Source organism: Camellia sinensis, chromosome 10 (assembly GCF_055761805.1).
Source record: "Camellia sinensis isolate YWXY chromosome 10, ASM5576180v1, whole genome shotgun sequence".
In the NCBI taxonomy this organism is placed as follows: Eukaryota; Viridiplantae; Streptophyta; class Magnoliopsida; order Ericales; family Theaceae; genus Camellia; species Camellia sinensis.
This window is the reverse complement of record NC_138970.1, coordinates 25,559,483-25,631,571: the sequence shown is the minus strand read 5'-3', so window position 1 is coordinate 25,631,571 and position 72,089 is coordinate 25,559,483. Positions and strand designations below refer to the sequence as shown.

The window sequence follows — 72,089 nt, the reverse complement described above, 5'->3', positions numbered from 1 at the left end:
ACAATCTGCATCTTGCCCACACTGACAAAGATTGGAGTGAGTGCCTTCCGAATAACACGTGGTATGTAGAAGAAATAGATCACATGACAAGAAGTGGGTGGTATTTTAAGCCACCACACTTAGATCAAGCTGAGGCATCTGGGAAGGACAGAGAGGTTAAGAAACAGAAAGAGAAACAGTTGGAAGAAGAGGTAGTGTTGAAGCAGCTTAAGAAAATCCAAGCTGATATCTCAATTTAAGGCTTTCTTATGGCCTCCCAAGTACATCGACAGGCTATACTGTCAGCAATGGACAAGGCTAAATTGTTTATTGACATTACCCTTGAACAGCTTGTGGGAACCTTAACCTTTTTTGACAAAAAACTGTCGTTGGAAAGCTCAGCTCACAACAAACCCTTGTACATATCTGTTGAGTGTAGGGAAAAATGGGTACCGGTGGTATTGATAGACACCGGTTCGGCCATCAATGTCTGTCTCTCCCGCACAGCTTATGCCATCAGCCTTAGGCCGACAGACTTTGTGCCTACGACCCAAGTAATTCGGGCATATGATAATACAAGTAGAGAGGTCATGGGCACGGTGCAAATCAGAGTCCAGGTGGGCCCAGCTCAGTAAGATGTCAAGTTCTATGTCCTAGATGTGCCGGCCACTTTTAACTTACTGTTAGGGTGACCCTGGTTGCATCCTGTGAAAGTTGTCTTATCTACCCTCCACCAAATGTTGAAGTACCCTTATCGGGAATTCATCCATTCACCTGCCGCCGGGGGTAACTACACCAGTGCTGGAAATCACTCATGGCAAGGAGGATGTATTCCTCTTAGGGTTCACTCTGGCTGAGGCCCGGGTAATGCAAACCATTTTAGCCATTGATGAGAGCATGTATGTTAGCGCCTAGTTTATCTATTTCATGAACGAGCTGCAGCATGTGCCAGGAATGGGACTTGGAAGAAGTGGCCGGAAAGGCATCGCTGCATTAACAGACGTACTGCACAACCTACATGTCTTTAGTCTGGGCTATGCACCCACCAAAAAGGACTGGATCAGGAAAGGAGAAGAAATCAAAGGCAAGGCCAAGCAAGCCGGGAAACACTGTGAGCTCATTCACAAGCGAATTCAAGGGACGCTGAACAACTGCTTTGTTTGAGAGGGAGAAGATTTCCTTTTTTGCAGCTTTTCCAAGCCCTGGGTGAATTCCACGAAGTAGCGTGTCCTTGGGTTCGAATCTTTGACCTGTAGCTGCAAGATAATGATACCGAGGAAAATGTTGAGCTAAATACTGAAGCTGAACAGAGCATGGAAAAATGACTTAGACAACAGCAAACTTAGAGTAGGGACAGCACTGGCATGTCTTCTTACAGATCCTACAGCTGACTCAGAGAACTTGGGGGATAACCTTACCATCTCCATAATCGGGGAAGAACCAAGTGTGAACCCAACTAGCAGCATTTTGGATACATTAGAGGCATCATCTCTTATCTGGCAGCTGGAGAAGGGCTATCTGTCTAGTTCTGAGTTGAGTGATGAGCTAGAATCTGATTCCATTGAGTCTGTGGAGTCGGAGTCAGATTCTGGTTCTTCTGATTCAGAGTCTGGTATTCCCGGGGGTGGTAACCCGGATGCCAAGGTCTTGTCCAGGTCCTCTTTTTCTTTTGTTTTTGAGTCGGTTGTAACCGAAGATTTGGATCTTATGAATGAGAACGCTGCCGATTCTGAGTATTTCTTTGTGCCGCTTATTTATTATATTGACCAAGATTTTCAGAATTTTAATGAAAACGAAGAAGAAGGAATTCCTCTGGTTTTGAAAAACTTGATTAATCGAGAGGAGGATAGGTTTGCTAAACCCTGTGCTGATAAAATCATTGCTATTAATGTGGGTACTAAGAAGGATCCGCGTCTAGTCCTGATCGGGTCCACGTTGTCTTTAAAGGAGCGCGAGCACTTAGTCGCTTTATTAAAAGATTTCAAAGATGTTTTCGCGTGGTCCTACAAAGACATGCTTAGAATCGATCCTGAGATTGTACAACATCGGATCCCTCTTGACCTCGAGGCCCGACCCGTCAAGTAGAAGTTGTGTAGAATCCATTCGGATTGGGCATTGAAAATCAAAAAAGAGGTCACGAAGCAGATCGAGGTAGGCTTCTTGTTAGTATCTGAATATCCAACTTGGTTGGCCAATATCATCCTAGTGTCGAAAAAGGATGGTAGAATCCGGGTGTGTGTGGACTTCCGGGATTTGAACAGAGCCAGTCCGAATGATGACTTTCCTCTGCCGCACATTGATGAGTTAGTGGACTTCACTACGGGCCATGCATTGCTATCCTTTATAGATGGATTTTTTGGGTACAATCAGATTCTGATGGCTCCCAAGGATAAAGAGAAGACCATGTTCATTACGCCGTAGGGTACCTACTGCTACCGAGTTATATTGTTTGGGCTGAAGAATGTCGGGGCTATTTATCAGAGGGCTGCAACCACCATTCTACATGATATGATCCACAAAAAGGTCGAGGTGTACGTGGACGACATGATTGTCAAATCCAAAGAAAGAAAGGGCCACTGCACCACCTTGGAGAAATTCTTTCAAGGGATCAGAGAATACAGGTGAAGGTTAAACCCGTAGAAATGCACCTTCGGTGTAACAGCAGGGAAAATGCTGGGCTTTTTGATTACACAGAGGGACATCAAAGTAGATCCTTCCAAAATCAAGGCCATCCTAGAAATGCCACCACCAAGAATTGAAAAAGGACGTGTGAGGCTTTCTGGATAAAGTGCAATTCATAAGACGGTTTATTTTCAAATTTATCTTGACTTGTGAACCACTTTTTGGTCTCCTAAAGAAAGGAAAGAAATTCTCTTGGAATGATCGATGTCAATTTGCCTTTGAGCAGGTTAAGTAGTACCTCCAAAATCCGCATGTGTTGTCGCTGCCAGAGCTAGGAAAGCCTTTGATTCTGTACCTGTCAGTAATAGACACAACCATAGGATGCATGCTCGCTCAGGAATCTGAAGATAGAGTAGAGAAAGTCATGTACTACTTGAGCAAGAAAATGCTGGATTATGAGACCTGCTATACTCTATTGGAGAAAACTTGTTTAGATTTGGTATGGGCTACCAGGAAGTTGAGGCACTACTTACTAGCTCACTTTGTAATCTTGGTTTCGAGATTAGATCCCATCAAATATCTCTTTGAGAAACTGGCGCTTACAGGTAGGCTAACATGTTGGTTGTTTTTCCTCTCCGAATTTGATCTCAAATATGTCACCCGAAAGTTAGTCAAGGGAAGAGCTGTAGCAGAGTTCCTGAAAGATCACCCGGTAGAAGGGGATGAGGCGATGGAATACTTGTTCCCAGATGAAGCCATTCTGCAAGTTGAAGAGGAGACTTGGACGATGTACTTTGATGGAGCAGCCAATCAGTACGGTTATGAGATATGCGTGATACTGATAGCACCCGACGACTCCCATATACTTTTAGCCTTCAAACTCCGATTCAAGGTGTCGAATAATGAAGCAGAATATGAAGCGTGTATCATTGGTTTAGAAACCGTCCTCAAACTAGGGACAAAAAAGATTGGATGCCATCAGGGACTCGAACTTAGTTGTTTCTCAAGCAAATGGAGACTGGGAAGTCAAAGAAGAAAAAATGAAGGCTTATCACTAGACCCTGGATGTTCTGATTCCTTGGTTTGAAGAACTAACTTTCACGCATCTACTGAGAGAGAACAGTAGGTTCACTGATGCTTTACCAGCTCTATCTTCTATGGTAGACATTCCACTTGGAGTTCGGATACGTCCGACTATCATTGAGCAGAAATACAAGCCGCCTTACAAAACTATCGCCACAATAGATGAAGCACAAGATAAAAACCCTTGGTACTACGATATTTGGAACTTCTTGGAAAATAAGATTTATTCACCAAGGGGAAATACCAAGGACAAAAGGGGAATATGGCGAATGGCCGTCCAATTTATCATCTACGAAGGTAAACTGTATAAAAGAGGTTATCTGGGAATACACAAGTTGTGGGTCGAAGAAGAAGAATCAAAGCGCCTGATGAAGGCCATCCATGGAGGAGAGTGCGGAGCGCACATGAACGGAGTAATGTTAGCCCGGAAGATTCTCAAGCAAGGTTATTACTGGTCCACCATGGAGGAGGATTGTATTGGTTTTGTTCGACGATGCCATAAATGCCTAATTCATGCTAATTGCATGAACATCCTACCGTCAAAACTGTACAATATGACTTCGACATGGTCTTTCTCAGTCTGGGGAATCGACGTCATCAGTGCAGCCACACCAAAAGGGTCGAATAGGCATGAATATATCTTGGTGGCAATTGATTACTTTACAAAGTGGGTGGAAGCTCAATCCTGTGCAGTGTTAAAAGCATCACATGTGGCTAAGTTCATCAGAAACAATATCATTTGCCGATATGAGGTCCCAAATGAGATCATAGCAGATAATGACTCTCACTTCAAAAAAGAGGTGATAGACTTATTGGAGAAATACAACGTGGCTTTTCATAAGTTATTTATGTACAGGCCGCAAACCAATGGAGTTGTTGAAGCCGCCAACAAGAACATCAAGAATGTCTTGCAGAAGATGGTTGAGACATATAGGGATTGGCCAGATAAATTGCCATTCGCACTCTAGGGTTATAGAACTTCAATCCAGACGTCTACAGGGGTAACTCCTTATTCTCTTGTCTATGGGGTGGAAGCTATTCTGCCAATTGAAATAGAAGTCCCATCGCTACGAGCTGTAGCTGAGTATCAAATAGCAGAGGTGGACTGGTAACAGAGTAGATTTGAGGAGTTGATGTCTTTTGATGAGATAAGACTGAAAACATTGTATCATGTTCAGGGCTATCAGCGCAGAATTGCCAAGGCTTTTAATAAGAAAGTTAAGTCCCAAAATCTCAAGAAATGAGATATGATGCTGAAAGACAACCGAGCTCCTATTCATGACCCTAGGGGCAAGTTCAGACACAATTGGACTGATCCCTACATCATCAAAGCTATCTGGTCTGGTGGAGTTGTTATTCTCATAGACTTATATGGCTTGGAATTTTCACAACCGATCAACGTGGACAAGTTGAAGAAATACTATCCCTAAGAGGCTCGCTAGGCCGAAAACCTGAAAAGACGACCTAGGCAAAAGGTAGAGCATGAAAAATTAGAAATAAAGAAAAATTGAGCTCGCAAGGTTAAAAATCCTAAAAGGCGACTTTGGCAAAAGTTAGAGCACAGAAAAAGAAAATTAATACTCGAGTGAACCTAAACCGAACTACGTAAGGCCTGATTCCTATCTTCAGAATATATAGGCAACTTCATCCAGAAATTCGGCTGTAATCATCTCCAACTCAACTGTCTTGTCTATGTGTCTGATCAGTTCATCTCTGTTTGTTCTTTACCTGAGAGTTCAGATGTGATCTTTACGCCGAGAGAAGAGTTGGTTACAATGCAAAGCAGTGGTGTTCAATCAGGGGCATTTCTAATTTTTTTTTATTCAGGGTTGTACATCTTGAGGATTGATTCTGTGCGTGTCAGGTGGTGATCCTTTTCGAAAATGGTTTTGGAAAGTTTTAATAAAAGTTGACTTTGTTCAAAATTTTACCTTTTACAACTTAGACCATTTTTGGACCAAAAGGAAAATTTTTAGTGCTCACAACTTTAATTTCATTGATTTCAACATAAAGTTCTCCAACTCTCTGATACAAATCAAAGTTGCTTTTATTACATCAAAAAACTTGAAAAGAAAGGTCAAAGCAATAAACTAGGGGCATAGGTGAGTCAGGTGCTCCTGTGTCCTCTATTCGTGCTTATGGAAGCTTCTGAAGCTAAAAAAGGCTCGGTTTGTGCCTCATCCTCGAGCCAAGCCAAACACTTGTCAGAAAGGGCATAACTAAAACTAGGGATAGGGGCCAGAAGCTCTCCCGTCCTCCAAGCAGTGAGGTACCTAGCCAAGTGTGAACCACGAATGAGAAATGAAACCGGGTATTCTATCCCCTCTTCTGGACGGGTCTGATCATGCCCGAATTGACGTCTAAACCGGAAAAGGAAATAGAACACGCAATGCGTAAGGCCAATCAATTGTATGCCGGGCTGCCAAGCCATTCTGTAACTCATCTCGGTCAGATTAAGCCAGGCACAATGCTAAGCTATGTCAGCAGTAAACCTGTTGCACATCCAGTCGCACCATCATCTCTCGTTCAGGAAATCCACTAGTCGGTGGCGGAAGAAATTCGAGCTGAGTACTCAGGGAAAGAGTCCAATACCTTCAGCTTATCCATAAGCCATACCTGGAAATGAATGAAAGAAAAGAGAGATTAAAGAATAGAAAGATGTATGTTGAGAGAAAAGTGAGAAAAGGGCTTTGAGAGAAAAATAGAGTATGAGTGCCGAGTGATGTAAGAAACATATATGAGAAAGGGTGGGAAACAATACCTGAAGAAGTAGTGGACTTCCCGTGAATCTGGTAGTCTCCTGTCGATGAAAAGCATCTAAGCCCATCAAGGTCTCGGCCAGTGCTAAACCAATGCAACTCTTGCCTTATTTCAGGCCTTGCACCACTTCAATCAATCGAATGTTGGATCCGCCAAAACTAGGGGCAAGAAGGATGCAAGCATATATAAGTAGAGGGCATGTTGCCGAAAACCCCACCAGAGAAGGTCGCCTATATCATCGGTATCAAAAAATCGATGAATCAAGCTAAGTATGTCCAGTTCTTCGTTGTGGACTAGAGATCAAGCCTCGTGCAGAATAAGCCCACACATCCGTTCCAAAGCTTAGGCGTGACCAAAACGGGGCTGAGGCATGATTTCCTCATCGCGCCGAGATTCCATTAGTGCTTGAAATTTTTCAATTGTCGGGCATATTTATTGCCTCCCAAAGTAAAAGACATGTGTAATTGGGTCCCAGCATCGGGCCACAGCATGGAGAAACGAAAAACAAAGTAGAGTATGGCTCAACGAAAAAAGTACATTTATACCGAAACTCTGAAAATTTACCTTTTCTGTGTCGTCTAAAGCAGCTATCCAATCCGAGAGCTTTTCGACAAAAAATGGCTCCATTTGTGGAAGAAATTGCAGCTAAAATGAGTTTTTGGAGAAGAATTCACGAAGCAGAACCTTTTGTAGAAGATAAGGTTGTGAATGGAAGCCAGCTGTCAACAATCTGGAGGTTATTCTCACTGGTGGCCAGCAGGCTACTTTGGTGGCCGGTAGCATCTTTTTGTGGTCGGTAGTCCCTCTTTCTGGCCTACCATCCACTTGTGTGCTAGGCAGTGCTGGAAGCTTGTGTTTTGTCTCGATCACCGAGTGTTTTGAGGTCTTGTTTTGAGTCCTTTTAGTTTTAGGAAGTTTGTTTATTTGTAGTCGAGTTGTTTTTGTTTTGTTTTGTTTATCGAGTTGTATGTTGTATTTTGTCTTTCGGTTGTTAGTCGGCTCATTACTTGATTAAGAACATTGTTTGAATCAAACACTCTTGGCAAATTCAATTCCATGCCCATTTTATGCAAATATGGTGCTTATGATGCAAAAATGACAACACTTGTCATAAAAAACTGTGAGGTTTTATTCTGATCATGGTTTTTTACAAAGAAGAGTACAAGTTTCAAAAACAAAAATAAAACCTATCTAAAGCTATACATTGTGCTAATGGTACCACAAAAAAAAAAAAAAAACTAAGCAAAAAGTACGAAAAAAATCAATGCCAGTCGCCTTAGGCCCGAGAGGCCCTCTTCGTCATCTTCCTCGGAGGGGAGGACTCGGAAGCACTATCTCCATCGGCACCGCTATCCGAATCAGTCTCTAAACCAGAGCCGGTATCATCTCTGCTCCCTGTCTTAGAGCCTGCCTCAGCGTTACCTCCACTCCCGGCCCCCAAGCCAATATCATCGTCTCCACTTTTGGATGACTCAGAATGCCGACTCACTGCCTCCTTGGAGTCACTAGTCTCAACATCATCGTCGCTCAAGATGGGCTTTGAAAGACTGCTCTGGCCTCGGGTGCCCCTATCTCTGCCTTGACCACTACTCATATCTCGGTTACAAGCTGGGGTCTGTCTTTCTCTCTCCTTCCTATTGCTGGAGGAGGTACTGTCGGTATTGGTGCTGTTGCTGCCGCTGGTGCCATCGGTGTAGATGGAATCTGAAAAAAACACTTGTCAATGTATTAACTACAGTGTGTGTATCAAATGCAGGCATAGTGTGCAGAATGAGTGTCATGCAGAAATCAAGATACAGTATGAGTACAGTGTGTGAATACAGTGTGCCAATGCAGTGTATCAGTGTAGTTTGGGAACTATTACAGTTGAAATGCAGTGTATTAATGGAAAATATAAAATGCATGCTAAACTGAAAGAAGCTACCTGGATACCGTGGAGACCGAGTAGTGTCTCCTTCCTTTGCACCATACCTATCAGGGAAGCCACCAGCTCGATGAGGCTCCCCGTATATTCTATAGATACCTGCAAGTGCATTTGGATGATTAATGTCTGGGATAAACATATCTGAAATGGAAATGTGGGTGTGCAAATGATAAAGTGTGGTCCATACTTGGGATGAGCCTCGAACTTCGACAAGCTCGTGTCTAGCCTCTGTCGGCTCGATCGGGATCTGGTAAGTAGTCCCAGTAGGCCGCCAGCATGTGAGCATGGTAGGAAGCTCCGGCCAATGGATAATCTGCTCAACAGGGAGCCCCTCTAGCATGGGCCCTAGTCGCTTGAACTGCCTCGCCTGCCGCAGGAGCCCTTACTCCCTTGCCTGCGTGAACGCCCGTCAGAGAAGGCATAAGGTTGGTTTGGATAAATATCGTGTAATCACCCTCTCCTTTGAAGAAGTCAGCATCTAAGCCCACCATAAACTGTATGACGGCATCAACAGATAGGTTGTCCGCTATCCTCATAGATTCCGGGAGTGGCATCGAAATGACCGGATCAGAAAGGCCCACAGTCTAGTGAACGAATCTCTCACTTAAGAACTAAGCCCGATAGACTGGGCCCTTCAGCAGAATCTAAAATCGGGGATGTGCCCCACGCTCCCGCGTACTAGCGCGCACCCCGGTTGGCATCATGGCCTAGGGCTTCTACGTGATTTGCAAACAGTGGATGTACAGATTGTTAGTTACCGTCAGTTGCTAAAATGTGAGTCAGAGCAGTTGTAAAGTAAAAATGACTGTGTTTCGGGTTACCTCATGGACAACCACAATATCAAAGTAATTGCGGAAGAAGGTGAAAGTCTCACGACTCCGGCGCCGACACTGGCCATCGTATCGCCTCGAGTAGAGAACCAACAGGGAGAGCTCCTCTATAGGCTCTGGAGCGAGGGTTGAAAAATACGCATAAACCCATAGCTGCAAGGAAAGTGCAGTGATATGTGATCAACAAAACATGAACAAATATAGAAAGTGAAAAGCAGAAAACACAGAGCATGAATAGATGTAGAAAGTACAAAGCAAAAAGCACAGGTGTTAAACAGATATAAGGCAGAAAATGTGAAGTGGAAAGTGTAAATTACAAAGAGAAAACTGAAATGCATACCTCCCAAGCTCGTTAGTAGCCTCCGATCTGCTCTCCCCTTAGGTGGGAGGTAGAACTCATATATATCCGTATAAAGTGGTGAGGCCAACTCCACCTCAGCCATAGAAACGTACTCGGGGAAGGGTCACCACGACGCGCAACAGATAAAAACCCACGGTGTTACACCTGTTCGAAAACAAGGTGGTACCAAGGACAAACATCAGGAAGCCCCTGGCATACTGCTCCATCTCCTCCAACGTCTCGAGCTCGCTCCCTCGGAATTGCTTTGTGAACCAGCTGTATCTCACCATGGCTAGCCGGTAGAGAGGTGGGCATGCTCCCAATAGGTTGATCCAAGCAGCCTCTCACTTCCCCATATATGTGTCAAAAGGGATCGGATCACCCCCTACTTCTAAGCTTGTGATTATGGCGAAATCGTAGGGAGTCATCGTCATCTCCCTGGCAGTGGAGGAAAGAGTTGGTGGTGTCCCACCACCTCTCCACTAACGCTCCTAGAAGGGGACGGCTCGCCATGACATGTGTCAGGTCGGAGCAGAAAAGGCTGAAGTTAGTCTCATCGATGATGTCACGACCCCGGCGAGGAGCTCGTCATACCAATCCCTTGTTGTCGTCGCTTCATACCCCTTGTAGGCACGAGAGTCTCCCTGTCACGACCCAAACCTGCCCCTAAAAGTTTGGTCCATGACCGGCCTGTACTTAGGCCTCAAAACAAAATTTCAAAATAATATTTATTCACATACGGGGACTTAAGAGGAAGCAAATACCAAAAATAATAACATAACATCCATTGAGCAGTGCTTAAATGCCAGGATCTTAAACATTACATCAAATATACAAATGTCACATACGTAGTTCATGTATATACAGTCTAAGTCATATAGTTGTGGAACAAAAGCCATCATAGCCTAAACAAAACTAAGCTTGGTAAATTATACTACGTCTTTACATGGAGACACTTCCTGGATGGCTTGACAGAGAGGCGGACCTCGATAGAACTCTAGTGTTGATCCTCGATGGCTCACCTACATGTATATAAAATAAAAGGGTGAGCTAATGCCCAGTGAGTAATATTAAAGTAAAGAGGTTAATGAATGATGTCCTTTACATTAAGAAAACATATTTCACAATTTTGAAATGTATCTTAAATCATGTTAAAACAAACATTTATCGTATCAAAATCCATGCTTTTTGAACGGATTACATATCTAAACCCATTATAAAACATTTTGCTTGGTACGTGCTACGCCCACTTATACAAAGGGTTAGAATCACATTTCAAAATAGGACATCCATTCATGCATATCAAAGGACATTTCGTAAACATGAATCATATAATGATGTAAAAACATTCATGTTCATATCATATTTTCTGATTGACCTCGGGTTTACGTATAAGAAAACGACCACGAGCCCAATCATATATCAAACGACCTTCAGTCGAAACGTATCATATCACTTGTCGTGGAGTAGATGGAGCATCGACATGTCTCCACTTCTCCTTGGGCCCAATTCATGTATGTATGGACTTAAGAGATGTCTCGTGCGGATTCTAGAGGTGACACTCACTGTAGCACTTAGTTCGCACAACACTTTGTTCCATACCAAAGTCAATAGGTCTTAAAGACCGAACAATTCATATCATGCCATAGCATGAGCGGAACGAATAAACGGAACGGCCTTGGGCCCATCATATCATATTACAAACAATTCACATTTCTTGTTCATAACTCATTTCACATTCTTCAAACTTGTGCATTTTGATAAAATGCGATATTTAGAGAATCATGTCATACATAAATTAAAATAGATAATGAAAAACAGATCTTAACTATCTTATTACTCACAATGATGGGCTTCTGGTAGCAGTTGGAAGATATTCTCGTCTTGACCTACAACCATAATTACACAACACAACATATGAATATAACCGATCCCTTTGTTTGCTCTTTAATCAATTAGTTATGTTGGTTCTAAACTCATTAGTCCTTAATAGGTCATAATCCGTGTCTAGGAAAATAGGAGAAAACGAAAGGAAACTAGGTTAGAAGAAGAAATAGCATGAAACCGGTAGACAGAAAGTGAACAACATTCACTAATTTGAGCATATCTATTTGTGTTCTTAGAATTTGTATGTGAGACTACCACCATTGGAAACTAGACTTCCGGGGATTGAATTTAGGCACAAGAATCACTTAAAATGAAGTCCGGATGAAAGAGATATGCTTATTTGAAGTTGAGCAGAAACAGGGGGCTCTACACGTGCTGGACCAAAACCACACGTACGGTGCAGGGGCACATGCTTTTATTTTAGAATAAAAAATGTTGCTGGAAGAAGGCTTTCGCACGTGCGGGAAGCCCCGCCACACGTGTGGGACCAAAACCACACGTGCGAGAAAATCAGGGCATGTGCGGGGGCATGTGCTTTTATTTCAGAATAAAAAATGTTGCTGGAAGAAGGCTTCCGCATGTGCAGGAAGCCCTGCCACACGTGCGGCTCTTGCAAAAACTTATGTCTAAAAACACCTGTTGGTTCTATCACTTGTTTTTCCATTTTCTAAGCTAGGTTCAACTCTAATCACTCAAAAACATGTAAAACTACCCCACAACATGATAAACTAACATTATTCAAGTGTAATTTCATCTCAAATACATCAATCTTGCTTAAAGTTAGAAATCAAAGTCTCATCTTTTCCATATATTCAAGATTTCGTAATATATGTCCAAAATCATGTAAGTACATCTTACACATGGTTGATTCTCACACCAAATCTTGTTATTCCATGAATCATTCTTAAGATTGAACTCTAATAGACAAATTTAAGGAAATCAAGGTTCAATTTCTTGAATTCAACCCATTTCATTCATAACCCAAAGCCCTAGTTCATTTACATATTAAATCTCCAATTTAATCCTTGATTTCTATGGTAGATAAGTTATCTATAAAGATAATAATTAAAGCCATATACCTTAACTCAAATCCTTGATTTTCCCCTTGAACCTCTTCAATTTTCCCAAGCTTTCATGGTTGATTTTCTTCTTTTCTCTCCTTTTTCTCCATTCTTTTTTCTTTCTCCATTTCTCTCTTGAGCCTCCAGAACTCTCTCTCTTTCTTTCTCTCAAAATATTTTTATCTCAATAATGAGGTTGAGCCCAAGAGGCTCATATAAATATAATATATATATATATATATTACTAATAAAATCAATTTAATTCATTCTAAATCAGATTTTTACAAAACTTCATACTAGGCTCTAAAAATCATGCTGATCACAAATATTTGGTCGGTTTCGGTTTGCTAAGGCTTTCAATTTTCAGTCCAAAGGTCACAATTTCAATAGATTTTCTTATAACTGACAGATCCAACTTCAAATCCTTAATATTTACATACTTAAACATGCAATTCCACATCAACAACGTAAAATCATGACTAATCATAAGTCCGACATAATTTAACTAACCTAATTTGACTTCCATTAGATCCTAATTAATTATATTTAAATTTATCCATCTGAATCAGATTTTTAATCAACTCCCAAAAGGCTCCAAATATCAAATTAAGCTTATTCCCATCATCAATTGTGATTTCTCATATCAGTAAGGCTCTTAATTTTAGGTCAACTCAAGGTCTCCCGTAATAAATTATATACTCAGATCAAATACCTCATAAATAAATTTAATCCATAATAACCTTAATTCCCACTCCTCATAACGTAATTAACTCCAATTCGGACCCAATGAATCAATTCTCAATTTTTACAAATCTGAATTGAATTTTTAATTACACCCCTATATGGTCCGATACACGAAATTAAAATAAGTCAACTCACTAATGATTCTTTCTCGAACCACTTAGGCTTTCAAGTTCTAATTCCAAAATAAATCTCCCACAAAATCGTATACAAATCAGTCTCTATAATTTTCATAATTCCCAAATTAAATCAGAATAGTAGGCAATAAAATTCAAATCTCCATCATTAATTAAATATAAATTATTACGCGATGGGGTTGTTACACTCATTATGGAAAAAAAATAGTTCAGTCAAATGAAAAACAATGATGCAAGTACAATTAGATGAAAGACAGTGCAAGAAATACAGTAAAAGGAAAGGTAGGAATGCATGAAAATAGGATTCATACCTCAGTAGCATTGGAGGAAAGGTGGAAGGTCGGCTCCCTCAGCAGAAGGTCCTCTGGTACGCCGCGAGCAAAGTCGCTGAAATGCCTAATGCCACCGGGCGGTAAGATGTGCGTGTGGGGATGATATCTCGCTAGATAGAAGGGCCTCATTCTCAATGGCAACGACTCTGGCTCAAACTCGGGCGCAAACTCCGCTTCAAGGTCGGCCTCAATGCCCTAGGCCGCCTCGTCAGCCTCAGCAACTACTGCCTCCTTTACCTCAGCAATGGGTGGGAATATGGATGGAACCTCTAGAGGAGCCCTGTCATGAGGAATCTCATTCGCCATTTGGAAAATGGGTGAAGAGTAGGTGAAAAGAGAAGAAAAATGGAGAAAATAGGGTAAATTTGGAAAAAGTTAACCCTAGGAGAGAGAAAATGGGAGAAAAAGTCAAATCCCAGAAAAGTTGATGAAACCCGAGAGAAACTCGAGGGGAACAAGCCTAGAATGGTGAAAATCTAAGAAAAAATGACGAAATCAAAATCTGATCGGTTCAAAATGTAGAGAACTAAGAGGGTTTTACGAAAAAAGTTTGCGTGGGGTGTTGAAAAATGCGTATAAAGCGCAAATCTAGAGAGAGGAAACACCAAGAGAAAGAGAGAGGATTTTCGGTCAAGGGTTTGTGAGGATATGAAGTGTGAAGGTGTATACTTAAAGACCCAAGGCAAAAGGACCAATTTGCCCCGAATCTGCCACGGGTGGCCGGCAGCTGGTCGACAGCTTCTTCTGGTGGCCGGTGGCTCTCAGGTGGGTCCTGGTGCTGTTCTGTGCTTTTGCTTCCTGAGTGGTTTGTGGAAGGTTCTATTTTGAAAGCTTGCAGCTACGTTCCGATGAAAATTTGTCCCACTTGCTACTATGAACGAGGTGCATCCTTTTGATCATGTTGTAACTCCTCCGAGAGGTAAATCGAAAGTCATCATTGGATATCATTTTATTGGTTTTATTAAATTACACTTTTGTTCTCTTCTATTGCGTAGCATGCGTGTCTTGCATCATTTATGATTCATGCCAAAAATATGCTCTTATTTCATGCATAAAATATGCTTTTGTTTTTTGCATAGAACATGCTTTCAATTAACATCATACGTCGGTTGTCTATCTTGCATGGAATATGCCTTGTCACTGTTTTGACTCATTCACTTTGTGCATCTATCGCACTTATTCTCTTTGTACATCTATCGCACACGTTCACTTTGTGCATCTATCACATTTTTTCATTTTGTGCATCTATTGCACACCTCTTTTTTATCTCAGGACGCGTGACGCGTGGCCCTGTGCATGTTTTATCTCAAGACTCGTGAAGCGTTAGCTCGAGCAGTTTCTCTTGCATCTCAGAATGCGTGATGTGTGGCCCTGGACGTGTTTTATCTTAGGACGCATAAAGCGCGAGCCCGAGTGGTTTCTGTTATATATCAGGACGTGCGACGCACGGCCCTGGGCGTGTTTTATCTCGGGACGCGTGAAGCGCGAGCCCGAGCAGTTTTTCTTGTTTCTCTGGACGCATGAAGCGCGAGCCTGAACAGTTTCTCTTGTATCTCAAGATGCGTGACGCGCGGCCCTGGGTGTGCTTTATCTCGGGACGTGTAAAGCACGAGCCCGAGTAGTTTCTCTTGTATCTCAGGACATGTAACGCGTGGCCCTAGGACTTTTTTATCTCAAGACGCATGAAGTGCGAGCCCGAGAGGTTTCTCTTGTTTCTCAGGATGTGTGAAGTGTGACTTGGAGTGGTTTTTATCTCAGGATGCGTGAAACGCGACCCCGAATGATTTTCATTCCTTTGTTTCTCGAGACACGTGAAGCATGACTTTGAGTAATTTTTTTATCTCGGGATGCGTGAAACACAACCCTGAGCAATTTTCGCTTTTCAGTTTCTCAAGACGCGTGAAGCGCGACCCTGAGCAGTGTTTTCTTTCCTCGTCTTGTGTTTTGGCGTGGTCGGAGTGCGTTTTAGATTTTTTTGTATAGAACCTGTGTTGGTTTTAAGCTTGAAGCTGCTCATTCATATGTTGTTATCTTCTTATTGGTTATTGCATCTGTTATTGCTTATTGCATCATCTCGCATGATCATAAGTTTTCAAAATAGCTGGCTTCGCGAAACGTGTGAGTCCAGCTTTAAAGTTTTTTGTGCATATCATTTGCATCTTGTCCCAGAATTACGCTGGTTTGATTCCTTGCAAAGGGATACGTAGGAAGCCTGCAAGCGCAACAATTTATTCTGTCTTGATTGTTTGTCCAAGTCTTACGGCCTTATCAAAATGGGTCGTCTCCGAGTTTTGACATTCATTCACGTCATTTCATGATTCCAAGTTCTGTTAAAAAGGGACAACTGTAGACACCCCATTTTTTACGGTCCTCACAACTTGGACGTCATCGTTTGCACACCCAGTGATGAGTTTATATGCTTGTCAAGTGCTCGAAATCCTCAATGGAATGCCACAGCTTTAAGCCTTTGAAACCTTGCACCCCTATTACTTTGTTTTTGGACCAAAACCTTAAATTTTGAAGCCTGCAACCTCTGGTGGCATGCCGGCCACCCCAATTGGCGCCAGCCATTGCTTTTAGTTGCCGGCCACCGGTGATGTCCTATCGGCCACCAATGTGTTTTACAGATATTTTGTGCCAGTTGTGCCAGCTGTTTGCACAGATGCTTGCATCTGCTCCTACGTGTATGGCTGGATGTTTCTGAGAGAAATTCATGTTTTCTATATATAGAGGACCTCCCCTCTTTCTTTTGAGGTTAGAAAAATTTTGGAGCAAAAATTTTCTTCTCTCTCTACAATTCTCTCTCTCTCTCTTACAAATTTATTAACCTTTGCCTATACACTCTTTACCTTTGCCTATAAACTCTTAACCAAACCTCTCCATCTTTGAGCTAAGGTATCTTTGAGCCTTGTATGAGCTCTTGAGGGTGTACTTGCCTTGATTTGTTGTTTAGAATTGGTTTTCCTCTTTAAGAGTATAAAGCTTTGTCTCTTTACTTGCTTTATTTACTATTTTTCCTATTATTTTTCAAATGTTTTTGGGCTATAAAACCTCTGTATTTTTGGGCTAAAACTTGGGTTTTAAGGTCAATAAAGGTTGAGGGGTTGATAGCCCTTCTTTACACCTTGTTTTCAAGGCCTTTACCCTTGTGTTTCCCACCCTTGCACTATCTTTTTTTGATCTTTTAAACACTAATTTTCAGAGTTATTTCAGTGGCTAAAATCATGTTTTGAAGTCCAAAAGTAGGGGGGTTAGCCTTCCCTCCTTGTGTTTTGCTTACTAGCCTAGCATGCTCCATGTTTTAGCTTATTGTTCTAGCTATTTTTGTCCTAATTCCAACATGTTTTAGGACTTATTTAGGACTGTTTTAGCACTATTTTTAAGTGCTGGTTGCATTTGAGCTTTGCTTTGCATGCTTATAGTGTAATTGTTCTCATGAGCTTGGTGTTCTAGGCCTTGGACACCATCTTATTTGAGTTGATTACATTTATTTATGGTTTTCCATACTTGTGATCACTCTTAACCATCTCTGCAACCTCCCTCCTTTCTTGGCTTTTGTTTTGCTTTGAAAGTGGTTTCAAGCCAAGTGTTTGTTTAAGCATGAGATTAAGATGTCATGCTTAATGGTTTAATCTCTTTGGGGGTTCATTACCAACGGTATGATGTCTCTTTCATACCCAAAACAACTCTTGGTTTGAGCCCTCTCTCCATTAGAGGACTTAAGCTCACCTTTAGACTCAATTGATTAAAGAATGAATGGTAATCTAAAATGAAGTAATAAAATTGGTGAGTAAAAATGGTACAACATAATAACTTGCTTGGGTTCAATCGGACGTTAATTGAACCCTTGAGTCTTAAGTCGTTTTATACTCTTTAGTGATGAAAACAGTTCAAGATTCATTGTCAACTACTTCCCTTGATTTTTCACGATAGGGAGGTGGTTTTGAGAGTCTTGTTTTATTGTATTTATTGAACTTGCACACTTTGGTTCATAAGCCATCATGCAATGAAATTGCATCCATTGGTGGTTTGTGAATTAAGTTTTACTACTCCTTTGAACAGTTCAAATGATAAGGAGGGGTAAATTGTGCAAACAAATCCTTGAGAATACACTGTCTCTGCTTTATTTGCTCTCTGTTACAGCAAGGAAATTCAGTCAGCCGTGGCCGGTAGGCCCCCTGTCGGCCACCAGTGCAAAATCAAGCAGTGTTCTTTTGAAGTAGAACAGACTAGGTTCTGAGGTGGAAAACAGTGCAAGTGTTCTACTGTGCAACAGAGGCATTCAGCAGTAGAAACAGTGACTTTTTCGGGTGGAAAGTCCGTGCATGCATGAGCATTCCTTGTTTCCTAAGGCAGAGTAATTAGAATAGCTAGCTTAGCACTCTTTTCATGTTGTATTCATGTAAATAATTAGTTCATTTTGATTTGTTGTAATAATCAGTTAGCTAGAATAGTTAATTAATTCGGTTTGTAATAATTAGTTAAGTAGCTTAGCTAAATTATGTTGTCGTTGTAATAGCTTAGCTTTAGCTAGTTAACTAGTTAGTTCATTCAGACTCTCCTTCGTAAGAACGCAATGTTGTAATAATGTATATGTCTTCTAACCCCACGTCTTTCTCCCTTTTATTTACTAGCTTATGATGGTTAGTTTAGGGCATCATGTTTAATTTAACATATCTCCTGCCTTGCATCCACTTGTATTACATGCACTGAGGCTCGGTTCATCATTCTAACTTGCGTTGGTAGTTTAAATACTTTGTTGAATAAGTGCTTAGATCGCATGCTATCAAATTGATTCATATGTCATATTAGTAGCTGAGCCTATTAATTGCATATCGCGTGTGTTGCATTAGTCATATCGTATAGTTGGGATCATGCATTTTTCTAACTCTTTTGTTTGTTTTGGCTTGGAGTACTAGGTGAGCCTTTACTCGCTTTAGCATAATTGCATGAGTGTGATTGTTGCCATGTCTAGCATACTTGCCATGAGGCTAATTGCTTAAGTGCTATAGCTGCTTGAATGCTTGTGGATGAAGGCTAATTGCTTGAATTGGAATAATTTGAGTAATGTTCATATGCCATCACCTTTTTAAGTGGTACATATTTCGAAACCATTTTCAAAACAAACATGAGCCAAATGTTCCAATTCTTGCAAATTAGTCTATACTTGTGTGTGTGCGCATCATCTAGTAATGCTAACCTAATAATCGGAACAAGAGCATATAATGTAGATAAGATTCATATCATGACTAGTAGAGGCCGATCTTTGATCGGGTGAGCGGGAGTGCTCAATTCATGACTTTTCCCTCTCGTCACTAAGTTCTCGAGCCGAGACAATCTTGGTGATGACGGACACGTGGCCTTTGGCACGAGTCATGGGTTTCCTAAATTTTCTAAAAATATTTAGGTACCGACTCTGTATTTGGCAAAACAGTTCATTTTTGACATTTTGATTCAAAATCGATTTTCCAAAAAGATTTTCCGGATTAGGATTCTTTAGTATTTATCTATTTCACATTGCACTTATAGAATCAGATTTAGAACTGCGGGAGTCCAATACTGCAGGGCTTCTTCGTCTTCCTAAAGGGGGTACGAAAAGTCGAGCTACATGATCTCGTATGGTCCTACAAATCTAGGTGCCAATTTTTCATTCTTTCTGAACCGCATGATACCCTTCATCGGCGAAACCTTTAAAAACACAAAATCTCCGATGTTTAACTCAACCCCCTTATGTTTTCTATTAGCATAACTCTTATGACGACTCTGTGTAGTCTTAATACATTCTTGAATAATGTTCACCTTCTCCGTGGTCTCTCTCACCAACTTTGGTTCTAACAACGGCACATCTTTTACCTCCATCCAACGAGCAGGTGATCGACATGGCCTCCCATATAAAGCCTCAAAAGATGCCATCCCGATACTTGAGTGATAGCTATTATTATAAGCAAATTCCACCAATGAAAAGTGTTCTTCCCAACTACCACTAAGATCAAAGACACAAGCTTTTAACATATCCTCCAAGATCTGATTTACTCGCTCAGTTTGCCCATCCGTCTGAGGATGATAAGCAGCTCTCAGGTCTAACCTAGCACGCAAAGCATATGCTGAAAACTCTTCCAAAACTCTTCCATAAATAACAGATCACGATCCGAAACTAGAGAAACTGGTGCGCCATGAAGTCGCGCCACCTCCTGAATATATAGCCTAGCCAGTTTATCTGCAGTTCGGTGAACACTGATAGGAATAACATGAGCAGACTTGGTGAGTCGATCCACTATCACCCAAATAGATTCATTGCCTCGCTAAAATCACGGCAATCCATCCACGAAATCCATAGAGATGTACACCCATTTCCAAGTAGGGATCTTGAGAGGCTGCAAAAGTCCAAACGGTCGTTGGTGTTCTGCCTTAACCTGTTGACACACATAACATTAAGAAACTCCTACGTCCTTTTTCATACCTTCCCACCAAAACGTCCTCTTCAGGTCATGATACATCTTAGTCCCACCAAGGTGAATGGTATATCCTGACCTATGGGCATCATCCATAATCTTTTTCCTTAATTCAACAATGTTACGTACATACAACTTGTCCCTGAATCGTAATCCCCCATCTGAGTCCACAAACCAATCAGTAAGACAATCATCGATCAAATCCACTACAAGTTCATCAAGTTTACTGACGAGGAACCTATCTAAATTCTATATCTGATGAACTTTATCCAGTAACGTCAGCTGTATGGTCAAACTACCAATGTATGCCCTCTCGGCACTCTCTATTGGTTAAACATCATGCATCAAAATTAACTCCAAGGACTTCTATTCTTAAATCATCAAAGAAGCTATAATCCCATGTTGTCGATTAAGTGCATTTGCAACCATATTTCTTTTCCCCGGGTGGTAAAAGATCTCAAAATCATAACTACTAACGAATTCAACCCACCTTTGTTGCCACATGTTCAACTCTTTTTGAGAAAACAGATATTTGAGGCTCTTGTGATCTGTGTATAACTCAAAGTGTTTGTCACGACCCAAACTCGCCCCTATGGGTTTAGCACCGTAACTGGCTAGTAATCCGTGATTACCGAAGGCCTGCTTAACAGTAATAACAGTAATACAGAGTACAGGGGCTGGCGGAAGCCAAAACAGTAATAAAAGATGTCCAATGAGTTGTAACAGTCTGTATGCAAAAAGACTTTTCTACACATATTCACATTCATGAGCAAAACAGTATGTACATACACATATCATACATAATCATCCAAGATAGGGACCTAATCCCTATTAGAGCAGTACAGTTACAGGTCTATGCGGTCTATACAAAATAGAGACAGAAAGGGGGAATTTAAAACACCCCGAAGCAGCCTTGGCTTGGACAGACTTGGAACCTCGCAGTGAGGCACGTTGGTTAGCTTGACAAAAAGGGAGTTTAACCCAACGCTCTTAACTCTGATCCGGTGCCTGGACACCTACATATATATATAAACAGTAAGCTAAAGCCCAGTGAATAACATATGCGTAAAGAGGTTAGGAATGAATGTCCTTTCAGTATTAAAAACAGTCATTTGAACAGTATATCAGTTATTCGGTCATAGCAGCCATAAGTGGTACATCCAATAGCAAAACAGTACAGTAGGTCTTAACAGACCGAACAGTCAGTTGATGGCCATCATATCAGTAAGCAGTAGTGGTTCCAAACATGGGAACCGACAGAGATCTCTGTGACAGTAGCAGTACAGTACAGTAACAGTAAATTGCTATGGATGCCACGAATACAGTTCGCAAATAGGACAAGCATTCATTCAGTAAGAAATATCATTTTAGAAAACAGTACAGTTGATCATTCGAAAAATATTCATGATTGAATATATCTTTACAACATTGTTACTCACAAGAGTTCTGGGCTACAAATAAGCTAGTGAGCGTCCTCGGATGCCAACCCTACACAGTTACAGGATGAACACACACTAAGTTGCATGTTTGGGAAACAATAACTTAGTCCCTATCTTGACCCAGTGTGGTTCTATAGCATTATCCTCGTTAAGATGCCTTAAACTAGGCTTAGGAATGCCTAGGATGGAATGAGGATGCAAAAATGCACTTTAAAACACTTTTCAGAATTTTCAGAAAACAGGGGTCTCGCTCGAGCGTGGCTTTCTATGCTCGAGCAGACATGCAGACAAAGGAGCTCTGCTCGAGCGTGACTTTTTTCGCTCGAGCGGATTGTAAAAGTACTGGATGCATGAAATTCACGCTCGACGGGCGCTCGACCCCCGCTCAAGCGTGAGACACAAGTCCTCGCTCGAGCGTGCATTCCCTCGCTTGAGCGGACTGTAAACACATGCAAAGTACTAGATACACGCATTTCACGCTCGAGCGTTACTTTACTCACTCGAGTGGACTACATGAACTCAGAGTGTACGCTCGAGCGTAGAGTTCCTTGCTCGAGCGTGGATTCAAAATCTGGAATTTCCAGATTTGTCTCCAAGCATGAAACTCAACATTTAAAGCATCAAATTCGATCCTTTTGGGCTAATTTTCTGGAACACACTTTAAAACTCATAATATGACATGGTTCAAAGATCAATTTGCAAAATCAAAGCCCAAAGGTAAGTCAATTGAACACCATTTTCAAATAAACATCAAGAACATGATGAACATGCAACATGCATGAATTTAATCAACTTCAAAGCTTCCAATGCATGATCAAATAAGTCAATTCACTCCAAAACATGATGAATTCATAGACTATAACCCAAATATGGACATGCATGTGAGGATTCTAAGAAAACAACCTCAAAATTCAACAATGTACACATGCATGCATAATTTAAGCTTCAATTCAACATGTTAGAACCAATTCTAGACTTAGATCACTAGAGACTCATTAACCATGCAAGGTACAACTAGAATTCATAATCAAGAAGATGAATATCTTACCTTATGTCCTCAATTTCAAGTCTAGAAGCTCAAATATGCAATCCTCTCTTCAAAACTTCCAATTCTCCAAGAGTTTCTCTAGATGAAGCAACTCTCTCTCAAGTCTCTCTCTCTCACTCGGTTATGAGTCTCAAAAAATGGCTGAAGAAATGTTATAATGCTAGCATATAGAAATCAAATAAAAGGCTCATGAACTAGTCCACTTAATGGCATTTTGGTAAATAACTCAAATTGATGTAATACAACTTTTTAATCTAATTTAATCATACCAAATCAAATTTCAACTAAATTTATCATAAAATCACATAAATTCTAATTAGCATAAAACACTAATCAGTTTCGGATTCGGCCGCCGATAAGGCCTTCAATTTACAATTCGAAACTTAAAACATGAATAAATAAATTAACAGTCAAACAGATAGAAATGCATTTAACATAACACATTCATGCAATCAGTTTAGGATTGTATCCTAATCAGTTACTTATCATGTTCAGTCACAGTTTAGCAGTAATCAGTGGTATTATCAGTAAACAGTGGTGAGGGTTGTCACAGCGCTCCCCAAACAAGTAGTGTCGCCACCTTTAAACGCAAAACAACTGTTGCCAGCTCTAAGTCATGAGTAGGGTATTGTCTCTCATGAGGTTTTAACTGTCGGGAAGCATAAGATACAACCTTCTAATGCTACATCAACACACATCCCAACCCAGTTCCATTCGTATTAGTAAACACTACTAACTTTTCCTCGTGTATTGGTATAGTTAACATTGGTGTTGTAGTCAAACGCTACTTTAACTCCTGGAAAACTCTCTCATAATCATCTGTCCATAAGAACTTCACATTATTGCGGGTCAACTTGGTCATGGGTGCTGCGATAGTGGAAAATTTCTCTATAAATCTTCTGTAATAACCGACAAGTCCTAAAAAACTCCTCACCTCTGAAGAACTTGTGGGCTGCTTCCATTCTTTAACTGCAATAATTTTCTCAAGATCTACTGCTATCCCTTGATTGTATACAATATGCCCCAAAAACAGAACTTCTTTCTCCCAAAAGTGACACTTACTGAACTTAGCGTATAACTACTGCTCCCTCAAAGTCTGCAACACGACTTTCAAGTGTTCTCTGTGCTCTTCCTCATTCTTAGAATACACTAGGATACCATCTATGAAGATAATCAGAAACTTATCTAGATACGGTTAAAAATTATGTTCATTAAGTCCATGAAATAAGCAGGAGCATTTGTCAAACCAAAAAACATTAGAGGAAATTTGTACAACCCATACCAAGTCCGAAAAGCAGTAAACGGTATACTTTCCTCTGACACACCCATTTGATGGTAAACCATTCAGAGATCAAACTGAGAGAACACGGCTACCCGTTTCAACTAATCAAACAAGTTATCAATTCTAGGTAGCGGATATTTATTCTTGATAATCACCTTGTTCAGCTCTCTGTAATCTATGCACATATGGAGAGTGCCATCTTTTTTGGAGACAAAAATAGCGGGTGTTCCCCACAGAGAGTTACTTGAATGAATGAACCCTTTTTAAAGCATTTTTTCTAGCTACTTCTTCATCTCCACAAGCTCTTTAGGCGTCATTCTGTATGCCGCTTAGAAATCGGTGCAGTTCCCAGCACTAGGTCAATGCGAAATTCTACTACTCATCGAGGTGGAGGTCCAGGTATCTCCTGAAATACATCCTTAAACTCACGCACAACATCTACCTCACTAATATCTTGCTTAAGGATTTCTACTGAGCACAGAAAACTCGTCATTACCGACTCTTCTCCATCGCTAGAAGAGTGGGTAAGCCATGGCATATTGGGAATATCTATATTTACAGTCCTTCCAGCACAATCTAGAGTCACAAAGTATTTTTGCAGCCAATCCATACCTAAAATAATTGTAAACCCCTCAAACCCTAACACAATTAAGTTCGCATAGAAGACTCTACCCGCAAAGTCAATCTCAAAATCTTTACAAATCTCATAAAGAGTAACTGTCCCTCCTTAAGGGGTCTCAACACGAATAGGTCTAGATAAGGAGGTAGTTACAAGGTATTCTCTTTCTACAAACTATCTAGATATGAAAGAATGAGAGACACCAGTATCAAAAAGTATTCTAATGGGTTCTTGAAAAAGATTAAAGACACCTTCCAGTCATCATCTTCAAGTTAAATACACAAAAAAGAATTCGTTCATAAATACTTAGAATAAACTCAACCACCAAACTAGACCAGCTAACCCATGTTTCCACAATCCGAGGATCACCTAAACTTTCACAAGTCTAGGGTAACACGAGCTCTGATACCAAACTGTCATGCCCTAAAATTTGGACAATATTACATTAGGACTAAACCCCAATCAATATTCCATCATCCAAATCTTAGGGGTGAAACAAAATCTAAATGTTCTCGTCCCATAAGGTTTAGGTAAATTTCCATGCTCAACAGATAACAAGGGATTTGAAAAAAAAAAAAAAAACTAATAAAATGCCAACCAAACCGTCCACCATACTTTCATAACTATCAAATACCTCCAACATCAAAGTATCAACAACTAGTCAAAACAACTTAAATAATGTAAAGTTGGAAAATAACCTACAATGCCAAACTATCATAATACTAAGGTCATAAAAAAAAAAAAAAACAAATACATAAACTAATATCAACCCTAAGCTCAAGAAAACAAAAGAAATCCAAGAGACGTGTCCAATAACTATAGTTATTCCACGTCACCACCGTAGCCCCAACTAATCCTACAAAGGAAACTCGGCTGCGCTCAAATAGAACGCACCCGAGTTGCCAAGAGACAAAGCCGGTCAGTATACAAGTATACTTGTATGAGTATAAGATTTGACGCCCACGTGTTCACTAGACACCAACAAAAAGTACATTAATTCTTGTTATGGGACAAGACAAGTAGTTCCATCCGCACCGAGACGAAGGGGTAGTTTCTCGAGATACGATGTCATTTAGTTTTTTTACCCATACACAACTAAATATAAATTGAGTATAAAATAAAAATAAATAAATATAAAATTATGGTGATTCAGCCCTGCATAAAAAGTTAGTAAGCCCCGCCATTATGTAAAAAAAATAAAGTTACTATAATTCAATCATAAGTAACTTATTGAAGAAGTATAAAAATGTACCGTTTTATGCGTAAATAATTCGAATTGACCAAAACTCAAAAAATAAAAGTTGTACAAAATCAAATTTTATGAAAGGTAACGTGATCGAATTTAGTAGAAACTGAACAAGTTGAGAGAAAAACTTAATAGAAGAACCTAAACGAAATTCGATCGAAAAATCTGAAACTAAAAACGAAAAGAAACTGCCCTAAGATGATTTTTTTTGGAAAAGTTCAAAACACAAAAACTGTTCAGAATAATGTTCTACTTCAATTTGCGTGAAACCAATAAAAATGAGCTTATTTCGTGGGTTAAAACAGTATCTAAAATCTGCATTGCTAAAACAAATAAAAACTATTGTAACCAAGACCATCCGATTGCAAGTTCTAATCGATCTTTTTAATAAAAAGTTAAAACACAAAAGTTATCTAGAATCACGTACACATGCTTCTATCCAAATTTCGTAATTTATTGAGGTTGATTATTATTTGTTTCAAGATGTACAAATCAATACAATTCAAACTATACATATAAATTCATATTTAATTCTTCGTACCTTAACTCTACCACTTCGGCCCTTCACTTCCGGCCTAAAATTATATCCCATGTGCCTCCCGTATACTTAACATCGCTCCGAAGTCAAACTTGCATGGGGATATTGTCCCGAGTTTGACCCACACTCCCCGAATGGTTAGCATATATGTACACGCGTAAATCAAAGCACTCGTCTACTCATGAGAACAAGGCAACAATATATATATACACAATCTCTTATTTTCTCATGAGAACAAACATAATAATGCCAAGCCTAAGACATTTAAATAAATCTCAAAATTCTCACCTTTTTTTATACACTCTTTCTCACCAACACTCAAATAAAATAACAATCCGTGGAATCATGGTGGAGTGTAAGGAATTTATGTATAGGTTCTAAATTTATTTTACTTTTATACAACCATGAGTATGATTCCAACTATAAAATAAATACATATAAAAATCTTAAACCTTACATACACATCTAACCAAATTATGAAATCAATTCATCATGTACACACAAATACAAAATCAAACCAACATCAAATAAATAAAAATAACGAATTAAACATAAATCAAGGGAAGCGAGTTTTGTACTCATAATATTTTTTTGAAAATCAAAGAATCACTTAGAGAATTAATAAAGCCACCAAAACAAAACCCTATTTTTTTTCTCCTTTCCTCTTCTCTCTCCCGCCGCTCTCTCTCTATCTTGGCTTCGGTGCTTTCTTTTTGATTAATCCCTTGATGATAAATCACCTACTCTCTCTCTCTCTCTCGTCGCAGCACACCACAAAGCCCTCTTGTTCTTTTTTTTTTTTTTCTTTTCTTTTCTTAGTGACAACAACCTTTGCTTTTAACCTAATTGATAATAAATTTTATTTTACAAATACAATATAAATACAACATATATAAATATAAATATCTTATATAAAATCTATATAAATAATTTCTTTATATATATATATATATCAAAATCTATAAATATAAATATTCAAATTAATTATATATAATTAACTAACACATTAAATTAATTAAGTATCACATTAAATTCTCATGTATCCACACAATTAATAAAGTCAAAAATAAAATAAAGTAATAATAATAATAAATAATGACTTACGAAAAATTAGGATCGTTACATCTCTAGAGAATTTCTTTTCAAAAAATTTCTCTCCAAACCAGAGAATTTCTGTGGATTCCAGTCTAGAGATTTTAGGAAGGCCAAAAAAATTACGTGTTGAGAATTTCTTTGAGTTCAAATTAGAGAAAATTGAAATTTCTTTGGCTTTGTTCACAAATTTCTCTGGTTTTGTTCACAGAAAATTTCTCTAGCTTTCTTCATAAATTTCACTATGTTTGAAAGTTAGACTAGTATGCATTTGCTCAGATTTCTGATCTTCGTCGTCACTTTCATGCCATTGAAACGAAGAGGATCTCAATGGTGACATAAAACTATTTCTTTGGTGTAGAGATCTGTTCCGCCATTTCACATCTCGTTCTCTCGAAAACTTGTCAGATTCATCCATTACATTCTCGCAATTGCCTTCGATTTCGTCGAGATCTAGTAATGGCATGAGCACCTGAGGCCATTGGAGGTGCAAAGAGAGTTTCATTGGCCGGATTTGGCCGTTCAGGAACAGTTTGTCAGCTGAGATCATCTATCCGGTTGACAACGAGCCTATCGTCCCAAACCTAACCAAAAATTCAAACTAAAACGAGCTCGGAACTGACGTCTTAGACACGAGGCATTGAATTCGGAGACGACAAACACATTATGAAGTGCATTAGACTCATTGGAGCACTGTAAAATAATCCTTCTCCACTGCCGCCTTCAGAGCCACAACCGGGGCTCGACAAAGCACTGACGTAAGGCGTGGAGCAAGTGCTATCGATGTCGACAGAATAGATGTAGAGTTCATGAAAGATTGTGGTTTTGCCATTGTTAGGGTCTTAAAGCTTTGGTCTGGAGTATGTGGCAACTCCGTCGCCATTGTTGGTGGTGTTGGTGGTGATAGTTTCAAACCCTTCTTCCATGTGTGTGTGTGTGTGTGTGTGAGAGAGAGAGAGAGGTAGAGGTTTTGGAAGTTAGTATGGAGAAATGTGAAGCTGAACCAAGATTGGATGGGTGAGATATATGGGGGGTTGGTGAGGGACCTTAGACATCACAAAATAATATTGTGGACATCTCCTATTACTAAAAATAAGAGAGGAACTTTAGACTAATTTTCTCAAGAATTTAATACTTTGGGAAGTGAAATTTTAGCCTAATTTAGGCTAAAATTCACAAAAAAAAGACAAAATAAGCCAAAATAGCCAATAAGACAAAATATCATATCAAATCCATAATTATTTCACTTTTTCTCTCACAAACATCACATCCAACCACAAAAAAATCCAATCATCTTTCTAAACACAATTTTTAACCTACTAAAATAGTCAAAAACTAAAGTAGCGTATTAAAATAGCAATTTTCCAAACATCCACATAAATTAATATGAATCCTAAAAGTCTCTTCTATATATAAAAGCTCCATTTATTTATTAGACATAAGAAATCTTAAAACTAGTCTTTGCTCTGCTGTTTGAACGTTTCTTTACCTGTTGGTCTCTCTATTTTCTCATATGAAGATTTGGTCCACTTCTCTGGATTGAAAAATACTACAGGTGTACTATTGCAATGCTACATTTTTCTATTCGCTCTCAAATCATAGATTATTTTAAGTTTTAAAAGTGGGTTTTATTTTAAATTATTTCAAATTCTCTATATGTATTCTTTATACTCTCTCTCTTGTTGTATATATTATATATATATATATATATATATTTTTATTTTTATACTCTCTCAATCATAGATTATTTAAGTTAACCTCTTTCTATTGTGATTTTTCTTATTATTTATATTTTATTCAATGTATGCCTTTTACATAACATAAACAAATATGTTATAAGGACATCTCCAACGGTTCACCAAATTTAAGTAAAAAAAGTACGAATTCCTCTATCTGATATCAGTTACTCTAATAGTGAATTTATAGTTGTCATCAAAACAAAGGTCATTCGAGGGGTCGATCAACCGGTCGACAGGCAAGAGTAAATAAAAAAAAAATAATTCTACTCTGTGTTCCATATCCAGAACCAGAAAAACACTGGTTTGCTCAATCCATAACCCATCTCATGGTTTGCTCAATCTGGGTATCAAGAAAAACAATGTTGTATTGATTTTTGCCCCAAATTCAATCCAATGCCCATTTTGTTTCTCCAGAATCATCGCAATCGGGGCTATCGCAACTATTGTAAATCCTACGTACACAGTCTCTGAGCTTTCGAAACTAATCAAAGATTACAAACCAAAGCTTATCATCACTGTTTCTCAATTATAGGAAAAAATTGAAGGTTTTGGTTTATTATCTATTTTTCTGGATTTTGAAAAATCTACTTTGATTGTTACAAATTCAAATCCAAAAGCTACATCTTTTATTGATTTGATTAGGAGTGTTGGGTCGGTTTTAAATTTGCCTGAGGTTTCAATTAGATCAAATGATACAGCTGCTCTGTTATATTCATCAAGGACACAGTTGCAGAGAGGCAATAAAATAGCTTTATTTGGTTAAAAAGGTGGTCGACCGGGGGGTCGACTAGGGGGTCGACCTCCCAGTTTAAAATTTTCACAAAATTTTGCTTGAGGTGGTCATTTGGGAGGACGTCTAGCCGGACGTCCAGTCGGTCATCCGATGGTTCCACACTCAACGGTTATACACAGTAAATTACTAAAGATGCAAGACATCGTCAGTTTGATGAAACTTTTTGGGCATTCTCAGTTTGATATCGTTATGAAAAAACCATTGAAGCCAAAAAATGTGTACTTTTTCACTAAATTCAAATTTGGTGATGTATCTGCTGAACCGTTGGAGGTAGCCTAAGGCTTTTGAGTTTGAAACTCAACTCAAATTTTCTTCTTTCTTTTTTGAATTTTTAAAATATATAAATACACATGTCATTCAATCATTGGTTATTACATTTTAAATGTAATTAATAATTAATTATTTATTCATAAGGTAATATCATCAAATCACTTCAATTTTGAAAGTAAATTAAAATTTGAATTGTTATTAATTTCAAAACACTTTTATTTTTGCTAATTTATCATCAATATGGTAATATTTGTATACACATGGATATATTACACTATTGTATTTTTGAATTCTTTATATTAAAAATATTTTGTTTTAATTTTTTTTTTCAAAAAAACTCTTATTTTGAAAAATATTGTGCATAACATAGACAATGTTTTCAATTTTTTGAGTTTATAAAAATATAAAAACACATGTCATTTAATCATTGGTTTTTGTTGTAATATTTATGATAATTTTTTGCTAACAATTAAACATTTACAATTTAATTTATAAACTCATGTTATAAATTGAAGGTATTCATAAAAAATCATCTTTCGATTGAAGCAAAAATCATGACATGAATTGAGAGTTGTGTATAAGTTTATTAACATTAAACTATAATTCATTCTTAAATTTTAAGAAGTTTTAAAATTATCATCAACCAGTCAAATTAAACACATTGATAAAAATTTTAAATAATATCTTTATAATTATTCTAACTTCTCTTGTCTGAATCAACACTTGAGCCAAATACATTTAGAAAATTGATTTATTTATAAAAATCGCAAAGAAATTTGCAAAGAAATTTGAATATGTCATTGCATCTATTATATTTATTATTACAAAATATTGTTACGTGTCAAACTTAAAAATATATTTTTAGAAAAGGCATTCCTATTCTAGAGTCTCTTTAGATACTATGTGTCATTTTGGAAATATAGTAAAAAGTCATATTTTTTGACAAAATGTCCAAAAATGCAAGTGTCAAAAACGTCAAAAAATTGATTTGGCAAGTAATAAAAATGCAAGTGTAAAATTACAAATTAGAGCCTATGAAAAATAAAATAAAATAAAAATAAATTATGTTGGGTAAGGATATTTTGGTCATTTTAATTTGATTTGACACTATAAATAAATATTAAACTAAAAAGCAAAAAGTCAATTTTTTACCAACTTTCCAAATCACTTTTCAAAAAACTAAAAAGCTTGATAAAAAGTCAAAAACTAATTTTTTGCAAACTTCCCAAAACACCCCTATATGGTTACATTCTAATTTTTTATTTTTTATTTTATTATAAAGATACTCGTCACTATATTTACGTAAACTGAATCATAAAAATTTGATGATTAACATTTAAAATAAGTGCAAATTATATTTTTTCCTATTTATATTTTAAATAATGCTACATGCATATTTTGAATAATGTTACCTGCACTAATTGATATACCAATTAATATACTAATAGATGATATGGCATAATTTTAAAAGATTTTAGTCTTTACAATTTGTATAATGGATAGGGTTATAATTTTAAAATGACAATATCATAACTATGTTGGCACACTAATTAGTATACCAATTCATGCATTTAGCACCACCGTTATATTTTACTATTTCTTTTACTTTGACCCTTAAATGGTTTTCTTTTTCCTCACTAATCTTTCACGATTTATATTTTTCTCAATTTACTCTTAAAATTAATTTTTGTCCAAAATTAAATAACAAAAAAAAATAATGTGTTGACGGTCTTGAGATTTAAAAAAAAATTTTATTATATTTAGATTTAAGTTGGAGAAGTGTATGTTAAATATAATAATATATTGCATATTATGTGACTGTCAATGTGATATTTTCTAACTAATTTTGAACAAAAGTTAATTTTAAGAGTGAATTAAAAATAAAAATAAAAATAAAAAAGTTGAAACGTGAAAGTAGAGAAATAAATTTATAAGGCCAAAATAAATAAATAAAAAATTGGTAAAATATAAAAGATAAAGGGTGTACTTTACCTTTAAAATTAACACTATTAATTATTTGTCATGTATAATATTATTTTAAATTTTTTTGTAGTAACGGCCTTTTTAAAATATTTATATAAAAGACTAACTCAATTTCTTGGGCCAATCTATACAGGATTTTGCCTAAATTTTAATTGGGCCTCCTGTAAGTGGACGGTGGAATTAATCCCCATATTAGTTAATCTAATGAGTCAATTAATGAGTTACAAAAAAACAAAATTTAAATGCATAACATTTCAGATAATTGCGATGTATTCAAACTCCAAATTTCTAATTTAATTTTCATATATACGTCAAACTATTAGTAAATTTGACTATATACCTTATTTTAAAAAATTTCTATGTCCTATATCTAACTTAACATATTTTTTCCTTAGGTATATTTTTTAACATTTAGTAGAACAAAAATTAATTTTACATCTCATGTATCTCATTGTATTGTAAATTAATTAACATAATAATTTTGTTAGTGTTATTTGAAGAAATTTTTTTTTTACATACATCTCAAGTTTTTCTATTTAAATCTCATGAGTTTTATTGCTTATTAAAAAATGACAATAATACTTACACCATCATTTTGAGAGTCTAGAAGAAAATATATATATATATATATATATATATATTTTCTTAAAAAAATTATAATATGAATGTATTTTAAATAAAATTGCCGTGCATAGTGCACCGCTAGTTATTATATAATATATAAAAATAAAAAAAAACGTTGTGAGATTTTTGTTAATGAAAATTTCAATCTATTTTTTTCAAAATTTTGAATTTTATAATGTAAAAATGTATCATTATATTATTGGTTTCTCACCAATTTCTTTATTTTTTATTTTTTTAATTATCAATATGAAAATACCTTTCAAATTTTGTCCATTAATTAGAATCTTTGGAATTTTCAAAAATATGGAAACTTTCTATTTCTTAAATTGATGATGAAAAGCTTAATATATTTTTCTCAAATTTCTGAATTTTTCTCATTTATTTTTTAATTATTTTTCTATTTCGAAATAAAAATATATATATATATATATATTTTTTAAAAAGTTGTTGAAGTATGAATTATACATAACTTAATAAAATAAAAAATATATAGAATATTAGGTAAATTAAGAAACTATTCTTAAAGTAAATAAACACTTCATCTTTTAATGATATCATGGTTCAATATTTTGGTCAAAAAAAATATACATATATCAAGTTATGAAATGATTTATCCACTGAATTTACTGTCGCCCGAATTGCCTGAATTTGTACTAGTCGAATGAACAATCGACTAGATGACTAGCTAGACGACCGACTTCACCCTTGTCTATTGCGATCGTCACCCTTGTCTATTGCGATCGTCACCTTGTCATTTGAACAACTGGCATGAATAAATTCGGACAATTTGGACGATACCAAATTCGATAGATGTAGCATAGCTCATATAAACCATAGTTCTTATCCATGAGTTAGATCTTGACTAATAAAATAGTTTGACATAATTTTAAATTATAAATTGAGCTAAAAACTTAAATTGTGCCAACCCGATATTTACTATTATATATAGTCAAACATTTTTTCTCATGAATTTATGAAATGTTGTTATATACATGATTCTTTATTATTGGTTCTTTAATTAATTTCACTTAAATCAAGGTTTTCAAGTACACATCACACATACACATCCATACATAAAACAAAATATTGGAGAGTCGTTGAGACTTATAATTTCAATGCAAATTTATTAAATTTATAAATTATAAAAATGCATGTCATGAAAGTGTTGATTTTGTTCAATATGATAATATTTATCTCACATTTAAGTTAATTCTGAGTAAGAATCAAAAAATATGAGTATAACTCGGATATTAGTACTGTAAAAATTTAACATGAAATCTAAATAGTAATAATAACAATTTTAATTATTGAAAATGCAAAATTGAAATATATAAATAGTAACAATGAAATTTATAACTTTTACTCACCAAACACCATGCTCAAATATTATTTTAATTTGGATTTTTATAATTAATAAAATAGAGTAAAGTTTGATATGTATTTCAAATAGCATGAACCCTAAAAGAAAAAATAAAAAATTAAAGTATCATATTTGTGATTCATTTAATCATCTAATGCATTAACATTCAAAAACTAAAAAACAATGGCAATAAGTTTTACACTCCCCTCTTGAGAGGTTATAAATCTAGTATATATATATAGGCCTCGTTTGGGAAGTGACTATTTTAATAGGCTATTTGGTTTTTTGGCTATTTTAGTAGGCTATTTTGGTTTTTGTGTTTGGAAAAATGAGATAGATTTTATTTGAGTTGTTGTATTGAAAAATGTGTTGAAATGATATTTGAAATTAGAATGACAAATTTGTCCCTAAAAATATATTTTTTTAAATTGTTGTCAAGGGATAAAACCGTAATTTATGCATTGATGGAACAATTTCTGTAGCTGACAGTGTAGGCTGCCGGTTGTGCAGCCTATTTTTTTTTTTTTTGAAAAAGCTTGCAACAATGGGCTTTTTGGCTAAATTTTCATTTTAGGCTATAATAGCCTCTTTAGCCACTTCCCAAACAGCGCCATAATAGCAAAAGGTTACTGCATTTGATTAGTATATATGGTGATTTATAAAGTTTTTTTTATTTACTTACATATATGGAGGTTATTAGGTGTGGTCAGGTATTCGTGAGGACGGGGATAAGGTTGAAAAATTTCATCCATAGCAAGGTTGGGGCAGGGGCGGGTGTGGGGTTTGAAATTGGGGACGAGGGGTGATAAACCCGTCCCAATCCCTAGGCACCACCAATTTTGCAAACTACGTCGCCTTAGCCTCAAACCCCTTATATAAGTTTTAGGGCAAATTATATTTTATCCCCTCAATAATAACAATTTTTTCACTTTATTCGCTCAAATTAGAAATTAATATAATGTATATTTTCATCTTTTGAAACTACCCTTATATCTTCATTTTGCTAAAAAAATAAATGGAAAAAATACATATAATGTGCATATATCATATTTATGATAGATTTTTAAATGGCATTTTCGTCACAATTTTTTTTTTGGGTAACTAAGGAGAATGCATAGATTAATTAAAGTCATACAGAAGTCTGAGGTAAGCAGCCCCTCTAGCATCATCAAACAATTGCTTAATAATAGGGGTGTTTGGGGAGATGAGTTTTAGGCTAAAATAGTCTCAAACTAAAAAAAGTTTAAAAAGCTTCAAAGTCAACCCTTTTTATTAAAAAAAATAAAAATAAAAATAGGGTTGTCGTGTTGTTCCATCACCTGCAAAATTACGATTTTGTCTCTTTACATCATTTTTGGAAAATGTGATCTTAAGGACAAATTTATCATTTTAATTTTAAATATCATTTTAACATATTTTTTAATACAACAACTTAAATAAAAATTTATTCTATCTTTCTAAACATAAAAATTAAAATAATCAATTAAAACAGTTAAAAAATTAAAAAAATTTAAAATAGTCACTTTCCAAACGAGACAACAAAGTTAAGGATAGAAATAAAAATGTGCAGTTCCTTTTCAGGTTGTTGCCTTCATTTGCTGGCTGATCAGCACCGGCATTTACTTCTCTAAAGATGTGCTTAATATCCACCACTGCAAGCTGGCCCATGAGATACCTCCACCAGAAATTAGATTACTGAAAAGATGTTTATTTGATTTCCCCAACACCAACTCCTTGACTAGCTTTGGATCGATCTCAACATCAAAGATTCTAAATGTTTAGGTTGAGGGAAAATTGTGGTCCATCTCTAACATTACGTTTGGATTGAGTGATTGAAAAAAAAAGAAGAAAAAAGAAGTAGAGAGATATATGTTTTTTTTATTTATTTAAATAATTTATGTGGAGAAAAATAAGGAGAAATGAAGAGAAATTCATTTCTCTTATAACTCTCATTTTTAATTTTTTCAAAAGTGAAGGTGCCGTTTGGTAACACTTACGTTTTTAGTTTTCTGTTTATATTTACAAAAATTTTAAAAACTCAAATAAAAACTTGTTTGGTAAAATTTTTAATTTATAAATCAGTGGTCTCAGTTTATAAATTTGGCCAAAAAATAAAAATATAAAAAATGTGTTTCTATTTTGAGTTTTCATTTTTTTTTTTACCACCCAACATTAGCCACCACCCGCCACCATTTTCCACCACCGTCTTCCGCCACCACCACTCACCACCCACCACCCACCTCCCACTACCACCCACCACTCACCTGCCACCCACTCGCCGCCACCACCACCCACCACCCATCCACTCGCCACCCTCCACCACCCGCCGCTACCGTCCACCATCCGCCGCTGCCACCACCACCCACTACCTACTTGCCACCATCACTCACCACCCACCTACCACCACCATTCACCGCCTGCCACCCACCCGCTACCGCCGCCACCACCACCACCACCACCCACTCGCTACCACCTACCACTTGCCACCGTCACCCACCCACCCACCCACCACCCACTTGCTACCACCTGCCACCGTCACCCACCAACCCACCACCACCACCACCCGTCACCACCCAACACCACCCGCCATCCGCCACTCGCCACCACCACCACCACCACCCACTCGCTACCACCCACCACGCGCCACCGTCACTCACCCACCCACCCGCCACCACCCGCCATCTTCCACCCACCCGGCACCACCACCACCACCACCCACCGTCACCCACCCACCCACCACCACTACCTACCCCCCACCACCCACCACCCGACACCGTCACCCACCCACCCACCACCACCACCTACCCACCACCTACTCGCTACCACCCGCTACCGTCACCCATCCACCACCACCACCCACGCGCCACCAGCTACCTACCACCTACCGTCACCACTTTCCACCACCGTCTTCCGCCGCCACTTGCCATTTCTCACTCTTTTTTATATTTTTAATTTTTTTAAAACATTTTGTCAATTACCAAACGTGTTTGTAATTTATGTTTTTCTAAAAATAAACAAAAACCAGTTTATAAAATTTTTGTAAATATAAACTGAAAACGTAAACGTTACCAAACACACGAGAGAGAAAAGAAACTAACAGATTCTTATATTTTCATAACACTAATTTTGTCCCTGTAAGGATTGGAGATGCTCTTATATAGTGACAAAATATAAAAAGATTATTTCTTTTATTTTATTTCTTATTTATCCAAATAAAATAAAAAAAAATTATAATCATTTTATTTTTATTTTTTTCTCTTATAACTTAAATACTTATTTATTTTCTTTTCTCTCTTAAATTTCAACACAGCATGAGAGCTTAAAATTCCGCCGCAGCACTAGTTGAGGTTTCAATGTTTCGGTTGAAACCTCCAATCCATTGGCCCATGCAATCTCTAAAGGACACCTCTAGCAGATGTCATACTCGGGTCCCCTTTTCAGCTCCATCAGTGTTAAGTTTTGTTACTGTACGTCAAATCAATTTGTATTTTAATGGTAATAGACAAACGATACGTGAATAGATTAAAAAATTAAAAATTACACGGTAATATTTCAATGATGATAGATAAGCGACTTAATACGGTAATATTTTTCACGCATTTAAATTACATGATAGATAAGCGACTTAATACGGTAATAAGCGACTTAATACGGTAATATTTTTCATGCATTTAAATTGCATGATAGATAAGCGACTTAATACGATAATAAGCGACTTAATACGGTAATATTTTTCACGCATTTAAATTAGAGAAAATTGACCTAAAGTTCCTCTTCTATTTTTGATAAGAAGAGAGATTCAAAATAATATGTTTTGATGGCCGATGTCCCTCAAATTTATTTTAGGTTATAAAGTACCTAAATTACCCTTCTTTTATAACATAAATTTGTTTGAATATTATATTGTTGACTTCACAGTGAAATTTTGGAAATCGAATTCGCAGTGGAGATTTTGCCAGAGATTGCAGTGGAGTTGACGAGAAATTTGTTTAAATATTATATTGTTGACTTCACGGTGGAGATTTCGTCGGAGATTTCAGTGGAGTTGACGAGAAAGATTTCTACGATCGTGTAGGTGTTACAGTGTGTTGATCGCGTAGATTTTCAGTAGAGTTGAATTAGGTTTGTTTTCGATGGAAATTCCACATGCATGTTGATTTTTGTTTTGAATTTTTGTTTAGAGATAAGCCAGCTTGATAGAGTTGATTTTTATTTTTGGGAATTAATTTTTGATTCTCTGTTTTTTTTATCAATTTCAAAGAGTGTTGACAGTGTGTTGATCGTGCAGGTTTTTCAGTGGAGTTGAATCAGGTTTGTTTTCGATTTAGATTCCACATGGATTTTGATTTTTGTTTTGAATTTTTGTTTAGAGAGAGGTCAGCTTGATATAGTTGATTTTTATTTTTAGAATTAATTTTTCATTCTCTGGTTTTTTATCAATTTCAAAGAGTGTTGACAGTGTAGTTGATTTTGATGTTTAGAGTTTATTTTTCGTGCTCTGTGTTTCTTCAACATGCTGATCAATGATAAGTTTTGTTCTATGTTTTTTCAAACCAGAGAAATTTCATTTTCTGCACTTTTGTTGGTATAGTCTAGAGAAAATTGTAAGTTTGTTATTATAATCCAACAAAAATCACAGAGAAAATTATAAGTGCATATAGACATATTATTAGAAATTTCTAATGCAGATAGAATTTGAGAAAGTGAATGTAAGTTCATAAATTTCTCTGGACTTTTATTTGTAATTCAGAGAAAATTATAAGTTTGTTACTCACTTTCAGTTTGTAGTTCAGAGAAAATTATATGTTTGTAGAAGATGAATATAAGTTTTTTTTCTTTAAGCAAAAGTTATTTTTTGTGTTTTTTCTTTCAGTTTAGATGGGCAATGCAGTGTTTTTTGTTATCTTGAAAGTGTACACAAGTTTTGTAAATTCTCTGGATTTTTCTATGAGCGCAATATTGCAGAATGACGCATAGAAAATTGTTAGGTTGTAGTGAGGTGAAAATCACAGAGAAGCCTATAATTTCATAACAGATATTCTGTGTGATTTTTTTCTATGATTGTGTTTAATAGTTAGCAGTAAATTTTTCTGTGATTCTCTCTGGATTCATTAAGTTTCTGTGATTTTGTTTTTTGTTATCTTGAAGGTGAATATAAGCTTGTAAATGTCTTTGGACTTTTATTTGAGTCCAGAGAAAATTATAATTTTTAAAAATTTCTCTGGACTTTTATGTTGTTCTTGTGAAGTATTTTTATGTTAAACAAATTATTTTTCTTGTTTTTTCTTTCAGTTTCAATGGACAGTGCAGTGTTGTTGCTGTGCAAATATATAAATGATACTATTGTCATTAATGTTTCATGCGAATTGAATTTTGAGGAATTGGTTGGCATTTTGTGTAAAACATGGGAGAATTTAAGACTATGTGTATTTCATATTCTATTGTGGGCCATCCGAATTGTATGATTCAAAATAATATTGATTTTTTGAATATGTTGAGGGTTGTTTGTGTACGGTGTTGATATAGTTGATGTTTCAGTTACTAGATGTATCGCCCTCAAAAAAATACATAAAACCCATCTCTTTAGCCATGCATTGATACAAAGAAACCAACCATCTTTCCATTAATCTGAGTAGTTCTTACAAAAGTATTACATGTTAACAACAAAAGCAAATGCCCTACGGGCTTACAACTTTCCAAGTTAACACTTGGTTACAAAAAGAAGAGTGCTAACTCAATACATATTAAGCCCTTGGCTTGAATTTGCATGTAATACATCAAAAGAAAGTAAACAAGAAAGCAGTCTGTCTACCTCTAGCCTCCCAAGCTATGTCCTTGGAGGTGGCATGCTACCTGTACCTGAAAATAATGTCCCATAAAGGGTGAGCCACAGCCCAGCAGGAATACACTAAACCAGCTATGAACAATGACTAAAAGATTAGCAGTTGATAGATGGTCAACACCGATACACTCACTTATATTACATTTCAGTTTCATGACATTTAAGTCCATGTTACATTTTATTTCTCATTTCTTTTTCAACTTTGAGTTTGAAAACAAGGCTCAAAACTTAGCCAAATAACTTGATGAGAATAAGACTCATCTTAAAACACTTTCGAAATTCATGGTGGATACACATTTTGATACTGTATCAATAACACATAAAACACTGCCCATACTATACGAACGATACACATTTTGATGTTGTATCAACATAACATAGAAACACTTCTATATCTCGCAATTGATAACGATATACATTTTAGTGCTATATCAAATCAATTTAAACACTTCCTTAATCAACACTTGATACACATGATAGTGCCGTATCAATGTCACACACAATCCGGCTTAGAGGTCCATCCCCTATCTTCCCCTAAACCGTGGAGTACATCCCATATCTCTTCCCACACACACAATGTATATAAACATAGATCATATACACAAACAAACAATACATAAAGTCGATGTATTATTCCAACCGCTATATTCAATAGCATACTCAATCGATTAGTTTTAGTTTGCCTAATCATCATGCATTGTCTACAACAATCAAGACTATCCTCCACGGATAGCCCAAAGCAGTTATTTCTAAACAGGAAATAAATGCACCAAATGGATATATTATCAACATTCAACCTAGGTGAGCGATTAAATGAATCTAACTACACCCTTTAATCCCAAAATCTTTCAATTTGAATATTCTCAATTGAATTCCTTATTTCTCAAAATTAATTATACAAATTAATTTATCCAACTAATTAGGGCATTTTTTTGTAATTAACATAACAACCCCAAGGTTCCACTTTCATCCATAGTTCATCATTTATGTCATTTCTCTATGCCAAGCATGCATATAGGTTTAATTCTAAATAAAACCCCATCTTTTGTGAAATTACACAAAGACCCAAACTTTCTCAAAATTACCCAACAACCCCCAACATATCAAAATGCTAAAATTCAAAGACAAAGCTCATAAAGAGGAGTAGGTTATCCCTACCTCGAAGTTAGAGCTCAAACAGGGAAGTTGAAGAAAACCAAAATGCTCCAAACTCAAAGATCCACAGATCAAAATGGAGCCCTCGACGATCAACACACTTTTTACAAAGGCCAGACACTCTAACTAGATCAAACCCTAGAGAGAAGGGAGTTTCTAGAGAGAGGAGCTCTTAAAATATCTTTTTAGAAAGTAAGAGAGAGAGAGAGAGAATGTAAAAAGTGATTTTAAAATGCCCAGCTGCCAACTGATATACGACATTCCCGCTCGAGCGAAGAACACAACGCTCGAGCGTCAAGAACAAAAAACTAGGTCCGCTCGAGCGCAAGAAGGCCCGCTCGAGCGCCAAGACACAAGAATAAAGTACATCCGCTAGAGCGCGAAAACCAGTCCGCTCAAGCGTAGATTTCCCTATCTCAAAACTTACACAAAAAAGTACTACCCGCTCGAGCGTTAGAGTACCCGCTTGAGCGCGACCGCTCGAGCGTAAAGAAACCCGCTCGAGCGTACAAATCACACCTGCAGAAGTTTTGCAGGGACACGAAATACTGGGAGTGTGCAATCTCCGCTCGAGCGGAACGACCAAAAACCTGGTAACAAGATTTTAGACCAAGGTTCAACCCACCTGCTTGAAACATGCCCAACACATCCTAAAACTCAAACAAATGGAATTAAAGGACGTCAACAAGATAGATACAACTACCAACTCCACGAAACCGGGTCTGGAATACAACAGAACAGTAAAGGGACAACCGAGATCGCTATACTAGATGTAGTACTTCTGATGAAGAAGATGAAGTGGGGTCTAATTGGGTAAATGTTGTGGATGGTGAGTGTGATAGGCTGGTGGATATTGAAAGGAATTCACTCTCTAAGTTTTGTTCTCACCAAGAAAATGTGTTATTGTCAGCTGGTTGGCGAAATAATATTACGAGTGTTGGACAAAAGTTTGAGGGTGGTGTGGTTGAGTTCCGTACTTTTTTATGCAAGTATGCTATTGAGGTTGGTTTTCAGTTTACATATGTTAAAAATGACAAGCTGAGGGTTACGACAGAATATGCATATAAGGAATCATGGGGATGTATGTGGCGTGTACATGCTTCAGTTGAAAAAACAAATGAGTTCTTCTACATAAGGACTTTGAACAATGAACATACGTGTGGTGTGGCGGTTCGTACGAGTAAACATACTAGGATGACTTCCAACTTAGTTTTTGGGCTGATACTTGAAGAGGTAAGTGCAAAACCTTTAACTCGTCCAGTGGATGTTGTCAAAGAAATGAAAGACAAGTATGGGGTCTCAATTAGTTATAATTGTGGTTGGTTGAGTGCTGAAAAAGCAAAATATAGTACATATGGGGGATTCTTGTTTGTCATTTGATCAATTACGGTGGTATTTTGATGAGGCATTGAAGAACAATCCAAGTAGTCGTTTTGAGTTAGATTTTGAAGATAACAAGCGTTTCAAAAGAGTGTTTGTGGCTTTTCATGCATGCATTGCTGGTTTCAAATATTGTCGCTTTTTCTTGATGGAACATTTTTGAAAAGACGATACAAAGGAGTTATGCTTGCTGCAACGGGAAAAGATGGAAATGAAGGTAATTATAAATATATCTAATTTTATCTAAGTATGTGAATTTTCTATACATGTAAGAATTGAGTGAATGTGATTTTTCTCTGGTTTTGGCCACTGTGTGGATTTTCTATGGTTATGGCCACTGTGAGAATTTTCACTGGATTTTGGTCAGTGTGTGAATTTTCTCTGGATGTTGTTATTGTGTGAATTGTATCTGCAGGTAGTCACTAAGTGAATTTTCTCTGGATATTCTGATTGTGTGAATTTTCTCTATAGTTGGTCACTAAGTCAATTTTCTCTGGATGTTGCCAATATGTGAATTTTCTCTGGAGTTGGGCACTAAGTGAATTTTCTCTGGACGTTGGCAATGTCAAATTTCTCTGGTTGTTTATTGTTCTAATTTTCTCTGCATGTGTATATCTAATATGCTTGTTCCTATTTGTTTTATAGGTTTTTTTCCTGTAGCTTTTGATGTTGTTGATGCTGAGAATAAAGACAATTGGTGTTGGTTTCTTGAACATTTATGTGGAGTATTGGGATTAGAAATGGTGATAAGTTTCATATCAGATCGACATTGTGGGATTGTGGAGGGAATTGCTAGTTTTTTCCCTAACTGCTTTCATGGATTTTGTCTTGAACATCTAAAGAAAAATTTGAGGGATTAGTTGTCATGTCGAAACACAAATTTGGTTAGGAAGACGATTGTATCCAAGTTTTCAGAATGTGCATATGCGCCAACAAAGGCATCATTTCATTTCAAGTTAAATGAATTAAAAAGTGAGGGAGGAGACATTGTGAGTGTTTTCTTAAGAAATTTACCATATGAAAATTGGAGTGATGCATATTTTGCGGGGAAATGTTATGGTGAGATGTATTCAAATGTTGCCGAATCATTCAATTCATAGATATGAGAAGCGCGGCACTTGCCAATAACAAATTTGGTGGACATGATACGGTTGCAAATCATGAATATGAGGTCTGATAGGAGGCTGCTCTCTAGTAAATGGAATAAAGTTCTATGTCCTCGTATGGATAGTGTATTGGAGAAGTCTTTTTTGGATGGGAGGACATGGAATGTGAGTTTATCATCTGATAATGTCTTTAAAGTGCATTGTTTTCCTTCGGTTATGGTTGATCTTGGGTTGAGAACTTGTTCATGTCGAAAATGAGAAATAAATGGGTATCCATGTCAACATGCTGTTGCTGTAATTTTTAAGAGTGAAAAGAATTTGAATTCATTTGTTGAACTATTTTTTCATGCTGATATGTATCGTCAAGCATACTCGTTTTCAATTGGCCCAGTTCCAACTGTTAAAAAACCTCTGTGTAACATTGAAGATGCTATAACTTTACCTCCATTGAGCAAGAGACCAGCTGGGAGGCCGAAAAAGAATAGAATTTCTTCTGCTAGAGAGTTTAAAAGGGTGATTAAGTGTAGTCATTGTGAGAGTATTGGTCACCATGATAAGAGGACATGCAAGGAACCTTTGTTAAATAGTTGAGGATAATACATTTTATTGATTGAATAATACATTTGATGATTACTTTGTGTATTTTGTTTTGTGAAATGTATTTTTTATACGGTGTATATAATAATATCAATCAAATTCATCCAGAGAAATTTTTCAATATCAGTTAAAGTGCGCATTGTGTTTGTTGATATATACTATAGGCAGTGGGTTTGTAATACCTGTCAAATTGATCCAGAAAAATTTTCCTATGGCAGAGAAAATTTTGTGTATTGTGTTTTGAAGCTTCAAATTCATCCACATAAATTTGACAATGGCAGAGAAAAGTACTGTGTAGATTGTGTTTTTTGAATTTGATAATTGTTTTATACTAACACAATGCATTATAGATTGCATGATCATATAGGCACCTTCTTTGGCACGATACGAGTTAAATTTCTCTGTGAATTTCTAGTAACTTCATATCAGTCATTTCAAGAAATGTGCACACCAGACAAAGCATACATAAAATTATTGCACTGAATACAACCAAGAAACAAAATTAAGCTCGTTTGAAATTTCTCTAAGTTGAGAATTTCTCTGGACCAGGGAATGATTTATCTAGAATCACTTCAACTCAGAAATTTTTCTCAAGGCCAAAGAAATTTTCCTCACCAACCCAGAGAAATTCCCCCTCTCCAAATCATTCAACCCAGAGAAATTCACAACTCAGAAATTTCATTTTTTGTCACCATTCGAATCCGTCAATTTCATCCGAAGAAATTTTTCACTATCAGAGAAAATTATCTGGGCATTGTGTTTTGAAACCTCAAATTCATCCAGTGAAATTTTTCAGTAGCAGATAAAATTACTGTGCGCTTTGTGTTTTGTTGAGTTTGATGATTGTTTTGTACCAACACAAAGTATTACAGATTACATGATGATATAGGCATCCCCTTGGGACGATACAAGTTAAATTTCTCTGTGAATTTCTGGTAATATCATATCAGAGAAATTTCTGCAGACAATTTTCTCTGTGTGGATTGTGTTGACAACCAGAATAAAAAATATATATATATTTAATCATTGATAGGTATGAATTTACATTAGTCAAAAAAAAAATGAAATGTACATTAGTCAAAAAAGGATATATACATATATGTCAAGTATCATCATTCTTTCAATGTATGAACAAAAAACTGAATGGTTAATACTGTGTGAATATATACATATATGTGAAACAATTTTCTCTGTATGGATATGTACATTGTCTTCCTTTCACTAGTTTCACTATTACATTTTTGGTTTTTCTTCTGGAGGTATTTCAATTGGTTCAGTCCATGACCGGCCAACTTCGGTCACAAATCTCTCTATGAGTTCTGCCCTCATCAACCTTATGTATTGTGTGGACAATTTGGAGGTGATAGGTTCATGCTTGCTATATTGTTTCATTATATAGCAGACAAAGAGGCCACAATCCAGACTGCATACAAATTATAGGTATGGTTAGTTTTAAGAAACATGCAAATCAGATTATCTTATTTATAGATGTATGAAACTTACGAATCACTTTCTTGTTGTGGAGCATTGTTGACATACTCAAAGTCATAACTTGTGTTTTGTGAGTTTATCAATTTGAAAGAGGGTTGTGATTGAGCCTCTGTTTCAAGGCAAGCTTTCAAAAAAATCTCTACATAATCTTGCTGCAAAAAAATAATTTTTAAATAACAGAGAAATTTACAAACAAATCAATGGGATTCTATGAAAATTATCATCACATAAAGATTATGATGGATCAGAGAAATTTGCACTCGTTACCAATTGTTTTGCATCTTTGACATATTTGTCTTCTGTATCATCCCTCCTTGGCCTCAGTGAGTTGTAGAACCTCCATAAATTGTCTTGTTTGTCCAGGCCAAGCAAGGTCCAGTGATTTCCATGTGTGGACTTTTCATTACCTCCGGTATTTATTGGGAAATAGAGGAACCTGTTGTTCCTCCATACTGTTTCAATATGCTTGTCAAATAAGGACACTCGAAAAGCTTGATTTTCTGCCATCTTGATGAAATTCTGTGGTCAGAGAAAATCAAAAAATGGTTATGTTATGAGAAAGTTGAAATGACAGGAATTTAAGAAATATACACAGAGAAAATTTAAATGCACACAACTAGCCAGAGAAAATTAGACTAGTGACACAACTGGCTTCAAGAAGTATCTTAAGAAGAGAAAGTAGTAAGTAAATTCTAGAGAACATCAAATAAAATAGTAGTAATATACTAAGCTCATGGATGTGGAAAAAAATGAAGTTGGTTGTTGTCTTTCTCTCATTTAGTCAGCCAAAAGGATCTCTCCATAGCCATCAATGACCTAAAAAATATGATTTATAACTGTAATAGTGGTTTATAAAGGCTGATGGAACATTGTAGAGAAATTTTGATGAGAGACTTACATTGTTGGCAATTTCTTTTTGCTTTATTAGGTTTCCAATGTCTTCGAAGGTAATGAGATTTAACTCACTTGTCCAAATTAAAGCCCTACAAGATGACAAAGAAGGGATTTAATTGTTGTTAATGCAATATAAGTTTGTAATTTGTTGTTTGTTATCTTCTATTTTGTTTGTTGTACTTACTCAAGTCCAGACACATTTGATATGTGCTGCAAGATGTCTTTTACATGATCTTTTATCAATCTTGAAATCGGTAGAGTTTGTGAAAAGACCCAAGATTTTCTGATGTTTGTAGGTTGAGGCAAGACGTACGCATCAACCACAAGTACTTCTTTGTCCTTCGTGCTTTGCTCAGTTTGCTTTGCAGCTTATTTTGAAGCTCTAGTCACTTTCGCAACTTTGGGATATTGAAATTCTGGATCGTGCTTCTTTTCCTTCCTTTCTTTTGCCTTTAAATTTTTTATCATTAACGTTGGATCTTTTTTGACTGTAGACAGTGAAAATATTAGTAAAAGTGAAATTTTTCTGAAGTAACAGATGATATTTCAATATGTAAATTTATTTGATTCAATATTTTTCAGTTACCATAGACTTTTATCTTTTATTTCGGTTGTTCTTTGTGTGTCATTTGTTCTTGTTGGGTTGTTGGTTGTTGTTCCACTTGCATTCCAACTATACACAGTAAAAATCAAGCAAGCCCCAAAAATCGAATAAGAAAATAGACAGAGAGAATGAAATGAGCAGTAGAAATCAATAGAAATAAGCAACAGAAACTAATGTGTTAAGAGAAATACAACTTCCAGAGAAAATCAATGACATAGAAAATTATAATAAATAGAAATTTCTCTGAGTTATGTTGACACAAGAACATAACTTTTTGTGGCTCAAGATTTTCACTGACCTTGTGGTTGAAGTTGTGTTGGTGTTCGGTATGGTTGTGTTGCTAGTTGTCACGACCCAAACCCGGCCCTATGGGTTTAGCACCGTAACCGGCCAGTAATCCGAGATTACCGAAGGCCTGCTTAACAGAAATACAGTAAAACAGAGTACAGGGCCTGGTGGAAGCCAATACAGTAATTAAACAATGTCCAATGAGCTGTGACAGTCTGTATGCAAAAGATTTTCCATGCATTCATACATAAACGGTACAGAACAGTATGAACAATATTCACATCCATTCAAACTAGGGACTCAACCCTACATAACAGTACAGAAAACATTCCGTCTGTACAAAACAGTACGGTCTATACAAAATTTACAGTCACACAGTACAGGGACCTAATCCCTGTATATCAGTACAGTAAACAGTCAGTCTATACAGAACAGTTAGACAGTACAGAAGACAGGCGGGGGAAAACAACCAAAACACCCCCAAGCCATAGCATGGCAACTCGGAACCTCGCAGTGAGGCGCAAAGGCTGGCTTGACAAAACTGGAGTTACCCTGACGCTCCTAGCTCCGATCTGGTGCCTGTACACCTACATATATATATGAGCAGTGAGCTAAAGCCCAGTGAATAACATAAAGCGTAAAGAGGTTTAGAATGAATGTCCTTACAGTAATGAAAACAGTTCAATTCAATCAGTATTTCAGTCGTTCAGTACAGTAAACAGTCATATGTGGTACATCCATTAGCATAACAGTAACAGTAGGTCTTGAAAGACCGAACAGTAATGATGGCCATCAGTCAGTAAACAGTAGTGGTTCCACGAGGGAACCGACAGAGATCTCTGTAACAGTAACAGTAACAGTAAACCGTAGGTACTAAGGATGCCACAGTACAGTTCAGAAATAAAGGACATACATTCATTCAGTAAATAATACCAGTTCAGTAAACAGTTCAGTTCAGTATTCAAAAGATATCAGTTGAACATATCTTTACACAATTGTTACTCACAGAGTTCTGGGCTACAGTATGCTAGAGCGTGTCTCCCCAGTTGCCAACCCTACACAGTTCACAGGTTGAACACACTAAGCTACACAGTTGGAAAATCTCATAACTTAATCCCTAATTTGCCTTGGTGTGTTCTACAATGATATCCTCATCAAGATGCCTTAAACTAGGCCTAAGAATGCCTAGGATGGGATGAGGATGCAAAAATACACTTAGAAAATATTTCGCAAAGTTTGCTGAAAATAGGAGCCTCGCTCGAGCGAGACTTTCTACGCTCGAGCGTAAGTCCAAAATCAAAGGATTCGCTCGAGCGAGGAATCCTTCGCTCGAGCGGTCTGCAAAACAGTAAAAGTACTGGATGCTGAATTTTTACGCGCGATCGTCGCTCGATGGTCGCTCGAGCGGAGCCCTGGACAAAGGTGCTCGCTCGAGCGGGGAATCCTTCGCTCGAGCGAGGAAGCCAAATCTGGAATTTCCAGATCTGCCTCCCAAGCTCAAACCAAGCATTCAACCACTCCAAACTCGACTTCTTGGGCCCAAATTCTGGAAAACATCATTAAATTCAATGTATAACAAGTTTCAAAGCTCAATTTATGAATTCAAGCCCCAAAGGTGAGTCAATTAAAACCACATTCAAACCCATTTTCAAGAACAACATTCAAACATGTCATGTATGAGTTTTAAATCAAATTAAAGCTTCAAAGCTTGTTCAAATGGACTCATTTCTTCAAGAACATGATGAATTCATGGGGTATGACCAAAAGATGGACATGCATGTAACCTTTTGCCATGGAAACAACTCAAATATCTACATTACAAACATGCATGCATGAAATGAGTTCCAAATCAACACAATGAACCAATTCTAGACTTGAATCACTAGAGGCTCAAGAATCTAACATGAATGAGCTCAAACACATTACAAAGAGGGGTTGAATTCCTTACCTAGAGCTTTAGTTACAAGGTGTGGAAGTTAAATTTGCAACCTATGTTCCAATTCCTTCAATTTCCAAGCAATTCACAAGGTAGAACTCAATTTCTCTCCCTCTCCCTCTCTTGGTCGGTTAAGCACAAGAAAATGGCTGAGCAAATGTGTTTTGATTCAAGTATAAGGCTCAAGTGTGTGTATATGAGATAGTGGCAAAATGGTAAATATGGCAAACTCTTTAATTGGCTTATTTTAATCTAATTTAATCATACCTAATCAGTTTTCAGATAAATAAACCATAAAATCACATTAATTATGAGGGTCACGGAACATCAATCGGTTTCTAATTCGGCCGCCGATAAGGCCTTCAATTAGCAGTTTAAACATATAAACATGAACAGATAATCAGACAATCAAACAGATAGAATGCAATTAACTAACATATGCTCAGTCAATTCAGTTCCAGTTTCAGTCAGTCAGTTCAGTACTTTTAATCAGTTCAATTATCGGTCAGTTATCAGTCATTATCAGTAAACAGTATGAGGGTTGTTACACTAGTTGAACGGATAGTTCTTGAACTTGTTCATGCAATTTAGCATTTTCAATTTCAAGCTCCGAATTTGAATACCTCAATTGTTGAATTGTTTTTGTATCGTCTTCTTTTTGAACCTCCAACATCCTTAGTTTCATTTGGATTGTGCTGTCTTTTTCTTAAAGTTCTGAGTTAAGTGATGTCAAGGTTCTTATTGCAATATCCTTTTCAGTAAATAATTCAATCCAATTTCTCTCTTCTTCTTTTTTAGACTGAGAAAGTGCCTTTAGTCTTTGACGTTGATTAGCAATTTGGGCATCATTTGATTCCTCAGATTCTTGAGACTGATGCATTGTTGAGCCACAAAAGCTATCACGTTGTTGGTCCATCGGCTCATTACGTTCTTCTTCATCACTTTCCTCCTTGTTTTTTTCTTGTTGTTCATCTTCTTCTTCATCTTCTTCTTCACTGTCTTCTTCTGTCTGTTCATTTTGTTCTTTGTCTTCTACTTCTATTTCTTCACTTTCTTCTCTGGCTTCTGCTTCTCCACTGCTTACTTGATCTTCTTGTCCGTTGCTGGTTTCGTATTCTTCTATGTCGTCTTCTGCTTCTTCATTCCCTCATTCTTCAGATAGATCTTGTAATGTCTCCTTGAATTTGACAATTGCCTTTTTTGATTCTTTCTTCGTCTTTTTACCAAGACAGAACTCCTCTGATGGGTTTTTGACTAGCTGCTTGTTATCTATCTGTAACAGGAGGCTCTTTTATTAGAGAAATGTTACAAAATTCACTGGGAGAAAAAATTCAAATAAGGAAAATAAAATTCATCTAAATGATACTAATGGGAAACAAATTTCAATGAAAATTGTATGGGCCAGAGAAAATTAGAGACAAAGAGTTAATTTTATGAGGCTGAGAAAATTATGAAACAAGCAACATAATTTAGATATCAGAGAAAATCAATCAATGAAGACATATAAGTTAATGTTTGACTATAATTATGTCAGAGAAATTTGGATTCTAGAGAAAATTCATTAGAAGGATAGAAATAAACAGTGTTTATCAAAGATGCAAGGCACATAAGTTATGGGCTAGAGAAAATTACACACAAGGAGATAAAATTTTATGGTTCAGAGAAAATTATGAAACAACCAACATAATTAAGATATTAGAGAAAATCAATCAGGGCATATAAGTTAATGTGTTACAATTGTGGTCAGAAAAATTTGGATTGCAGAGAAAATTGATTACAATAGCAGAAATAAACCAGTAGTAACCAAAGAAGAAAACATAAATTGATAGTTCAGAGAAAATTGATCTTAATCAATCAATGCACAATGAGGGAAACAAAGCGGTGGTCAGAGAAATTTTAAAATTTCACTGAGATTTCAGTAGCAATAGAAATCTAACCTGTCGAGGTGCAAGAGAGTGGACTAGTATCTTCGGCAACTGTTTCGTTAAGGTTTGCAGGTTCCACTAGGCACATCTTGGGAAGTCAGTTGTGTTATTGTCTTCCGAGTCAATGATATTTGCAAGTGTCACATAGCCAATACTGTGATAAAAATTAAAGTAATTAAATTTTTCAAAACGCACAGATTTGTAAGTATGATAACTGCAAATTTGAATGGATATTATACTTACCAGCAATGCAATGACATACCCTGTAACTTTTTCTAGAGTTTTATGCAATGCTATGATAGAATCAATCAATGTTGATGTGATTGCTTCTGGCCAATCATACTGTTTCATTGATTCAAGAGGTTCCACATACTTTATAAAAACCCACCCTATTGAATTTTCACTTGTTGTAAAAAATAGGGTGAGACACAAGTACAATGTAACAATGATTGCTACATCTTTGAAGTCAGTTGGTTGCTTGCCTTTCATTGCTTTGACCAAGGCATTTTTAAGAACAGGACTAGTGAGCCTTGTGTCCTTTTGGAATCTTCTCCTTAAGAATACAGATTTTGGCTTTTTAGAGTATCTTAATGACATGGCTCCTTTACCTCATTGCAAACCAAAAATTAAGGTCATGTCATTTGTTGTAAAGGTCAACTTCTTTTTACCAACTGTGAATGCTTTTGTTTTTTCATTGTAACATTGGATTATTGCAACTACATCATCATCAGATTTCCTAGATTTCTTTGGATCCATCCTTCTAGTGGTTAGAGCTTGGATCAAATACCAGAATGGGGTCTTTTGAAGCTCTACAAGTTGGTTTGAATTGAATTTAAGTGTTTGAAAAAAGGAGACAACAGATGAGAAGTTGGATCAGTATTGAATGTTATAGTGAGCTTTCTTTCTTTGGAGTTTAACAGGTTTTTTGCCTCTTGAGCTTGAGTCTTTTGAAGTTGGGGTACTCATCTAGATGCTAGTTGCTTCATCACCTTGGACTTGTGTGTTTTGGCGAGGAGTTTGTGGTGTTTTGCTGCTGGTTTTTGATCTTAGATCATAAGAAGACTGAGAAAGTTGTTCTTTCTTGCTTGGTGTTTCCAGTGTTTTGCTACTGGTTTTTGATCTTAGCTCATAAGAAGACTGAGAGAGTTTTTGTTTCTTCCTTAGTGTTTCCGGTGTTTTGCTGTTTTTACGTTTTGTCATTTCTAAACAATGATTAAAACATAAAGATGTCCACATTAAATCCCAGAGAAATTTAAACATGCCACAGAAAATTGGACATGTCAGAGAAAATTACAGATAATGGAGAAAATTACAGATAAGAGAAAATTGGAGATGTCAGAGAAAATTTCAAATAAGGGAAAATTACAGAAAATTGGACATGCCAGAGAAAATACAAAGTAATGTAACACATGCCACTGAAAATTACACCACATTGAAACCAAGAATTGAACAAAATAAACATACCAGAAAAAAATACACATTCCGGAGAAAATTACACATTTTTGAGGAAATTTTCATTCTAGAGAAAATTTCAATTCATAATATTAAAATGCCAGAGAAATTTACATACACAACCAGAGAAAATTAACCATGATAGAGACACACAAGGGAGGAAAGTGATGTGATGTGGTCAGAGAAAATTATAAATACCAGAGAAACTTAGATAGAGGCAAGAGAGTAATAAACATTCCATAGAAAAATACATATTCCGGAGAAATTTACAAAGCAGAGAAATTCATAGACAAAATCACAGAAACATGTTCAAGAATAAGATCAAAACACAGAGAAATAACTTTTTTTCAAAATACATATGTCAGAGAAAATTCAAATAAGAAGCATTCATTCCAGTCCATAATATTAAAATGCCAGAGAAAATTAAACATGATAGAGACACACAAGGGAGGAAAGTGATGTGATATAGTCAGAGAAAATTATAAATACCTGAAAAACTTAAACAGAGACAAGAGAGTAATAGACATTCCAGAGAAAGATAGGCATTCTAATTAAAAATAATATTACAAAGAAATTTACAGAGCAGAGAAATTTATAGACAAAATCACAAAAACATGTTGAAGAATAAGATGAAAACACAGAAAATTACTTTTTTCAAAATAAACATGTCAGAGAAAATTGAAAGAAGAAACATACATCAAGCAAAAACCAGAGAAATTCAAATGCCAGGGAAATTTATAAATAAAATTACACAAACATGTTCAAGAATAAGTTCAAAACATATAGAAATAACTTTTTTCAAGTTCAGGTAGCTTTTTATTACGAAATTGAAACCCTAATTCATGGAAGGTTAATATAAAATGCAATTAACTGTATTTCCAGAGAAAATCTGGTTGTATTGTATAAAAACTTACCAGAGTTAGGATGAAACTTGAATGATGAACTGATATGGCCTGAGATGAAGATACGACGTGACGAAGATGAACTGAGATGACGATGAACGATGAACAGTGAAAACAAGGTCAGAGAAATTTGTGAGGAATGAATGGGAATGATTTTTGCAGAAGATAACGAAACTCTAATGTCGATGGTAAAGATGAAATTGAAATCCTAGTTCTGCTGTTCTCTTGTTCGTGAAGATGGTGGATGCTTGGAATGGAACTCAGACGTCGGAATGAGTTTCGTTTCTGTGTTGATTGTGGGAAGGGTATTTTGGTCCACAAAATAATTAAAAATGCGCGCCAAGTTGTTCAAGAACCTGATGCATCACTAATTTTTTGTGTCATTTATCCTCTAAATTATTATTATTATGGATCTTAAAAAAAATTCCACTGTAAATTACTTCTAATAAAGTTTGGAGCTATTATCACGAAAATTAGAAAATTAAAATTTTGACTTTAGTGTCTTAAAAAATATTTAAAAAGTAACAAAAAAAAATTTAGACTCTGTTTGGTTTGTTTTTTAGAAAAAATTTTAAGAAAAATTATCTACAAACAAGTTTTCAAGAATAATCAAACCAAATAAGTTTTTTCAAAAAAAAAATCAAAATTTTGTTTGATTACTTACTTTCCAAAATCACCCTCTGTCTTTCATACACATCAAATGAATCACTTTTTTAAAATTCTCTCCGAAGCAATTTTTTTAAAACCATTTATGAAAAAAGACAAATCAAATAAATTTTCATATTTTTTATCTCAAAAATTACTCTACAAACATAAACCAAACACAAACATAAACCAAACACACCGTTAATCTCTTTTTGTTTTTTATTTTTGTTTTTGTTTTCTTTTTCTTTTTCTTGACAGTGTCAAAATTCGGTAGGTGAGAGTTTCAATGGCTTACCTATATCCCCTCTCTCGTCTTCACTCGAACAACCACCCCTTCCTTCCCGCAACCCCTCTCTCTCTCTCTCTAAAACACAGTCATTGCATTTGAATTTGAATTTGAATTTGAATTTGAATCGATTCTACAATTAAGATGGGTATGTACACGGCGGCGATGGGTGCGATCACGGAGTACACGGGGCTGTCTCCGGCGGCGTTCTTCACAATCCTGGCGGCGATGGTGGTGGTTTACAAGGTGGTGTGTGGGATGTTTGTAGCTGTGGAGGACTACACCGCCGTGAAGAAGGCCAACGCCTACGCTCTCCGGGAACCAGTCCAGTTGGGAGATGTGACCGAGGAGGAGCTCCGAGCCTATGACGGTTCTGATCCTGAAAAGCCCTTGTTGATGGCCATCAAAGGACAGATCTACGATGTATCTCGCTCTAGGTTGGTTCCAATTCATGATCATCATTCCTGGTTTATTTGTCTGTCAAGCTGTTTGACCATCCTGTTTGGTTTCTTAGAAAATGAAGGAAAATTTGGACCCACCTAGTCCCCTTAAGGCCCTGTTTGTTATCCGGACTGTGATAGATGAACAGTGAACAAAGCTTCCGTTTGTTTTGGTTTTGGAGGTTCGGATTCGTAGCCTGAATGGACTATGATAAGGCCTTGGTGAGGGTATTAGTAGTCCGGACTGGGAGATGTTATTGACAAAGTAGTCCGTTCAGATTGGTGTTATTGCAGGTCTGTCCAGAAGTCCGGTCAATCAGTCAAGAGATTTTTTTTTTTAAAACTTGTTGGCATTTTTTTTAACATTAATGTTTAATATTTTTATATTTTTTAAAGTAAAAATCATAATTTTATTTATTTTATTATTTTATATAAAAATAATTTAACAACCTTCAATTCTCACCAAAAACAAATATAATTTTATTAATTTCCTCTCTATTAATCCTTTCACTAACAACCCCTCTCTGTCAATCCCTTTCATTCTACTTTGAAAACAAATAGGGCCAAAGATTTAGGATTTAAGGCCATCTATAGCCCTTATTCAAAATTTTACTCGAATTTAAGTAAAATTTGAGTAGACCTTTATTTGATATGAAACACTGACCAACTCATATTTAAGCATAAATTTAGCTACAAAATGGGTCTTTGAAAGATTTGGGTAAACATTCAAGTCTCTCTTGATTTGGGTAAAAAGATGTTTAAAACTCAACTTAATATAAGTTTGAGAGTCTAGGAGTAAAGAGGTTTTGACTGATTTTTACCCAAATTTAAATTTGATAGTAAGTTTGAGATGTCTTAAGATTTTAGGGTTTAGGGGGTGAAGCACTTCATGTCGCCTCTTTTATTGGGCTGCATGCTGATTCAGCTCGTTTGGATTAAGGGGTTAAGGGGTTTGTGAGAAGAAAAAAGAAAAGAAATGGAGAGAACGACAACTCATATTGTCGATGCCTCAATTATTGGAGTGCAAAGCTTCGATTTCTATCAGCTCGTTGGGATTGTGGGGCTATAAAAAAGATGAAATGGACGGAAGGAAAATTGTTATTATTGATGGAGAATTCTATGATACACAATACCATATGCACCTTAGTTACGTCATTTTTTTCTGTAGATATGTTCAATTTTTCTCTTTAGTTATGACATTATTTTGACATATTTGGTTATAATTTTTTTGTGTTTGGTTAGGATTTTTTTGAGTTTGGTTAGTTATGACTTAAAAAATATAAAGTTATGTCATTTTCGTCTATAGTTATAAGGTAGTATGTACCGTGTTCTTTCCCATTGTTGATTGAGGAGGTGATAAATGGTGTGAAAGGGAGCGATTTGGATAAAATTGTTAAAATATCTTAATTGTCTATCTACATACAATGCATTATGTGTTTTCTTGTCTTTTTGTTTTTATGTAAATTAACAATTATGTTGTTGCTGAAATTCTTTGAAAAAAGATAAATGCGTAGGGAAATTGAATGAACAGAGTATACGAGAAACTGGAACTTTATAGAGTACCTTTTGCAGTTACCTTGCATTGCAATGGTGGAATTCTTTGCATGTATACTGATTGCTCATTCTTGAAATTAAATATTTATAGCCCTTTCAATTGTTATCCAAAGATAGTTCCTGATTTTACTTCACCTTACGTGCAGGATGTTCTATGGTCCTGGTGGGCCATATGCTTTGTTTGCTGGAAGGGATGCAAGCCGAGCCTTAGCTCTTATGTCATTCGATCGTCAAGACCTTACTGGAAACATTGAAGGTCTCAGTGCTTCTGAGCTTGAAGTTTTGCAGGACTGGGAATATAAATTTATGGAGAAATATGTAAAAGTTGGGCAGCTGGTTTCTGAAAGAAAACTGACTGAGCCCACTGAAAATGGGGATAAAATGCCGCAGAATGCAGAAGAAAATGGAGCACAGCAGCCGCTAACTTCAGATTGACAAATTTTCCTGTTGTGTAATTGATGCAAAGCTTGATCCTAATATGAGCTCAAGCTGAAAATCTAGAAACATCTGAATCACATCGCATGTCTACCAATTCAAAGAAAATATAACAATGCAAACATTAATATGTGAACTTAGATTGGTTGCTTGTGCATAATGGTTTTGTATCTTTTCAATTATTGTCTACCTGGTTAGCCCTCTGTAGTAGTTCCATTTGGATGAGCATTACTGATGTATTTGATATATGATATATGCATTCTTACATTAATCAAATGTATGATTTGGCTTATTGTTAAAGCTCTTTGTTTCAGTATGCATATATGATTTTTAGTATGTGCTCTTGGAAGAACCCGAGTTGGGATGTTCAAGACAAATGAACCGCTTCGCATACCATTATTTGTTGAGATTTTATGTCACTATGTATACAAGTGATGAGCCTTGAGGAATGAACTTCCCTTATCGACTATATTTATACATGTTATGTTGAAGACCTGTTTGTTTCCATGCTCCAGTTTTTGGAGGACTCTATATATTGAAACATGTCAGTCTCTTGACTTGTACTCTACGTATGGAATGAGGTTGTTGTACTCAAGCCATGAGTTGGCATATGCTCCAGTTGTTACACATGTTTAATTATGAATGCTTCTGCTATTTATACAATTAGGCCTTTAGTACTTAGTGACAACGGGCCAGTTACAATCGTATCCTACTTTGGGGTGTATTAGGATAGTGACTGAGAGAGAGAAACAGAGAGTGACATTTTAGAGTAAACATGGATATGAATAAACTGAGAAATCAAATTGGTAATGAGTGAAATCGGATATAAAACACTAGAAGATATTTTGATGATTTTTGTGATATGAAACTGGTTATACTTGCCACATAATGTGACTCTACTTGCACAGCAAGATCTAACCCAACTTACTCCAAAATATAACCAACTACATACCACTAAAACTAAACTAACTTTACTTACCCAATTCTATTTGTTGCACAATGCGATCCCAATCATGCACTTCACATGAGATTTCTTTAAAAAATTATAATAAATAAAAAAAAAAAAAACACTAAAAATTGAGTAAAGAACCATTGACACCTTTCAAGACACTTTGTACAACTACTTTTTCTTAAAAAAGAAAAAATCCTCTGGGGTTGAAGTCTCATAATTTGTATACTACTAAAATTTAGTTCCTTTACATGACATTCTTTTATGGGGTTGAAAATCATAACATTTATACTTACCTGGGGCATTCAGTTGACACTCTTTTTTTTTTTGAAAAAAAAAATAATAATAATAAAACAGACTTAAATTTTCAAAGTCACCTTTAATTTTTTTTAAACCAAGGAAAATATGGTCAATGTGATTTGCATACCACACAACTTGGATTTATGAAATTAGTACAAATTTACCCTTGTAGTTTAAAAAAAATTATAATGTAAAAGTGAAGAAACCTTTATATGGGAATACAACTCACAATCTTACATATATAGACATCACCACCCATATCCATATGACAATGTAATGATAGAAAACACGCATAATAAAAAAACTCAACAACAAAAAAAAAATTATACAAAAATAACAAATCTTACAAATTTTTTTTACTAACTGATGTGTTGCACAAAAACTTCGAAAAATGAAACATGACCGGCTTCATGATATGATCAATGCCACGTCAGCAAGTAAAAAATGTTTGGTAGATTTGTTAGCTTGTACAACATTTACACAAACTCAACTGACCACACTATTAACATGATGAAAAATGAAACAACAGGCTTGAGTAATAAACTCTGGTAGAGGATAGAGTGATCAAGTCAAGATATAAATGCACTATGATTTGATAGGAGAAAAATAGGTAAAAGATCATTATTTGGTGGAAGCCAGTTCCATCGTCTGGACCGGAGGAGCTTTGACTGCCACCAAAGATAGATTAGGGGAACCAGAATCACCAGACCTTTCATGGATTTCCCTGTATTCTTGACAAACGGCACACAAATGGCAGAAAAAATGAGTCACGAAGTCTCCACATGGTGCCTCCTGCATTTGAAATCAACAAGAGACAGTGAAACCAAGGATTGCATTAACAAAATTGAAAATGGGGAGAGCTCTGAGGCTACATATTGGGAATGTGAGAAAAAGTTTTTTGAAATCATAAATAGTGTATTGAATTTAGTGATAAGTATCTTGGGATCTACATATTTTTTGTCTTTTCCTTATGCACCTTGGACACTTGTTAGCAAGACCCATAAGAAAAAGGCATGATGAGTAGAGAAAGTATTTTACTACCTATGAAAAATAAAAGAGATCAACAAAATAAACAATTTACTTTATAAGGAGACTAAACTTATTGAGGAGACTAAAAGAAATTCGAAATTATATTAAATTATAAACACTACTTTAGGAATAGAAATTACATAAAAATTATAATTCAATACACTAAATGCCTAAATGCCTAAATTGAAATTATAATTTTCTAGGGAATCTAAAGAATAGGAATGGGATTGTGATTGCTAACCAAAAATTAAATTTACATGAAGTAATATTGGAAAAACATGTGGGAGTGGTGGGAAATTATATAAGGCAATCATTAAGAAGATAAAGACAGGAGTATTAGCCCAACAAAATAGCATTAAAGTACCTGAATATCAAGCACAATGAAAATGGCATACCTGCAGGTTATACTTTGCCCTCAGTGCCTTGCGATAGCCACAGGAATAACATGCAACAAAGCATCCAGGCAACCCCAAAAGAATGCCATCAGTTAACAAGCAACAAACAGTATTCACAAGAGCCCACAAAATGAAATGGGTCATGCATGATCCTATCAAAGTTCCAGATCCCAAAAACTCTGCATTTTTTCCAAAAAGAAAGCAGGGGCATACAAGACCTATACAACCTGGGAAAAAAAATGGATAATAAAAACACAATTAGTTTACAATTTCCAAGTTATTAGTTGATGGGTTCATTGTTTGCTACCATAAGAGGAAAATAGAACATTTAGTAAAACTAAGTCATATCCTCTTGAGAGTATGATTTAAAACATTGAAGCCATTACCCAATTGCATGATGGCAGTAACCATTACAAGGTTTAAGTTGACACGTCCTCTCTCAAAGTGCAAACTAAAATTTCACCAAAATGCCAATGAAGAAGCACCTTCGTCTAACTAAAAAAATATCCATTCTAGTCATCAAGTAATTAGTTCTTTACATGACGAAATCGGTAGACAGAGTTAATTGGTATTGAGTTTGATACTCACTAGGCTTCGAAGTTTATGAAGTCTTATTCTTTTTAGAAATTAGTTGAACTTCTAATTAGGAAGAATACCTTGTTTGCTCAAATTTTCTTAAACTAGTTGACCCACCACATGCTCAAGGCAAATGGACTTGATACCACAACAGTGATGTAGAAGGGCTTGTTTCCCTGTCATAGCAATGAGGATCATTGCATTCCAATGGTCTCAAAACCAAACTCTTATTAGAAAAAAGAGAGAGAAATCACATCCAATATACAACTCGGACTAGTTAAATTGTATAAAAAAAAGGAAGTCAATCCACTATGACTGCAATTAGAAAAGCTAAGTGCTAAACAATAGTGAGTTGTTGCAAAAGGGGAATATAATTATTAACAGTCAATCATCTGCATTATCTTTTGGAAACAAAATAAAATCACTTGATTGTAATGTAACACATAAATTGTAATATAAGAATTGATGAGCAAGTCTATCAAAAAATAATTTTAAATTTAACTAGGCATACAATCCTCGACATAACAAAATGGCAAAAAATGATCCATATAGCCAACCCCACCTTTTTGGGACACGAGGCTTAGTTTGGTTTGGTTTTGATGATATACCAAAATGAACTTTGTGGTTATTTATAAAATAAAAAGTGAGTGGTCAGCCCGACCGTTTTGAGATAATCTACTTTTCTTTACCTTAATCTCAGCCATAAATGAGTTAGGGAAATGTGCAAAGTCTATTCTAGAAATATCTCTACTAATAACCACGAAATATCGTATCTTATATCCCTATTCTATTGAAAACCCATTCTTCTTCCTAACATCAAGCATCATCAAAGTTAAAACCACTCAATTCTAATTACTCCCATGAAATAACTGATTGTAGATAGCGTTATTCTAAACTTTTCAAATGTTACCATACATCAGTTCGGTTTCAATGCTGAATTTTCTTCTCTTTTCCTTTTGATTTTTTTCCCTCTTCTTTACCTATCAGTCATTCTTCTACTCATCATATTTGTCTATCAATGATTTGTTGAAAACCCTTACAAGCTAAAACCATATGTTTTAAGGAATAGCACAAGAGATGGACATTATCGGAGATGAACACTCATTTGTTTTTATTTTTTTACTCAAAATGCACCTTTCATTAATTTTCTTTTCCTTCTGATAAATCAAGGTCACAAGGCAGAAAGTAGCATACAGCTCTGCAGATCATCGCAGCAAGCACAGATTCCAGAAGACCACTGTGCAGGGGCACTGCTTATGCCAGGATGAGCAGAGACAGGGATTTCATCATTGGGTGCAACAACCTCAGCTTCTATATCTGATTGTCCCAAGGGAATGTAAGCTGGTGGAACATAAGTGCTTTGACCTCCCATCCTTCCCTCAATGGCAAAACCAATATGTACCTACCAGCTTTCCTCTACAATACACTTCATCTAATACTTTTCTCAACTGTTCAACAAACCAAAGAAGAAATAGGGTTACAGGCCAATTGTTGAAAACTGTTGGACAACCAGAAAAGAACTGTGACATCACAAGTACATCATAATCATAAATGCATAATGGTATAAAACAAAACACAATCAAAAGGTTTTCTTTCTTCCCCCCCTTCTTTTCCTTGAAATTAATTGTATGTAAAATTAAAAGATTTGTTGTGTAATACCAAAAATAGAAGATGTTCCTAAAATTATTAATGCTATGCTTGGATCTAGTATTTATCAAGGGAAATGACATTACCTATACAAATTCTTTTTTTTCATGGGTAATTAAACTAAATAAAATGATTTTTTTGATAAATATATATATTCATTGTTTTAACACAACCGAAAAGCGGAAAAGAATAGCTTCTTTTCCTTCAATTTATTTTCTTATCTTTTCCTCTGGAAATCCAAGATCCAAGCATTGCCTAAATGGTAAGCACGAGTCTCTCAAAACAAGTAACTCAAAATTTAATAGTATTACTAAACACATCGACCTGCAATTGCTATTTGATATCCCAAACTGTAAAAATCACAATGAAGCATAAATTATCCTTTTAAGGATAATCCTTCTAAAATTGCACACTTTCTTAAACCAAAACGAATATCATTATTCACTCGATTTGAAGATCATGGAGAAGAACGATGAATCAGAATTGATCGCACACATATAAATTGACCTACAAATGCTAATCAATATTCCCAAAACTGCAGAAATCACAAGGAAACCTAATTATCAATATTCACTTGATTTGAAGATCATGGAAAAGATATACTGAAACAGAACGATGAATCAGAGAATCTTATGACAACATTTAAATTATCAACACATACTCAAGTACATACATATATGTATTGCATAAAATCCAGAGAGAGAGAGAGAGAGAGAGAGAGAGAGAGAGATTACCGTTCAGCTAAACGACATAGAAATGGAACATTAAAAATTGCCCTAGATAGATGGAGAGGGCAATAAATAAATAGAGCCCAATATGTAGGGCGGTTCATTTTCTGGTTCGCCCGGACATCGGGTTCAAACAAAATTAACTAATTTCACGATTTAATGTGAAAAAATAGAAATAAAAATTAGATAAATAGAATGACATTTCCTAATAAATCTAATATATATTCATGACTTCGAGTATATTCAACGTTTATTTTTATTTTTTTATTTTTTATAAATTTGAGTAAAAATTTCATCTTTTAATGAAAATTTTTAAATTTTTATCAAAATATCGATTGACTAAGAGGACAACCGGATGGATGTTCGGTCAGTCGACCGATTTGGCATAAATTGACCACAACCTGCAGTATAATTTTGAAGGAAGAGGATGTCCAGGATGACGTCTACAACAGTCGCCTACAAATTTAATGAAACGCTCTAAGCATCTTTAATTTAATGAAAAGTTTAAAATATCCTCAATTTGATATTGGTTTAATGTTATGATTGGAGTACTAAAACTAGACTTTTTTTTCATCAAATTTAAATTTGACGAAAGAAAAATTAAGCATTAGAGACGCTCCTATAAATCAATTAATCTTATAATTCTTATCAACTCATAAGTTCTATCTCACATTAAAATCTTTCAAATAAAACATATCCATATTTGGAAGAGTATTAAAATAATCAAAAATGATTTTTTCCCCGAATTTGGCTCCCCCTAATCCCCCAAATGCCCAAAACGACCTTTTTTTTTTTTTTTTTTCTTCTTCTTCTTCCATTTTCGACGCAGAAGAGGGAGGGGGAGAGAAAGAGAAGAGAGGGGAAGAGGAGGAGAGATGGCTCGTCATCATAGCCCCGTCGTCGCCTCCGCCGATGCCTCGCAGGTCAGCTCCGATCATCGCAGCTCAGCTCTGGTTGATGGCCCCTCCAGCTCCGCCCCACCCCGCCTCCGCCGCCACTCCACCCTGGTTGATGGCCCCTCCAGCTCCGCCCCGCCGCGCCTCCACCCTGGTTGATGGCCTCTCCAGCTCCGCCCCGCCTCGCCTCCTTCTTCTTCATTCTCTTCTTCTTCCTTCTTTCTTCCTTCTTTCTTCTTGGTTGATTAGGGGCATTCGGGGCTCCCACATTCGGGCTCCCAATCACAGCTCTAAAATAATATTGCACACATTAGAAAGACATATATTTGATAAAAAATTAATAAGATAATCTTATTATTACTGTTGGGTTTTTTGACTTTCGAAAGTTAATAATGTAATTTGGAGCGTGCCAGGAAGGATCAATCAGTCTTTACAGAATTTTAATTGTCAACCAATTATCAGACGATTGTGTTAAAATTCTTTCAGCCTCAATGAAGAGGACTTTTGCTGGTGGCTTATTTCAGAAACAATTTATAAGAAATAACAAGTACAGAACAATTCAGAAACTAAATTTCATTGAGTAAATAAGAACTTACAATGAAATGACCCAACCTTGAAAATATTTACAATAACAACTACTTGAGACTACTCCTAAGAAATGAAGTATAGTATAGAAATTAAAATGCTGAAATGTAAAGAACTAGAAATGTAAACTGGAAATAAATATAAAGTAAATAAACTGGTTTCTGGATCTGAGTCATTTCATTCTGGGGCCTTATATTCTATTTATACTTTTCCATGGCAACCGTCGAAGTGGGCCTTCAACTGTTGAAATATATTCCTACGAGTGCTGATCATGTTCTCTCATTATTAACCCCACTACGCCATTTTTGCAGTTAGGCTTCCCTTCTATATTTGAATTTAAATTGTAAGCAACCGTAAAGACACGTCACCTCGCGTCTTTCAACTGTTCCAATGCTATGCAGATCCACTAATACCAATATGAGTTGCCACGTGTCTGTCTTTGATTGGAGACTTACCCTAAATCCCCACATTGCCCTTTTCGTGCCACATGTCAAGCTGGAGTTGGCTTTTACAAAATATACACCCAATAGCTACATTTTAAGAATAATGATATACTTGATGAAAGTTTAATGATAATAGTACACTCATTATAATAATATTTTATTGACACATTTTGATAATGACATATTTGACAAAAAGTTTAATGAGACAATAATACATACATTAAAATGATATCTCATTACCACATTTTAAAAAGAATAACACATATGATAAAATTTAATGAAATAATAGTACACAAATGAAGCATAATCACATTTAAAATCTCCACAAAATAAAGTGAAAAGATATAACGGTGTATTTTTTCAAATTCAATAAGATTTAATAATTTACAAAAAATAAATAAATAAATAAATTCATGAATGTTTCCGTATGTGTAACAATAAAATCAAAACTTGCAATAACGTTTTCTTTTTATCTGTCTTGCCCATTTTTTTTTAGTGGAAATTATTTATAAATCTGTCTCCTGAGGACTTTCGTCCTGTTAATTTATGTAATGCTCTCTACAAAATTATTGCAAAAGCTCTTGTTATCACTATAACAAAATTTTTTTATTTTTTATTTTTGCCCTCTTTGGTACAATTTATTAAAAAAAAATTATAACTTTGTAATTTTTGAGAATTTATATTAGTATATTTGATATAACTTTTATTTATAACTTGTAACGTAAAAATAATTTAAATAATTTTATTATGAAAAGAAGGTGTGTACAAGCCTATTTGTAACTTACATTTTTTTAATTATATTTGTTACCCAAAGACAATATAAGAGTGGGGTGAATTAGGTTTTTACAAATAAAAATAATAATACCCTAATAAAAATTATAACTAGCACAATAGATAAATATTGTTAATGAAATAAAAATAATTAAAATAAGTGTTCTAACAACTATGTTAGTTAATGATTTTAGCACAGTGAAAATGTAAAATATAACTATGTGTTACCCAAAAGACAACCAGAGAGGTGAATTAGGTTTTTACAAATAAAAATAATAATACCCTAATAAAAATTATGACTAGCACAATAGATAAATATAGTTAATGAAATAAAAATAATTAAAACAAGTGTTCTAACAAACTATATCAGTTAATGATTTTAGCACAGTGAAATTGCGAAATATAGTTATGAAAATTTAAATAAAATAAAGAGATAAGGGAGAGAGAGGCAAACAAATTTTTAGTGGTTCGGCTTCAACTCGGCTTACACCCACTCCTCAAGCTTTACTTGAGATTTTCCACTATATTCTAGCTTCACAGGGTGCTAGCAACTTTTTCACAGATGAAGCAATCCTCCACAAATTTTACACAGACTTTCTAAGTCAAGAATACTGAATGTACTCCACTCTTACAATGTTGAAAAGAATGTGTTTTTTGCTTTCACAGAAAGTTACAATAATTATATCTAAAAAATAGATATAAAAATGAAGCTCTGGTGTAGCGACCCTAATTTTGTTAAGTCATTTATTTATTATTATGATTATTATTATCTTATTTTATTTTTGGCTTCATTTATTGTGTGGTCACATGAGAATTTAATGTGATATTTAATGAATTTAATGTGGTGATTAATTAATTTAATATGTTATTTAATTATATATAATTAATTTAAATATTTATATATTTATATTTGTTATATATATATAAAAAAAGAGGTGTTATATATATATATATATTATCTTATATTTATATTTATATTATAATTATGTTGCATTACATAATACAATATGGTAGTCAAATACGGTGTAGGAGTTAAGGGTGAAAAAAAAAAAAAAAAAAAAAAAAGAAAAGAAAGAAGAAGAAGGAGAACAGAGTTGTTTGCGGCGGCAAGCTCTAGAGAGAGAGAGAGAGAGAGAGAGAGAGATCATCAAAGAAGAAGAAAAAAAATGCTGTGTGTGTGTGTGGGGGGGGGGGGGGGGGGGGGCGTGGAAAGTGAAGAAGAAGAAAAAGAGAAAAAGAAAAAGATAGATTAATTTTGGTGGTTCCATTAGTTTTTCAAATATTTTTTGGATCTTCAAAAATAATTGTGAGTATAAAATTCACTTTTCTTTGTTTATATTTGATTCGTTATATTTATTTATTTGTATTTATTTAATATTGATTTGATTTTTGTATTGATATGAAGATGACAGATTGATTTTAATTGTTTTGATTAATTGGGTATGTAAGGTTTATGATTTTTTTTAGATGATTGATTAATTTTAATTATGTTGATTAGATGTATATGTAAAGTTTAGGATTTTTAGATGATTGATTAATTTTAATTATGTTTATTAGACGTATATGTAAGGTTTAGGATTTTTAGATGATTAATTGATTGTAATAATTTTAATTAGTTGGGTATGTAAGGTTTGAGATTTTTTTAGATGATTGATTAATTTTAATTATGTTGATTAGACGTATATGTAAGGTTTAAGATTTTTAGATGATTAATTGATTGTAATAATTTTAATTAGTTGGGTATGTAAGGTTTGGGATTTTTTTTAGATAATTGAGCCTCCGTTTGAGAAGTGGGTTGGCTTTTTGGCTTTTTAGCTTTTTTGACTATTTTAGCCTGGGCTAAAAAGCTTGGTTTGGGAAAGGCTTTTTGGCTTTTTGACTTTTTTGACTTTTTTTGTGAGAGAAGAGTGTAATGATTATGGGTTGGATGTGATGTTTTGTTTGTTGTGGCTAAAATAGCCTATTTTGTCTTTTGTGGCTATTTTAGCCCCAACCTTCCTTGCCAAACGGACCCTGATTAATTTTAATTATGTTGATTAGACGTATATGTAAGGTTTAGGATTTTTAGATGATTAATTGATTGTAATAATTTTAATTAGTTGGGTATGTAAGGTTTGAGATTTTTTTTAGATGATTGATTAATTTTAATTATGTTGATTAGACGTATATGTAAGGTTTAAGATTTTTAGATGATTAATTGATTGTAATAATTTTAATTAATTGGGTATGTAAGGTTTGGAATTTTTTTAGATGATTGATTAATTTTAATTATGTTGATTAGACGTATATGTAAGGTTTAGAATTTTTAGATGATTAATTGATTGTAATAATTTTAATTAGTTGGGTAGGTAAGGTTTGGGATTTTTTTTTTAGATGATTGATTAATTTTAATTATGTTGATTAGATGTATATGTAAGGTTTAGGATTTTTAGATGATTGATTAATTTTAATTATGTTGATTAGATGTATATGTAAGGTTTAAGATTTTAGATAATTAATTGATTGTAATTATTTTAATTAGTTGGATATGTAAGGTTTAGAATTTTTAAACGATTGACTAATTTTTAATTATTTACATTAGACGTGTATGTAAGGTTTAGAGTTTTTTTAGATGATTGATTGATTTTAATTATTTGCATTAGTTGGGTATGCAAGGTTTATGGTTTTATTTTGGATGACTTTATTAATTCTTTGAGTGATTCTTTGATCTTCAAAAATAATTGTGAGTACAAAATCCAGTTCCCTTGATTTATATTTAATTCTTTGTTTTTATTTATTTATTTGATATTAGTTTGATTTTGTATTCACACAAAGATGATAGATTGATTTTAATTATTTTAACTAGTGGTGTATGTAAAGTTTAGGGTTTATAGATGATTGATTGATTTTAATTATTTTGATTGGTTGTTTATGTAAGGTTTAGGGTTTTTAGATGATTGATTGATTTTAATTATTTTGATTAGTTGCATGCAAGGTTTAGGGTTTTTTTTTATATGGATTAATTTTATGATTGTAATCACACTCATGATTATATAAAATTAAAATAAACTTAGAATCCATAGATATTGGTTAGAGGATGGATTGATTCGTTATTTTTATTTATTTATTTTTATTTGATATTGGATTGATTTTGTATTTGCATGTAAATGAAGGATTGATTTTACTTATTTGGATTAGTTGTGTATGACATGTTTATGATTTTTATATGGATTTATTTTATGGTTGTAATTACACTCATGGTCATATGAAATTAAAATTAATTATGAACCTATAGATAAATTCCTTATACTCCACTATGACTCCATGGATTGTTGTTTTATTTGAGTGATGGGGAGAAAGAGTGTATAAAAAAAAGTGAGGATTATGAGATTTATTTGAATGCCTTAGGCTCGGCATTGTTATGTTTATTCTCATGTGTGAGATGTTGTGTATATATATATATTGTTGCCTCGTTCTCATGAGTAGACGAGTGCTTTGATTTGCGCGCGTACGTATATGCTAACCATCCGGGGAGTGTGAGTCAAACTCGGGACGATATCCCCGTGCAAGTTTAGCTTCGGAGCGGTGTTAGGTATACGGGAGGCACATGGGATATATGTGTAGGCCGGAAGGGGAGAGCCGAAGTGGTGGAGTTAAGGAACAAAGAATTTAATTATGAATTTATTAGTGTAGTGTGTATGGTACTGTTATGTACATGATAAAAAAAAAAGAAAAGTAAACGATCTTGATAAATTATGAAATTTGAGGAGAGGCATGTATACGTGATTTTGGACAACTCTTGTGTTGTAGCTTTTTATTAAAAAGATCGATTAGAACTTATAATCGGATGACCTTGGTTATTGTTGGTTTGATTCACTTTGGTAATGCAGATTTTATAGGCTATTTTAACCACGAAACGAGTTCATTTTTATTGGTTTCGCGTAAACTGAAGTAAAACATTATTCTGCACACTTTTCATGTTTTGAACTTTTTCAGAAAAAATCATCTTATGGCAGTTTTTATTCGTTTTCAGCTTCATATTTTTCGATTGAATTCCGTCTAGATTTTTAGATCAAGCTTTTCTCTTAACCTGTTCAGTTTCTGTTAAATTTGTTCACGTTGTCTTTTAGGAAATTTGATTCTGTACAACTTTCGTTCTTTGAGTTTTGATCAATTCGAATTATTTAAGTATGAAACGGTGTAATTTTATATTTGTTTCAACGAGTTACTTATGATTAAATTATACTAACTTTATTTGTTTTGCAGGATGGTGGGTCTTACTAACTTTTTATGCAGGGCTGACCCACCATATTTTTATTTCTATATTGTCTATTCTATAATCAATTTATATTTCGTTGTGTATGGACAATAAACTAAATGCCATCGTATCTCGGGAAACTACCCATTCGTCTCGGTACGGTTGGAACTGCTGTCATGTCCCGTGATAAGAATTGAATGTATTTTTGTCTGTGTCTGGTGGACGCGTGGGTATTAAATCTTGTACTCATACTAGTATACCCGTATATTGACCCGTTTTGTCTCTTGGCAACTTGGGTGCGTTCTATTTGAGCGCAACTGAGCTTCCTTTGCAGGATTAGTTGAGGCTACGGTGGTGACGAGAAATAACTAAAGTTTTTGGGCATATCTCTTGGATTTCTTTTGTTTTTTTTGAACTTAGGCTTGTTAGTAGTTTATGTATTTATTATTATTATTATTTTTTTTTATGACTTTAGTATTGGAATAATTTGGCATGGTTTGTAACCGTACTTTATTTAAGTTGTTTTGACTAGTTGTTGCTACCTTAATGTTGAGGTATTTGTTAGTTATGAATCTATGGTGGATGGTTTGGTGTTTTAGTTTTTTTGTTTCACCCCTAGGATTTGGATGATGGAATATTGATTAAGGTTAGTCCTAATTTAATATTTAATTGTCCAAATTTTGGGGCGTGACATCTGGTTTTTCTGTAAACCTCACATAGGAAAGATGAGCTTAAAGCTATACGTCTCAGTGTATAATTTCTGAAAGAGGATATAAACAAAAATTTAAGAACACTTCTCAGAGATTTTTTCAGAGAATAGATGTGAGTGATTATAGATCAAAGAATATTTTTTGATTTTTTTTGTAACTTGTTTACATTAGAGGCTTTGGTATATATAATAAAACTTATACCCGTTTATAGCCGTTGTATTCATTTGAATTTATAGCCGTTTATAGCCGTTGCATTCATTTGAATTTATAGCCGTTGTATTCATTTGAATATCTTCCACTCCATCATTACTAATTTGAATATCTTCCACTTAGCCTTTTGACCTCCTGCTGTGCTGGGCTGTTTGAACCTTTTGGCATGTTGCTGTGTTGGGCTGTTTGAAACTTTGTTTTGGGTTGTTTGAACCTATGGTTTAAACATTATTTTTGGGTTGAAATGAACTCCTAATTTAAGCAAATATTAAATACATTCAAACAATATTTAGGATAAAAGTTTAGGTGAGAAATAGTAGAACAAAATAAATTTTGATTCTATTTTTCTCTTTCAAATAAATTAAAACATAATTAAATAAATCATCAAAATAAATTTTGGATTCTATTTTTCTTTTTCAAATAAATTAAAATATAATTAAATAAATCATCAAAATAAATTTTGGATTCTGCTTTTCTCTTTCAACTAAATTAAAACATAATTAAATAAATCATTAAAATAAATTTTAGATTTTATTTTTCTCTTTCAAATAAATTAAAAGATAATTAAATAAATTATCAAAATAACTAAGTCTAACAATATTTAATGTTACTTTTTTTTTATAACTTGTAATGCAAAAATAATTTAAATAAATTTATTATTAAAAAAAATGTTTGTGTAAAGCTACTTGTAACTTCTATTTTTTTAATCATCAACTTTGTTTGTACAAAAGATAGAAAATTTATATATTTTAACTAAAACACAGAAGAATTTGCAAGAGTGTCAAGACAGCAGTGCCTAAGTTATGGAAATATTTTTGAAAAAATTTGACTTCTGAAAATGGGAGATTGTGTTGAGGTCCAAAGGATAAAAACTTCCTGGTTCTTATTTGGCCTCAATTAAAAGGATTTAAAATCTCCAAGGAGTTTGTAAAATTAAGAAGAGAGATAAGTAAAAGGAAATGAACACCAAAGCACTTTTATAAACTCAACGAATTGAAAATTACAAAAATGTAAGAACAAGTTTGAAAATATGAAATTGAGTTACAAAATGGATGTAAACACAATTTAAGTCTCAAAATAATATTTATTGTACGAGCACGAAATAATTCTTCTCGTATGATCCTGTTGATCAAGTTTGCACTCCTCCAAACAATGTTGCTTTGCTACCTGAAATAGGGGTGAACAGCGGATATACCGATCCGCCAAAACCGACCGAACCGAACCGATTCGCCGCATTTTGGACGGATGCGTGATGGCGAGCGGACGGTTGCGGATTGATTTTCTCCAATCCGCCAATTTGGCGGACGGATGGAGGATTTGAGATTTTTTGGCCGCAACCGAACCGCCAAACCGCCAAATCGCGAGCACCCCTAGTACTTTATAAGACTTTGTATTTTCAATTTGTTTAAATATTATGTTTGTGTTTTCAATTAAAAAAGAATTTAAATATTCTATTGAAAAAAAGTTTTCAACTTGAATATATTTTTTGAATTGAAAAAA

The 72,089-nt window shown here is 35.3% G+C and overlaps 2 protein-coding genes and 1 long non-coding RNA gene across 3 annotated transcripts; 1 reads left to right on the top strand and 2 right to left on the bottom strand.

Annotated features, from left to right (window-relative positions):
* Positions 1 to 50,282: 50,282 nt before the first annotated feature.
* On the bottom strand, positions 50,283 to 54,629 carry LOC145801502 (uncharacterized). The gene is made up of 2 exons (XR_014343091.1): positions 51,412 to 54,629; positions 50,283 to 50,747 (listed from the first exon to the last, which is right to left on the bottom strand). It is a non-coding gene; the product is annotated as an uncharacterized LOC145801502 (long non-coding RNA).
* On the top strand, positions 54,629 to 57,413 carry LOC114290189 (membrane steroid-binding protein 2-like). Its single transcript, XM_082893223.1, has 2 exons — positions 54,629 to 55,121; positions 56,825 to 57,413. The coding sequence occupies exons 1-2, from the start codon at positions 54,829 to 54,831 to the stop codon at positions 57,111 to 57,113; spliced, it is 582 nt and encodes a 193-aa protein (XP_082749349.1). The 5' UTR covers positions 54,629 to 54,828; the 3' UTR covers positions 57,114 to 57,413.
* Positions 57,414 to 58,569: 1,156 nt separating this feature from the next.
* On the bottom strand, positions 58,570 to 62,916 carry LOC114290188 (PLAC8 family protein). The gene is made up of 4 exons (XM_028234085.2): positions 62,744 to 62,916; positions 61,557 to 61,810; positions 59,787 to 60,013; positions 58,570 to 59,154 (listed from the first exon to the last, which is right to left on the bottom strand). The coding sequence occupies exons 2-4, from the start codon at positions 61,732 to 61,734 to the stop codon at positions 58,984 to 58,986; spliced, it is 576 nt and encodes a 191-aa protein (XP_028089886.2). The 5' UTR covers positions 61,735 to 61,810; positions 62,744 to 62,916; the 3' UTR covers positions 58,570 to 58,983.
* Between the last annotated feature and the right edge of the window lie 9,173 nt (positions 62,917 to 72,089).

Coding starts and splice junctions, on each gene's coding strand:
- LOC114290188 (XM_028234085.2), bottom strand. CDS start 61,734: ATGGGAGGTCAAAGCACTTATGTTCCACCAGCTTACATTCCCTTGGGA. Junction 60,014..61,556: donor CTGCGATGATCTGCAGAGCT/GTATGCTACTTT, acceptor TTTTTTTCCCAG/GTTGTATAGGTCTTGTATGC. Junction 59,155..59,786: donor GGGCAAAGTATAACCTGCAG/GTATGCCATTTT, acceptor TTTCAAATGCAG/GAGGCACCATGTGGAGACTT.
- LOC114290189 (XM_082893223.1), top strand. CDS start 54,829: ATGGGTATGTACACGGCGGCGATGGGTGCGATCACGGAGTACACGGGG. Junction 55,122..56,824: donor TACGATGTATCTCGCTCTAG/GTTGGTTCCAAT, acceptor CCTTACGTGCAG/GATGTTCTATGGTCCTGGTG.